Raw genomic sequence first — 72,089 nt, forward strand, 5'->3', positions numbered from 1 at the left:
TTAGTCATATTACAGAATATCACAGAATCATGAAATAGTTGGGATTGGAAGGCACCTCTGGAGATCATCTGGTCCAACCCCCTGATCAACAGGGTCAACTAGAGCAGGTTGCCCAGGTTCAGGTACAGTCGAGTTTTCAATATCTTCAAGGATGGAAACTCCACAACCTCTCTGGGCAACCTGTGCCAGCATTTGACCACCATCACAGTAAAAAAACTTTTTCTTATGTTTAAATGGAATTTCCTTTATTTCAACTTGTGCCCACTGCCTCTTGTCCTGTCACTGAGCATCACCGAGAAGAGTCTGTCTTCTTCTTTAATTCATCCCTTGGGGAGTTTATACACATTGATAAGATGCCCCCCTGAGCCTTCCTTTTTCCAGGCTATTTGCCCTGCTCCCTCCTCTCAGGATCCTGAACTCCACCACAGGGTGAGCCATGGTCCACCACAGCTGCCCCTGACCTTCACATCCCCGACCAGTTTGTAAGTGGGAGGCCCAGCAGGGTGTCTCCCCTTGTCAGCTCCTTGATCACCCGTGTCAGGAGGTTATCACCAAGGCACTCAGAAACCTCCTGGATTGCTTGTGCCCTGCTGTGTTGCCCTTTCAGCAAATGCTGGGGTGGTTAAAGTCCCCCATGAGGAGGATGCCTTCTCCCTCCCCATCGCTCTCATTTCACGCTCTCTGCAGCAGGTTGGCCAGCCTGCGTTACATCACCTGTAGGTAACATGGAATGTAATTTTAATGGGGGAACTGTAGTTTTAGCATATATTATCAGGTTGAGGTGAGCCCTAGATTTCCTTTTAGCTACTAACTTGAAACTCCAGACTGCTTTATATTTATTTACACTCCTTTGGGCCTATATATGCTCATTTCTCAACAAAGGCAAATGTAAAAAACTGTTACTTTATCAACAAAAAATGTGTAGGTCCCACTGAGCCAGTTCATTGGAATTGTTATTTTGAACAGCCCTCTTGCTGTAAAGTCCTAATGAAGGAAAAGCTCGAGTAGATTTTACCTCAGTGCTGCTACTTGACAAAAACACTGTGTAAATGTATGGGCATAGGTAGGAAGAGGTGTAGGATTTCCCTCAAACAACTATATCAATGTGAAAATGATTTATGTCTCACCTCCCTTCAACATGTGGCTTTTGGCTTCTTCAAACTTGTGGATTTTACAAAGTCCGTTTCCCTCAGTCGCACAGATTTCTTTATCTTCATTCCTTCTTTTTCATCCACTGAATGGAGAGGCTTTTGCATCGCAAAAGGTGAAATAAATTTATCTGAGGAACTGACTGCCTCATCCTCTACTCTCCCTGGAACAAAATGGCGTGGGGGCACTCAAGTATTTCACCTTTTCATGACTTGAAAAAGTCCCCTCCAGTTTAATCTGCTTTATTCTCATTTACTTTTGCAACCACTTCCTGATAAGGCAGAGACAAGACCTCCCCCCCAACAAAGAAAAACTTACTTTATTTTTTTTTAAACAGGAAATCAGAATAGCTGTGCTCCCGTAGACCTAGCTGTTGTGCTCAACTCAAGCTGGCTGTGGCTATCACCAACCATCTGCTGGCAGAGCATGATCTGCTCACACCGGTCTGCAACAAGGATGAGCTGACAACAATAGCAAAATCACAAAACCCTCAGATAACGCGCTTCTATAGATTGCCATTAGGGGCAAGCTCTTTTTCTCCTTGGCTTTGGGAAGTGTTTTCTGAATTATTATCGGACATCTGTGCAGTAAGTTGGCAACTTGCCCTTGCCTTTTTTTAATTCCAGTTGAGGTTTGGCTTGCCTGCATGTCCGTTCTACACCCTGCGCCCAGCTGAGATTTTGGTCCTGAGCTTGGGGGCTTGGGGACCCCTGCAAGGAGACTGAGAGGAGGAGGCCTGCAGGAAGCAGAGTGCTCGCAGAAACAGCAAAACGATTGCAAATATGAGAGGGGAGGATTTTATTCTTGTTTTAATTTGGCTTGTGTTACTGTAACTTCTTTTCATTCACTCTTCTTTTCCGCAGTCAGCACTGCAGCTGCCAGCAACCATTCCTGTGAAATGCTCCTGATTACAGTTGGCATCAGCAAATGCACTGTCCACAGCCCCTGTGTACTGTTTCCAAAAATATGTGAGCTTGGATGGAGGACTAATGGGTCAAAAATGCATGATTTGAATATCAGTCTGAAAAACAAAAGGCTGTTGTAACCTGCTATTTCATTCAGCACAACAAAAGCTGCTCGCAGGGAGGAACTGAATCCCTTCTCTCCATGGGGTACATTATTACTTTGCTTTACAAATATACATTTAGCAACAGATCACACTCCTGCAGCCGTAATGATAGGGAAGGCTTCAGATGGTGCACCGTGAGGTACTGAAATGAGCCGTTCGTCGAGGGGGGAGAAAGAAGGGTCTGCAAATGGCCGTGTTGGCAAGGACGGCTCACGTTAGACAGTCACTGCTTATCTGCAGAGCTGTGGCCATCGCCTGCGTTTGGCTCCCATGGCATTTCGTCACCTTTGGGCAGGCAGGTGGCCCCAGTCCCTGCTCTGGCCACAAGCACCTGGGAGCAGGGACAATGGGCAGGGGAGGACGGGTCCCAGCCCCAGCACTGGGGCTCGAGTCCTGGCTTCCCTCTGCTGGAAGAGCTTCTCCAACCTGGCAAATCTGGACAAAAAATAAAAAGAAGGACAGAGGGTTACAAAAATAAACTCACGAGCAGCCTTTGTGGGAGCAATGGACAGGCCATGAGCTGTTGCATCCTCATGCTACAATATTCAATGATATACAGTGATATTCAGCTCCTATGTATCATTTGACCCACTGATCTCAAAGCACTTGGCCAAGGAACGGAGGCTTAATTGTCCCTATTTTCCAGGAAATAAACTATGATGAAGGGAGGCAAAACAGCTTGCCCCCAGTGGCAGAGCTGGGCTTCAGCCCTCCAGCCTCGTGCTGCCTGAGCCACCACAAGGCAAAGCTTTGTGGCCACAGTTGCCCAAAAGCCAGAGACTAGTCCCAGAAGGAGTATGTACTGCTGATGTTTTGAGAACAAAGCCAGTTTCTTATTCACCAGGTGGGTATCACTCAGGAAGAAATGATACTTATGTCAAGGACACTAATTCTATTGAGTTTCTCTTAGGCAGCTGTCTCATATCAGTGTTAATAGACTCTGGAAAAAGTCATGTCACTCTTCCTGAAAAATTAAGCTTTTCTTAGGGGAGGTGTGAAGGAGGCCTGAGGAAAAGGCAAAAATTAAAGTTTGCCCAGGGGGGAGCTCCAGATCCTTCCTGAAATGAAAAACTCCCTGCCAACAGGAAGTTCCTCAGCTGCAAATTGTTGGAGCATCCTAGAGTATCACATATGCTTGATGCCATTCTTCCACTCTTCTGTAGGCATCTGCTTTTGGCCACTGCTGGAGACAGGATATTGGGCTAGTGCAGTGCACAGCCAGGAGCTCTGTCCTCGAGTCCTCATCCTCTGAGTGATTTTACAATAACAGCAGAGAGGTACATATGGCTGCTCTTGTTGTAAGGATGTCAAGTGCTCATCGTGTTTGTATCCAAAACTCTTGTCCTGGTGCATCCAGTGGCCCACCTGAGCGTGCATACAGCGGTGGTAAGGCGGCAGGAATGCTGGGCACAATTTCACACCCAGTGCCTCCACCGCATGGGACAGTGAGATGGCTGTTTTCAGTGCATATCTTTCTCTTGCTAAGTTACTTGCCACAAAATATTGTTTCTTCCCATTAGAGAAAAATAGAATGTGGAGCAGAATGATCCTTTCACAGCAGCCTGCATCCCATCGCCATCATGGGCAGGGCTTTAGGCACGCATGGGAAACTATTTCCAGTTTACCCACTGCAGTTAGTCCAACATACCACATTTCTATACTTCTCTCTCCTATCTCCATCTTTTTACATTTATCCCTGCTGGATAATATGTTACTGTGCCTACCAGGTGTGCTACAGGCTGGGGACGGCTAAAAGAAACAAATCAGAATGAGATTAAGCAAAAAGAAATGTCCTTCCACCCTCTGACCCATGAGCAATTTTCTCCTCCTCTGGGTCCTCACATGGTTTCAGAAAAGAGCCACTGGCTTCCTACTCCTCTTTCCCTTGAATGAGTAACTCTTGAAGAGTCAAAGGGACAAATTCTGTTGATCATCTTTAAGGCAGTGTAAGGAAGATAAGACTCACAGGAGGCCTGTAAATATTATTAAAGGAAAATATGAAACTATCCATCTTCCTTTTATTTATCCCATTTTTATCAATGAAAACATACTGCAGTATGCTTCACTATTCTCCTTTTCATTGGATACTCAAGTGCCTGTGTAACAGTTATGATCAGTGCCTATTTTGCCATTACACTGTGTAATGTAACAACATATACTACAAAGGGGTCCTCCCTTGAAGGAGCTTATAGCACAAATGGGGCAGAAGGTGACCGAAGGCAGTTTTGTTATCCTTCAAATGGGAACCTGAGACATAGAGAGATTCACTCGAGGAAGGACTTTTACCCTGTTGTCCTGACATCCCATGCCAGCACCTTCAACACAAGCCCGTCCTGTCTCACGTACCAGCCATTGCCTTTCCTTCCCAGGAACAGGGCTCCGTCCAGGTCCCCGTGCCATAAATGCATACTGGCCTCAGTGCCCGTGGCAAGAGCAACTCAGAGTCTGCACTGAATTACCATGCTTCCAGGAGGGACGGGAGCTCCTGGACCATGAACAAACGTCACTCGATGGCTTCACATCCACATACACCTGCATGGTCCAGTTCTTTGAGGCTCATGGCCTGTAACTATATTTATATTAAATACCCTCTGCTGGACATCGTGTTTTTCCCCCTACCTTCAGTGTCTGCTCCCACTCAACCAAAATGAATTCCCCCAGTAGCAGGAACCTGAATGTCTATCACTGAGAGAGCAGTTAAGACACTCAGTTGCCTTTGGTAGAGTAAACCCCTCAGAGACATGAGTAAGTAGAAGACAGCTACATGGCAGATGTTTATATATATGCACACAAGCACATATACACACACTCTCCCTCTCTAATTTCTTGAAGCATGGAGAGCAGCAACACATGTAGCACACTTCGTATCGTATGTCAACTTCAAACATAGCCCAAATCAGCCGTGGAAATGGCAGCAATTATGGTAAGCTGAAACCAAACAAACTGCCGCAACCTAATAGTTTCAATGGCAGAAAAAAATCCCATATCACTCAGTTGCAGGAGCTGATAGGAAGACAAGCTTCGAGGCAGCTTATGGTTTCCTGGCTGTCATCAGCTTGCAGCTCTGATACTTAATATAATGAATAATCAGTGTTTGAACTGATGGAAATGGCCTTAAAACACACTGGGGAGGGAGAAATTTTCTCTGTGTGAATTGGGCAGTGGAAAGTGTGGTTTGCATACATTTGCATGGTAAATGTTTGTACTAGAGGGTGGAATTAAAGCAGGGTGAAAAAGACTGTACTCACTACATGGCTAAAATATGAATATATACATGAAACCAGAGAAGGAGCTCTCTAGATTACAACAGCAGCTTAAATAGATGTACATTGCAATTTACCTCTCTCCTGAGGTATCGAAAAGGCCAATATTCATCACACAGATGGCAAAAATAACTCAGTGAGCAGCGAGAGAGGAAGGTCTTCCACTGGCAGCTGAGCAAAGGCATTAAAGTTGGCTTAGCAGCACATTAACAGTAAGGGGAGCCCTGCTCTTCCTTCCTCCCTCCTCTCCCTGAGGGGACGTTGGAGACTGCTCCGACATGGCCATGGTGGGCGGGCACTGGCTAATTTAGCCTCTGCCTGCCACCGCGGAGCCGCGCTGCGCTGCTTCGGCCGGGCGGTGGGGCGGCTTTCACTCTCAGGATGCCACATGGGGCTTGGGCCAGGGGCAGAAAGCCCACGAGGAGCCCGGCAATGCCTTTGTCCGGGGCTGAAAGGAGGTAGCTGGGCTGCTTTCCAGGCTCCCCTGGCATCTGCTGCTGGTTGGCCATTTTGTGCATAATCTGGCAGGGCTGCACTCACCTGGTGCCAAGATTGCTGCAAAATCCTGAACCTGAGCTGCTTTGTCCTTCCTAGCTGGCCCTGTTACTCTCTGTTGGAGTTTGCATGTAATGTTATGCAGTTAACCTTTATTTGACCCCCATCAGAGTGCCCAGCTCTGATCAGAATTCCCGCCAGTGTTCATTTAAAATCATTGGCGATGAGAAGTCACATGTTGCTAGGGTCCCTGGCTGTCAATCACAGGGAACTTTCCAGAAAGGAGGCAGAAACAAGGTTCAGTATGACTACGCCCACAATTAGGCCTTAGCTATAAAAGGTGGCTGCCGGCACGGCATGTGGTTTTTTGTTGTTGTTGGCAGTCGGCAGTTGGAGTCGGCATGGCAACAGAAGAAAGAGAGGGGGAGAGAGAAGAGGTGGCGGGGCTCATAAGAGCAAAGTCATTTTAGGCCATAGCCTCACCTTAATCAAGCGATGACGTCAACCTCCTATCGAAGGCTGCTGGACAGCCATCAGCAGAGGAAACCGTGCTCCCCCAACGCCCTCCTTACTGCCCACTCCCTCCTGAGATGGGACGCCGGACCAGGACGTGCCAGTTCACGCAGCTGCACGAGGATCTGTGAGTTGACTAATACGGGCATTGCTCCTGGGGATCAGCATACCCCATTCATTGTGGCTGGATCACGGATACAGGTTACGGTGTATACCAGGGATCAGCACACCATCTGGTGTGGCTAGATCGTTTTTGGGCTTAGTTCCCGGGGACCAGCATGCCTGCCCAGCGTGGCCTGATCAGGGCAATCTCCTCCCCCGACACCTTCTCCTTTTTTTTATATAGACACGTCGATACCATTCATAATCTTATTTACTTTGGAACCTTATTTGCCTTGTTTTTCCTGGAAGCTTTCACTAAATACCACTGTATATAGTTACTGTATGTTTGTATTGATTGTTTAACTGGAATTAGTAAAGTTATATTATTTGTAAATCCATTGATCCAAGTACTGTAATCCTATACTGCCTAAATGAATCCATTTCTTTTTATTTGGTAAGTCCCGAGGAGAATAATCAGTTTTCCAAAATGCCCTTTAATTGGTGCAGGCGCTCCTCTGCTATGGACCAGGACACTCTCCAAAAGCTGGGTTTGGGGAGGAAAATACTGAACCCCTGGTGCAGATGTTACAATCAGGACAGTTAGCATCCAACAGGGATTTTTCTAGACTTGCAAAGGCACAAAGAGGCAAAAGAAATGAGGTACCAGCCAGGGGAAAGACTTAGCACACCTCTGCTCCCCTCCTCAGAACTGCTGCCTTTTAATTAAAAATGGCCACTGGGGAAATTTGGAAAATGGACCACTTTTTTACTAAGAGACCACCCTTTTCTGCCTCCTTTAATTTAGATTACATTTAGAGGAAATAACTTAAGGTTTGGAAACAAATATCTCTGGAGAGCAACTCGGTAGCAAGGTATAGAGGGAAGCCAAAAGCTGTAAGAGATCATCTAATTTGAAATGAGGCTGGTAAAGAAAAGCCAGGGAAACCAGAGCTTTTCTATATACATAGAAAAAGTCTGTGCACACAGGCCTGATTTGCTGCTGCTACAGGCCTGATTTGCTGCTGCTTTGGGCCTTATGATGCAGTGTGGAGCTACATCGAGGGGATCAAATGTTAGCAGAGGAGAAAGGCCAAGGTTTTAAGGCACTCTGCACTCACCCTGCAGAGGCACCCAGGGCCACACAGTACAAAACAGGCTCGGATTCACGGAAAGGTCTTCTTGCTCATGACCAGTGAGAAATAGTGGATATAGCACAATTCTGTACCCATACACGGAGACATTGTGTTTTGCAGCAACACACTTAAGGAGCAAGTTGAGAGCTTATGGGTAAGGATTAAAGGGCAGGCTAACATGGGTGACACTGTGGTGGGGGTTTACTACAGGCCACCTGATCAGGAAGAGGAAGTCGATGAGGCCTTCTACAGACAGCTGGAAGTAGCCTCATGATCACAGGCCCTAGTTCTCATGGGGGACTTGAACCACCCTGACACCTGCTGGGAAGAGAGCACAGCTAGGCACAAACAGTCCAGGAAGTTCCTGCAGAGCACTGAGGATAATTTCTTGACACAGGTGGTGGAGACGCCAACGAGGAGAGGTGCATTGCTAGACCTTGTACTAACAAACAAAGAAGGTCTGGTTGGAGATGTGAAGGTTGGGGGCAGCCTTGGCTGCAGTGACCATGAGATGGTGGAGTTGAGGATCCTGCAAGGAGGAAGCAGGGCAATAAGTAGGATCCCAACCCTGGACTTCAGGAGAGCTAACTTTGGCCTCTTCAGGGACCTGCTTGGAGGAATCCCATGGGAGAGGGCCCTAGAAGGAAGAGGGATCCAGGAGAGCTGGTTAATATTCAAGCATCACTTCCTCCAGGCTCAAGATGGGTGCATCCCTCTGAGTAAGAAGTCCAGCAAAGTGGGCAGGAGACCTGCATGGATGAGCAAGGAACTCCTGGCAAAACTCCAGCAGAAGAAGGAAGTCTACAGAATGTGGAAAAGGGGTCAGGGCACTTGGGAGGAATATAGGGACATTGTCAGAGTATGCAGGGATGCGACAAGGAAGGCCAAGGCCCATTTGGAATTAAATCTGGCAAGGGATGTCAAGGACAACAAGAAGGGCTTCTTCAAATACATCAGTAGCAAAAGGAAAATTAGGGAAAATATGGGTCCATCATCTCTGAAAGGTCCTGGAGAACAGGAGAGGTGCCTGAGGACTGGAAGAAAGCCAATGTCACTCCAGTCTTCAAAAAGGGCAAGAAGGAGGAGCCAGGAAACTACAGGCCTGTCAGCCTCACCTCCATCCCTGGAAAGGTGATGGAACAGCTCCTCCTGGAGGTCCTCACTAAGCATGTGGAGGACAAGAAGGTGATCAGGAGTAGTCAGCCTGGATTCACCAAAGGGAAATCATGCTTGACCAACCTTCTATGATGGGATGACTGGCTGGGTAGATGAGGGCAGAGCAGTGGATGTTGTGTCCCTGGACTTCAGCAAGGCTTTTGACACTGTCTTCCATCACATCCTCATGGCTGAGAGAGCTGGGCCTGTTCAGCCTGGAGAAGAGAAGACTGAGAGGGGATCTCATCAATGTGTACAAGTATCTGAAGGGAGGGTGCCGAGAGGATGGGGCCAGACTCTTCTCTGTGGTGCCCAGTGACAGGACAAGAGGCAATGGGCACAAACTGAAACACAGGCAGTCCCATCTGAACATGAGGGAAAACTTCTTTCCTGTGAGGGTGACTGAGCCCTGGAACAGGTTGCCCAGAGAGGTTGTGGAGTCTCCTTCCCTGGAGATATTCAAAACCCGTCTGGACACGATCCTGGGCAATGTGCTCTAGAGGTCCCTGCTTGAGCAGGGGGGTTGGACTAGATGATCTCCAGAGGTCCCTTCCAACCTCAACCATTCTGTGATTCTGTGATATCTACTTTAGCTACTTTGCTTATTAGGATAAAGCTTTTATGAAAATTTTTGAACTAAACTCCCATAAACCTTAGTTTACTAGTGCTAAGAGCCTGAATAAACCTGTCTAGTTATGGTTTAAAGGTCAGGAATTTTTCTTGTGTGCCAAAACAGAGGTTTGTATGTGTTATTCACTTCCGATGCTTCCTCTTACAAGAATGTCAGATTGATACCAGCCTACATGTCTGATCTGTGGGATTGCTTGTACTCCTGTTTTTAGGATGAGCAGGTGCTGTTCAACAAAAAGCATTGGGGCATAAATATCTCTGCCTAAAATCATATACTAAACTTGCTTTATTAAGTGTTGATCATTTCCTTTCAACTCTAAGCCACAGAGTCTCTACTTTACCCACCAAGGGAAACTTAGGAAGGCGAGGAAAGGATGCTGAGCATCTGGAAGCCCTAAAACAGCTGGATTCACTACCTGAAGCTGTTATGCATAAAGAGGCAAAAAAGGACTTGAAATTGTGGAGGGACAGAAACCAAGTGCCAGTGAAACAAGCTGGGGCATGTGGTAGGGTCACAAGCAAAGAAAGAAATAAGAGGGAGATCTGTTTAATCTGGGTTGCAGTTGCAGTTCAACCAGCGAGACAGACCAGGGACAAAGGCACTAAGGGTAGAGGAACTGAAGAGTCCCTCGTAGCATTTTGGTACAGCTGATCTCTGCAAACAGCTCTGATGCCTATCCACGTATCATACAAGCACCATCTGGTTCTTTGCAGCACCTTTTTGCCTGGTACAGAAAAGCCCTTAAAATTCAGCAGTTGTCTCAACATATTTTCACAAAACACTCTTCCAGTCTGTTTTCCTATCCTCACGTGACCTGTCTAACGTGCACAGCAGGACTGATGAAAGAACAGTTAAAAGCAGAAACAAAGGCATAGTTTGTAGCGTGAAGCCACGCAATTATTAAACCTATTGTGAATGAGGGTGCTGAGCTACTTATGTTTAAAAGAGAATTAACAGTGTTAATGCTGAACCTTTAGGCAAAAAGAGCTGGTTTGACAAAGATATTACCTCTAATGTATTGAATAAACATAGATTTAATGTCAGAATACTATTATCTTTGGTTTACAGAATGACATATTTTTGTTCTCATAATCCTTACTTCAAGTTTAACAGCAACCACAGAACACCATTATGGAATTAAAATTAATTCATATTTTTCAGTTTTAGTATAAAGCCAGCAAATTTATCTGATATCCCTTTGGGCAGTTACAGATTATATTCTATAGAAAGTGTTTCAGTCTTAAGGAAGTTTTATGAATTCTGATACTTCTTCATCCTCATGCTGAAAATTTACTTTTGTATCTGAATTACCTGAATCCTTTTTAAACTTATTCCATTATGAAGGGAAAGCCATAATCAGCAGACAAGGATTTGAAGGAATAGTTTTTATAGATTTTGTCTAATGAGGTGAGGAAGGATGGATCTATCTCTACAGTATTGTAACCGGTGTTGTTCAGGCTTTTGCTCTTCCCTCATTTTGTCTTGCACCATTAACAATATATTGAGATATCAGATGTAGGCTAAGCACTACAGGTGACTGTGCTACCAAGACTTTTAAATAGTTGCCTAGCCCCAGGAATGGGCAAAGTTTTTAGCCATCTGAACAAGTGGCTAAACCTTCTGTATCTCCTCAAGTCTTCATGTGCCAGCCTCAGCGGCTAATCCCTTGCCAGCATTTCCAGCAAGTGGTAAGTTAAGTATGGTCTTTATAGGGTGTTAAATCTCCATCAAATTAATAACCCAGTCAGGAGAAAAAACATCCACAGCATAGTAGTGAGCTTGACAATGATTAAAAGGTTATAACTCTGACTTTTTTGGAGAATCAGGAAAAAAGGGGTTACTTTTCCACCTCTGCAGATTTGGGATGTTTGAACATTGGAAGATATCAGAGTGGTCATTGACGGGGATGATAAGTTTCTGAGCTGCAGAAGAGGGATTACTAAGCAAAGTTGTGTTGTAATACAGTTTAGTTAACATAACGGCTGTTACTTGGGTCATTTTTTTAAAGCAACTGAAACGTCTCACATGGGAATGTATATATATGGAAATATAAATTCTATGCAGTCAATATGTAAATTATAAGCAATACCGAAAAGATATGGCTGAATCTTTCAAGACCTGCTGTGAAGGTCCAACTCTGTCATCACTGATATTAGCAGCAAACCCTTCCTGACTTCATGAAGAGGAAGAGGAAGAGGATATAAATCTGCTCAGTAAAAGAACTCCCCAAATCCTCCATGATCCTTATGTTCATCTTGCCTCTCACCAAACCTTACAACTGCCATTTGGAGTAGCTTTTTGGATGGGATTTTCCCCTGCTGCTAAGACCATTTTCTGTGATTAATACCGCTAGGAGCTCTGCTCCCTCCCGGCAATTGGCTACCCTTATGGCTTTCAGTCCTAGCCTGCTTGCTTACGTAGGTTTGATTTTGTCAGTATTTCCCTGGTGGCAGCCAATGTTTTGCCTGCAGAGGTTCAAACTTTTGCTAGCAGCATTGGAATCGGCCCCAGGTTTGCACTGATTTGGAAATTTCCAGGCTGTAGATAGACCTTCACGGGCCCCGAACAGCTGCAATGCATAACTGTAGCTCCAGTTGTTACTGGTCTGGCTTATAGCTGGCAAGGAGGAGAATATTAAAATCCCATAAAGATACTATCAAATTAGAAAATACTGTACAGTGTGCTTTTGTTTCTTTTAAGGATGAAGAAATCAGATGAGAGGACTTAAGCTCCCTCTGTGCATATATGTAGAGTGGAAAGAAATTACATTTAACTGACCCCTTGATGGCAGGACTTGATATTTGACTATATCTAATCGTGTATGGAAGACAGTTGCACTTTTCAACAACTGCTCTTATTCTGAGCTCCAAGAGGCTAACGAAAGATGAAAGTTTACTCTCTCTCTCTCCCTCCCCTGCAAAACCTGCATTTTTCATGACTTTTGGCGTTCCAGAGGGAAAACAAAACCAAATTCGTTCTTTATTGCACTCGAAACTTTACTGCGGTTTTCAATAAGCTCATTGCAGCATAGAGGGAAGCAGATGGCTGAAGAAAAGCCCAGCAAGTAAGCTTTGCAGGTGGGAGCACCAACCCCGCTGGCTCTGGGATCCAAATGCCAGTGCCGCTCCCCTACATGCTCTCCCAGCTCATACTAGTTGTATTTCCCAGGTTAGGCTCTGAATTGCAGTGTTTTTTTAAGTCTGCATCAAAGAGTTTCAGCCCATTTTTGGGGAGACAATTGACTGTAGCATCGTCATCACTGATAGCTGGTAGAGTTTTTAGCAGCCATGGTGCACAGAGGCCAGGGATGAGATGATTAATGGATTAAATCCCCCCCTAGCCCATAGAGGAGGCCCTTTCTTAACAGGGTCAGATCCCAGCGTCAGAGCGGGGTAATCTGCCCAGTTGTGCCAAAGCTAAGGTGGGATATTTTGAACAGGTTAAGTAAAGGGACTCACTTGCCAATCTAATCATGTTGGAGAATAATTTCTGATTTCAGCTTGGATTTCTTTCCATTCCTGATAATTTCCACAAATGTATCCATTTTAGAACATGCCTGACAGATTTGGAAATATACAATAAAATTTTGGATGTAAACATTACCAGAATTTGTTTGATGCTGCTATCTGTGATGTCCCTTTCTTAATTAAACAATAAATTAAATAGTTACTTGTCTTGTTCCCATTTTTCCAGAGTGAGCGACCTTTAATATACATTGAACATAACTGAAAGCTAAAATTTAAAATTGATTAAAATTTAAAATCAGTCTTATGGAGAGAAAGGAGATAGAGTATTCTAATAACTGCATCTATTCTTTGCACATATATGAAGACATTCATTTCAGATGTCCAGATTAGGAGGTCTGTATGACATGACCCAATTTTAATGAAAATAACCTTTTTGAAAATAGGTTATTGAAAACATTAGACAAGTAAATATCCAGCTTCATAAGGTGACCCAATTTGTTCAACACGTAAACTGCACATGCAAAGAATGATGTCTGTTTTCATTCATTATGTGCAAGTATCATTGATATTAACAGGAATTATGTGTGGAGAATATATCTTTTAAATTTAAGCTTCAAAATGAGCAAAAGGAAAGAAGCAGCTCAAATTGCTTTCCCGCAGTGATACGGAAAAGGCCCAATGCTTAGAGTAACAGAGCAACCAGTATGTTAGCCTTAATGCTTCTAATAGGTGTAGCATATTCAGGTTCTGATTCTCAGTGGAAACTCACAAATCTGGTATATCAAAAGCATTAAATCATATTTGTTAAGTTAGTTAAATGACATTATTTAAATTATGAGTGGAATTATGTGTTTACAAAAGTGGATTATTCCGAGATGCACAACATCATTTCTCTGATAACAGCTAGGAGTGTCTATTGTATAAAGGTGCAGACACAAGCCTCTCTGCTCTTTCAAATAATAAACTCTCTGATTTAAGTACTGCTTGTAGTTACAGACACAAAACAAATGCACTTCCCTATGTCATACCCACACATGCACCCACAGGCAGTGAAACAACTCTACGTGAAAAGCGTGGACAAGAACCCTCCCAGTCATATTTCTATGCAAATATTTCTGTGCATATCTACATGTCCTCATAGATACACACTGGCATTTTTGTCCCAGACTGAGTAACTACTGGTGTGATCAGGTATTTGCATAAACCACCACTCAGTCTTCATCCTTTCACAAGGGTGCTCTCATTCATATTTTCACAATTATGACAACTTCATAGGTGTAAATAAAGCTCAGATAGGGTAAGAATAAAAGAACATTTTATGATCTTAAACTGGCAAAACGATACTGGTTAAAGAAATACCTTTTGACACCAATGCATAATTCAGTTCTGGTACTGATTATCACAGGAAGTTCTTGAGGCCAAAAGCACGCCAAGACCTTTTCAAAAAGACTGGATATTAATGCAGATAAACGAATACTCCAAATGTTCATAGTTGATAATTATCAAAATATTGGAATGGGGTTTGACCTCATTTTCACAGCTTAAAACAATCTCTTTTGTAAGAGTATAAGGTGAGGCCTATGTCAGAACAAATGATATCATATTTTTTGCCTTTTCCTTGGAGGCATCTGGCTTGGCCACCTTAGAGACAGAATATTTGAGACTAGATGAAGTGGTAGTTCTTTGTTCCTAAACTATCCTTTGAAATTTGCTATGCCTAATAGTCCTTCCTTCTATGACATTTAAGGTAGCCTTTTATGTAAAGTATATCTGCAAAATATAATTAACAAAAAGGCAGGTTATGTGCCTATATAACTTGCTTGCTTGCAGAGTGAGAAGCAATGATGTCCTTTATTATTATCGCAGAGACCTACCTATGGTAGGAAGTGTTTGCTCTACAGGAATTCCTTAAACAAATCTGATTCGGTCTCGCTAAACAAAACAAAGAGCACCAGAAAAAATCTTTCTGCTGCACTTACACGTTATTGACTCTATCACTGTCTGAAGAGATCCTGACATTTTGAAAAAAAGAGATCAAGACTAAATAAATGCCATGCATGTCTTTTCTTACTCCCCAGTGTGGGCTCTGAAATCAGCCTCTTCATGGCTTCAAAGAGCTTTGAGTCAATCCTCTGGGGCCTGGCTTGTCTCTCATGCCAAGGATGGAGGGGGAGTGTGGGGAGAAGGGGCAGCTTTCACACAGCCCTTCCTGGCATTGTCGAGCAAGAGGGCACAGGCGAAAACCAGATACGTTTGGTTGCTTTACACATGATCTCCTTGATCAATGCGTCTGTTCTTCTTTGAACCACTTCCTCCAACCACTCTGAAAATGTTGCTTTTCCTGTTTTTTTTTTCTTTCAAATACAGAAGTTCCTTTCCTGAAGGAAGGAGCTTTCCAAAGAGAAGGAGGAAAGGGTATTTTTATCAGTTTCATCAAATGCTCCATTGGTGTATTGTGAAGTGAAAATGTGTTTAGTTAACTTATTGGAGGCTTATGTTTCTATTTATCCTAAAACCACATAAACAATTAAAAAACTGAATGCTTAGAGCTGAGTAAAAAGGTACTTTCTTTTTGCTGTCCAGAGAATATTTTAAAAAAAACTCCAGAATTTTGAGTGAACCAGAAAAGACATAAACACGCTATGTTTAGAGCCAGATCCAAATATTTATTGCAATCCAGGTAAATTTTTTAGGAGGGGAGAACATTCATATCACTTCAGTTTAGACTCCAAATTTAGATACCTGGTTTCTTTAGGTTCCTTCTAGGGCTGGTGGGGAGAAATAGGCATCAAGAGCAGTTGGGTTTTGGGGGGGCTGGCTGGACACTCGGCAAAGTTTTGGTGGGTGCCAGAGCTCTAGTGGTTGAGTTTCCACCCGTCACTCTCTGCCTTCACTGAACAGTTTACAGTCCATTAATGTGCAGTGCTTTTACCACCCCTTTGCATGCCAGCTTAAATAGAAAATCCCCATGTTTGATTCACTGAAGGAAAGAAAAACCTGCCCTTGCTTCTCTAGACCTGCTCCCAGGGTCTTCTTTTGGGCATAAGCTCAAATAACTGATAAGGAGCGCAGAATCATTCTTGCTTTCCATTTGCTAGGGTCAGGGCTCTTTATGGAAGATTCTCAACAGTTTTGTAGATCAATTCGCCCCAAATTCCCCCAAGTTATATATAAGCCACATGGAATTATGCAAATCTCTCAGCAAACCACACTGTACCACCATTTTGCCATGTTGATGGAAATACTGTGAACAGAAGAGAAAGATACAGCTATTTACTGAATGTTTTTTTCCTGTGGTCAATAGTTGTATTCTTTGAGCAATGCTTTCAGTAAAAAATATACAACTAGATTAATGATTTTTAATGATTGATTTCTGCTGTCATATAAATGTTTATTTTACATATTTTTCCTGTCCTCTTCATCATATGGAATTTTTCTTACAAGTGGAACAACAATGGATGTATTTTGACTGGGAGCATGTAAACAGGCAAAATGGTATCCATAGCTCAAGCAGAATTCAAAATAAATAAAGCTTTACTGAAGTTATAAGAATTCAGTTAAATTCTAATTGTAATTTTTAGAACTTGTTTTACTTCTGTCATCTGTTTTTCCATATTGCTGCTAGGACTGGCCATTTAAATCAAGGAGGCCAGTCTTTGGTGAATGAAAATTCTCAGCGTTAGCACTACTATCTTCACTGGAGTAATTATTTTTATTTATTCATAGCATTAATGAGCCCTGCTTATGGCTTAAAAATGGACTGTCTCACTTCTACCTACATGACTGATCTAGCAAACAGAGGAACAAAAATCAAACATAGATTTCCTGCAATATTTTATGATTTCCATCCCTGGTTCTATTCCTGGAAGGCTGTAGTTATTCTGGTCTCATGTTACTCATATGATGGTGTCTGCTCACAAACGCAACCCAGCTACATGTGAACCCAAGTATACACGAACTCAAGCATATGAAGTACACATAAGTATTGCCCACCCAGGACTGTACAATCACAGTGTGTCGTAAGCACAGCACGTAGGAGAGCAGAAGCGCCGGTGCCTGAGGTGGCCTCTCCCTGGCATTTCTTGTTTTCCGGGAGCAATCACCTGCTGATCGGCGGTGCTAGATGGCAGAGCCTTACCACAGCTAAGCACCTTGGGGGCTCACAAAGAGCATCAAAAAGCACCAGAATCGAGGCGTCTCTTGTATGTGAGGCCACTGTGGAGGAATGGATAGTGCCGCCTGGCTCCAAGAGAGCCAAGCACTGCTGGTAGCTTTTGTTGATAAATAAGGCTTTTTATTCATTTTGTTGCTGCTGCTTCCCACCTCAGGTATCAACATGTGGCCTGGAGATCTTGCTGCCATGAGAAAGGTTGCAAAGTTGCAAAATCAAATTGGTGCCGTGTGCTGGGCTCACTAGAAAAAAACATGATGTCATTATAAACCAAGACATGACACTAAAATATGAGGCTGTGAAAGCCTGTCATTTGCAAGGCTATAATATGCACTAATGTATTGAAAGAGAGAGTAACTTGGATGTTATGGTGACAATAAGCAGCCAACAGAGGCAGCGAACAGACGCAGCAGTTTGCGCAGCAGTGTCTGGGCTCTGCCTGGGCCTTTTGTGGGCCTTGTTGGAAGTTGTGGAGACTTTCTGGGGACCCCCGAGGAACTAGACGGTGCTTGCTGCTAGCAGGAAGGGAGAGCTAGGCAAGGACTCCTGCAGGGGACCTTGACTTAACTTCTCCTGGGAAGTTCTAGCTAGGTGGGGCTGCTGCTAAGGAGCTCTCTGGGCTGCCCTGGTCAGAGGGAGATGGGGCTTTTGATTCAGGTGGCTCCTGATTGGGTGGGTCAAGCACCCTTGTGAGTCACTGCTAGACAGAGGCCTATATGAGAGCCAGGCCTAGAGTGCAGCTCCCAGAGTGCAGCCAACAGAGGCAGCGAACAGACGCAGCAGTTTGCGCAGCAGTTTGCGCAGAAGGGCGTCAGAAGGCAAAGAAGGCACCTCTCCATCTTGCACAGTGGTGTGTCCTTCCCCTGGGCATGGTCATGACACACCGCAGAGCACGTTCCCCAGTGGCTGCGGGAGGTGCTGCATCGGCTGTGTCTGAGGCCTCAACCCAGACAGACCCTCTGACAGCAGATGCAGCTCTGCAGGTGTCAGGCTGCAGGGAGTGCCTGGGGCCTCTCCATGAGGCCTGGGCTGACAGTCAGCTCTCCTGTGTGAGGTGTGCTGTGGTTGACCAGTTGCATCACCAGATAAGGGAGTTACGGGAGGAAGTTAGTAGGCTGCGTAGCATCCGAGAGGATGAGCAGAAGATTGACAGGGTATTCTCAGAGACTGTTCAGCTCCGGGAGTCCCCTGCCCCCACTGCAGTGGAGTTGTCGGAGGGCTCAGCACCGTGTGTAAAGGTGCATCATAACACTGTTGAAGAGGGCTGGAAGCTGGTGACCTCTCGTAGAAGGAGAAAGGCTCTTGCTCCTCCTCAAGACTTACCCTTGAAGAACAAATTTAGCGCCCTCCAAGCTGAGGAGGAGCTGGGCATGGCTCCAAGGGAGGCAACTGGCCTGGCAGACCCTGTGCCATGCAGGAACACCTGGAAGAAGTGGCGAGGGATTGCTGTGGGTGACTCCCTGCTGCAGGGGACAGAGGCACCTATCTGCTGACCTGACCTCTTGTCCAGAGAGGTTTGCTGCCTGCCAGGGGCTCGAATAAGAGATGTCACAGAAAGACTGCCAAGGCTTGTCCACGTGTTGGACTACTACCCTCTGCTGATCTTCCATGTGGGTGCTAATGACACGAAAGGCAAATTGGAAGCCATCAAACGGGACTTCAGAGCTCTGGGAATGGTGGTCAAGGGTCTGGGAGCCCAGGTCATTTTCTCCTCAATCCTGCCTGTGAGGGGAAAGGATGGGAGGAGGAGTAGACGAGTTTTCCAAGTTAACAGATGGCTGCGCCGCTGGTGTTGGCAGCAGGGCTTTGGTTTCTATGACCATGGGACCCTGTTTGAAGATCAACAGCTGATGGGGAGAGATGGGATCCACCTTACCAAGCGGGGCACGCATGTCTTTGCCAACAGATTGGCCAGCCTGGTAAGGAGGGCTTTAAACTAGGCAAGATGGGGGAAGGGGAGTGGTATAGTGGTAGGGCAGTCAGTAAAACACTGCTCAAGTCAGGATGCCTCCAGCAAGTGCATGCAGCCAGGGGAGACAGCATGGGACATGGCTATGGAGGATCCTCTTGCACCTCTCCTGGGAAGCTTGCATGCTTGACTGGCTCTCTGAAATGCCTGTATACCAATGCACGCAGCATGGGGAATAAGCAGGAAGAATTAGAGATCTGTGTGCGGTCGCAGGGCCATGATCTCATTGCAGTTACAGAGACATGGTGGGATAGTTCACATGACGGGGATGCTGTCATGGATGGCTATGTGCTTTTTAGGAAAGACAGGTCAGGAAGGTGAGGTGGTGGAGTTGCCCTTTATGTGAGGGAGCAACTAGAATGTCTGGAGCTCTGCCTCGGGGTGGATGAAGAGCAAGTTGAGAGCCTATGGGTAAGGATTAAAGGGCAGGCTAACATGGGTGACACTGTTGTGGGGGTTTACTACAGGCCACCTGACCAGGAGGAAGTCATCGATGAGGCCTTCTACAGACAGCTGGAAGTAGCCTCACGATCACAGGCCCTGGTTCTCATGGGAGACTTCAACCACCCTGACACCTGCTGGGAAGAGAGCACAGCTAGGCACAAACAGTCAAAGAGGTTCCTGCAGAGCATTGATGATAATTTCTTGACTCAGGTGGTGGAGACGCCAACGAGGAGAGGTGCAATGCTAGACCTTGTACCAACGAACAAAGAAGGTCTAGTTGGAGATGTGAAGGTTGGGGGCAGCCTTGGCTGCAGTGACCATGAGATGGTGGAGTTGAGGATCCTGCGAGGAGGGAGCAGGGCAATGAGTAGGACTGCAACGCTGGACTTCAGGAGAGCTAACTTTGGCCTCTTCAGGGACCTGCTTGGAGGAATCTCATGGGGGAGGGCCCTAGAAGGAAGAGGGGTCCAAGAAAGCTGGTTAATATTCAAGCATCACTTCCTCCAGGCTCAAGATGGGTGCATCCCTCTGAGTAAGAAGTCCAGCAAAGCGGGCAGGAGACCTGCATGGATGAGCAAGGAACTCCTGGCAAAACTCCAACAGAAGAAGGAAGTCTACAGAATGTGGAAAAGGGGACAGGCCACTTGGGAGGAATACAGGGACGTTGTCAGAGTGTGCAGGGATGCGACAAGGAAGGCTAAGGCCCATTTGGAATTAAATCTGGCAAGGGATGTCAAGGACAACAAGAAGGGCTTCTTCAAATACATCAATAGCAAAAGGAAGACTAGGGAAAATGTGGGCCCGCTGCTGAATGGGGCGGGTGCCCTGGTGACAAAGGATGCAGAGAAGGCAGAGTTGCTGAATGCGTCTTCACTGCTAAGGCCAGTCCTCAGGAATCCTGGACCCTGGGGACAAGAGAGGAAGGCTGGAGAAAGGAAGACTCTCCCTTGGTGGAGGAGGATCGGATTAGAGATCATTTGTCCAAACTTGACATCCACAAATCCATGGGCCCTGATGGGATGCATCCACGAGTGCTGAGGGAGCTGGCGGATGTTATTGCTTTGCCACTCCCCATCATCTCTGAAAGGTCATGTGGTGCCTGAGGACTGGAAGAAAGCCAGTGTCACGCCAGTCTTCAAAAAGGGCAAGAAGGAGGAGCCAGGAAACTACAGGCCTGTCAGCCTCACCTCCATCCCTGGAAAGGTGATGGAACAGCTCCTCCTGGAGGTCCTCACTAAGCATGTGGAGGACAAGAAGGTGATCAGGAGTAGTCAGCCTGGATTCACCAAAGGGAAATCATGCTTGACCAATCTGATAGCCTTCTATGATGGGATGACTGGCTGGGTGGATGAGGGCAGAGCAGTGAATGTTGTCTCCCTGGACTTCAGCAAGGCTTTTGACACTGTCTCCCATCACATCCTCATAGGTAAGCTCAGGAAGTGTGGGTTGGATGAGTGGACAGTGAGGTGGATTGAGAACTGGCTGGATGGCCGAGCGCAGAGGGTTGTGGTCAGTGGTGCAGAGTCTAGTTGGAGGCCTGTAGCCAGCAGTGTCCCCCAGGGGTCAGTCCTGGGTCCAGTCTTTTTCAACTTATTCATCCATGACCTGGATGAAGGGACAGAGTGCACTCTCAGCAAGTTTGCTGATGATATTAAACTGGGAGGAGTGGCTGACACACCAGAAGGCTGTGCTGCCATTCAGAGGGACCTGGACAGGCTGGAGAGATGGGCGGAGAGGAACCTCATGAAGTTCAACAAAGGCAAGTGCAGGGTCCTGCACCTAGGGAGGAATGACCCCATGCACCAGTACAGGCTGGGGGCTGACCTGCTGGAAAGCAGCTCTGCAGAGAAGGACCTGTGAGTGCTGGTGGACAACAAGTTAAGCATAAGCCAGCAGTGTGCCCTTGTGGCCAAGAAGGCCAATGGGATCCTGAGGCTGCATTAGGCAGAGTGTTGCCAGCAGGTCGAGGGAGGTGATCCTGCCCCTCTACTCAGCCCTGGTGAGGCCTCACCTGGAGTCCTGTGTCCAATTCTGGGCTCCCCAGTACGAGAGCGACATGGCACTACTGGAGAGAGTCCAGCAGAGGGCTACAAAGATGATGAGGGGACTGGAGCATCTCTCCTATGAAGAAAGGCTGAGTGAGCTGGGCCTGTTCAGCCTGGAGAAGAGAAGATTGAGAGGGGATCTCATCAATGTCTACAAGTATCTGAAGGGGTAGTGTGAAGAGGATGAGGCCAGTCTCTTCTCTGTGGTGCCCAGCAACAGGACAAGAGGCAACGGGCAGAAACTTAACCACAGGAAGTTCCATCTGAACCTGAGAAAAAACTTCTTTACTGTGAGGGTGACAGCATTGGAACAGGTTGCCCAGAGAGGTAGTGGAGTCTCCTTCCCTGGAGATATTCAAAACCCGTCTGGATGTGATCCTGGGAAATATGCTCTAGAGGTCCCTGCTTGAGCAGGGGGGTTGGACTAGATGATCTCCAGAGGTCCCTTCCAACCTAAACGATTTTGTGATTCTGTGATTCTGTAATGCTAATTAACAGGTTGGAGGAAAACGTGATGTTATTTCCGTGGAATGTTCTGAGAGGCTGGAAACACTTAATTGCAAAAACGACATGTAACTTAGATGTATGGTGATAATATGCACTTAGTGTATTTCTTTGAGCTAGAAAGAGACCACAGCTCTTTATTCTGACAAGGGATAATATACATCTTTGAGAGTGACTATGAAAGAAAATTTAGCCTGAGTTGTCAAGCAGTCTAGTGTGGAATAGAAAGCTGTCAACATCTGCTGAGGTGTCATGTTTTCTTGTGTGAAAAATACAGTTCAGACGTAGCAGCAATCTCTGTAAGGGTTGTATCACTTCAGCAGAAAAACACCTAAGGTAGAACATTGTCTGTTTATTTAAAATGAAATTAGGAACCAACAATGTATTATTCATTGTCTTTAGTGTATCCAGTGTCTTGTGTGTTTCTTTAACTGCTATAAATACAGATTCAGCTTGCCACACACAGAGCACTTCATCTGAATCTCGTCAAATGAGTACATTATTTACATTTCATCCCATCTTAAAATGTGGCTTTCTCTTTTGCTCTCATAGGTGCTGCAGCAATGCCACACCAATGCGAGGGTGGGTTCCCAGCTTGGTGGGCCAGACCCTTTTCTGAATTGTCGGGGTGTCAAATGGGAGCGTCTTCCTCCTCATCACAAGGGTCATCGGGACTTTACACCTGCACAACCAAAGTCAGGGTTGATCTTTATATATTAAATTAGGGTGTGGACCTGAATCAATTAATCGAATTTCCTCATTTGTCTTCCCTTTTCCCACCTCTTCCCCTTTTCTGCATGGGCACTGACTTAAAAAGTCATGCATGTAATTGTTTGACAGTTATTTCAATAATACATGAGTAAATTAAGTAATCCTTCTCCCTTTTTATCACTGGAATCTTGTGCTGAGGCCATGACTCCTTCCAGGAGTGTGGAGCCTAGGTATTATTACCATTTTTAGCTACACTTGATGGGTTTTATTCCTTTTCACAGATATACAAAATGCAAAAGTCTGTTTGTTTCCATCTCTCTATTTTTTTTTCCAAGTGTAAACTAAACAACTCCTTTTACAGCTCTTGCTGGTTAGCAGCCAATGTAAATGCTTATGCTAGGAGAACATGCCCATTTCCTGCCATTAAGGCTTTTTTGTTTATTCTAAGGCTACTCACTGCCACTGCCTGCCCCTGACAGACTATTAACCCCTGTTTCTAGCAGGCATACCAGATGTGGGTTTCTTAAACAAATTATTGGTTATTTCACCACATGTCATTTTTGCAGTTAAGTGTTTCCAGCCTCTCAGAACATTCCACGGAAATATCACGTTTTCCTCCAACCTGTTAATTAGCATAATTATTTATCAGCCTGAAAACCACAGCTTGAGCTTGTTAAGTGACAGACAGATAAGCACTGGATAGTGGCCCAATAGACTTGAAAGAGCAATAAGAGGACAGAGGCTGTGGAAGCTGCCTGAGAGGCTGTGGGAAGATGGGCTTTGTATTTCCCTCCTCCATCTTCCCCTGAAGACCCCTCCAGCTGATAAGATACATCCCTTTTCCACACTGTGGGGAAAGGGGGCTTCAGACTTACATGTCCACCAAGATCTACCAAGCTGTAACAGGGAGAGCCAGCTCCAGATGATCAAAAAGAAAGAGATGATTTGAAAAGTATGCACCCTCTGCCATCCTTGGCAGATGGTCCCATCCTCCCTTTGCATTCACTTTGCTCTTTGTGCAGACTTCCCTCTGATTAAAAGGGAGGTCAACATTGCAACATTTATAAAGCTCGTAGGATGTAATTTCTACAGTTGGCATGTGAGATAACTGAGAGGATCTTTGGCTAGCATGATGCATGCAATTTTCTACCATGAGCTCAAAAAACATAGTACACTGCAGAATACATTGCAGTAACAGGTCCAAACTACTCATTAGATACTAATGGTAGATCAATTACAAAATAGATTGATACATTTGAAATGCTAAGATGACCCCATTTTTATAACCTATAAATGTGGATGTAGAAGGCCTAGATTAAGCCTTTCTCACTGCTGAGCCCTATCTGATTCTAAAGCTAGAAATGTCTGCATAGGTCTTTATATAGGGTGGGTTGCACTCAACTTTTTAATGACGAGGCATTGCAATTTTCTACCTGAATGTGTCTACACTGCCTTTATAGCTGCTGTATTCCTCAAGAGCACCAAGTCCTATACTTTTCTCAGCAGCTGAACTGTGGTTTATGCATAACTGGTAATTAAGGTGGATTTCATGTAAAAATTAGTAGTAGCAGTATAGAACAGAGATGGATGTTTCTAAGTGGTTGAATTTGAGCTTAGAGTTGCAATGGATTTTTTTTTTTCAGTTAGACCTCAAAAACCCATAAATTGAACAAATGAACTAAAATTTCCTGTGACCACAATCCTTTTGCTCCAACAGGCTAGTTTTCTTGAAAATTACTCAGGACATTCAGTTATATTCTCAAGCTTTTCAGTCCATTTGCAAGCATATAGCAATACTAGGAAATACTAAGAACTAGGAAACCTTATGGAGCAGTGATCTCCTCAGCAGCCCATTTGCATCAGAATTTCTGAGTGAGTAGTGCTGCAACAGGTTTGTGGCTCTTGGATGCACCTAAAACTACATGTAAAATAACTGTCATAGCACAGTGTGGCCCAGTTGTCCACATGACACATATTTGTCATTAGTTACCTATTAGACATTAAAACATAGCACATCATTAACATGCTCTACTTAATCAAGAAGGTGATACTTAAGTTTCTTCAGGGATTGTGTTCATTAACAGTAACAGTTAATCAGCATGTTACAAACTGTTTTATTACAGACAATGGATACTAGTCTGGGAAAACTATTGGAAGTTTCAAATCTTTGTGAAATGAGAGGATCTGTGTTTGCTAATATCATATCTACAGTTGGTTTTGCTTTATTGTGTTATTTCCTGTTATACGCTGCAGGCCAGATAGCAACAGACTGACACGAGTTTGAATAAGCAGACAAAGAAACACACGGTCCTAGGGACTACGAGCACAAGACCTGTTTCTCCAAATGCTTGGGGAGATGCTTGATATGGTAAAGCATAACATCAGACTGACATTTTAAGCGAGCAGCATGGGATCTTCTCCATTGCTCGAGTGAATCACACCACAAATGGAAACAATTCAACATAGACCATCTCGATGAAATACCTTCAGGTCTTATATTAAGACCTCTAGATACTGAGCCCAGACTCATGGAGCAAACATAGGTATGCGCATCTCAAAATACAGAGAGACATCCCACAAAGAGAATAGACAGAAGTGAAAAATCTTACTAATCCTTGGTACTACTGGCCTTTAGGAACTGTACTTCTCAGGTATTCACTTACATCTGTTTTTAAAGAATTACAATGTTTTTAAAAATAATTATAACTTTTTATTGACTTCAACAAGAAGGAAATAAATGTCTACAAATAGGAAATACCATAAACAAGATGTTCATAGAAGCCAGTTTCAAACCATCCAAGTCTTTCGTTGCTGAGATTCATTCACTCCTCTATCTGTTAATACAAAACACTTTTTTTCCCCCAACATGACAAAAAATATGATCCTCTCTTAAGCATCAGAGCTTCAGTTCCTGCCATTAATTTTTTGCTCACATTTTGTTAACTGTCACAGAACGGCAAGGGTATCAGTGAGAAAACATTTACTTAGGGTTAACTTCATGATAATTCCTCTTTTTGCCATTTTTAGAAAGGCACACACAGGCCATATTTTCTCATAGGAAGGAAGATATATTGACTTAAGCTGAGTGCACAAATACCTACAGAAATGTAAATTTCTCAAGATCAATGGCCAAATCCAGTAAACCTTAAAGACAAAATCCTGCTGATTTCAATCAGCTATAACTGAAAATGAATTTTTGCTAAATCATGACAGCTTTAGGCTCTGCTAGATTCCCTTGCCAAACTTCCCCAAATCAAGCAATGCATGCTTGCTCCGTTCTGCAGTTGCATCTGCAGCAACTCACATATACCAATGGATATCTGGAGCACAGATGCTACACCAAAGGGTGAACAAAAAAAAAAATCACACTGGCTCAGAGTATATTCTTTTGCATTGCTCCCTTGATGATTTCCATTTTTCCCTCTCAAATGTAATTTAAAGAGAAATGAGCTGGTAAGGTTTCCACATCTCTCCTCAGGAATCTGTGGCATTTGCTGGTGGCTGCAATAAGCAGGCCTTTTAATGCCACCAGTAGCTCAAAAGAGCTTTGAATTCATACTGGAATACAGCTCCTTAAGTAACTATTTTCTCTCAGTTCCCATTATACTGAAAATCTCTTCCCATACTTGTGAAGACTACTTCTCTTGCATAAGTGTTTTTTCACATGTTAGTTTTGACTGAATGATTCAGCAACACTTGGCACTGTTGAGGCAAGACCAAAATGTGTGTTTTGCTAAACTCAAGAGATAAATACATATTCCCTTCAGTGGCATTGGTTTTAACAGCCCATCCACATAAGGATTTTTTCCTCCCTTTTCTCCCCTTAGAAAGCATCTTATTCCTTCACTTATGCTTAATTTACTTATTGGCTAGTTCAAGAAGAATGATGTGACCAACACTGATACAATTTTCTATATGTTGGCAGGGGGAATCATCTTTTCAGAAGCCCCAGGTATCGAGATGAGACAGACTAGATTAAATTCACAGGCTTCACTTCTATTCAACAAACTGACAGCTCCTGAAGCCAGAAGCAAGGCTGAACACTCTTAGCATGCCCTTGGCTTTGGAGAGGGTGGTGTTTTTTTGTTTTCCTCAAAGTAACTATCCTTCCATACTTCCTACATGCTAAGAAGGTAGCAATAGCACCATTTTACTTATCTGCATCACCCATAGAATATCCCTATTGTAATACACACAGCTAAACTGCTAGATGATAAAGGTCAAAACACACTTCCAGAAGAGCCATCTCTGAGGAGATGCCAAGCTGCAGCCTAGTGACTTGTCTTAGTGAAAAACCTGAGATGAGATGTCACACTCTCCATCCTGTATAGGCTCCCAGGATCCAGTCCCTCTACAGGCTGCTGCTCAAAATCTCTCCTATCATTCAGGTTTCATCTCAAACTACCATTAGTCAGTGGGAAGCCAAGTTGGTACAGGTTGGAAGATACTAGCACAGCACCTCAGGAAGCACATGAGAGAACACAAGAGAAAATATCTCACCTTACAGAGAGAAGGACCTAGTAGGATGAAGCAGGAGATGCAGTCTGTCTCATTTAGAAAAGGAAAGAAAGAAACTTCAATTTGCAGAGGAGCAGAAAGGTAGAGAAATAGCAAGATCCAAATGACAGTCTCTCTCCAATACACTCTAAGCTAGTCTACAGCCCTCAACCTTTCCCCCTTTTGAACCATGCTACAAGGCTCCACAACTCTAGCTGCCATTTGCACTCTACCAAGCCTCTACACAACAGCAAATAAGCACAAAATTCACCAAGCTGCTTGGGCTCTGCCTATAAATTGCCTCCCAGCAAGTGGGCTCAGGCTGTGTTTCATGCCTACCACTTGCTCTCATTCTGAATCATATGCTTCCATCAAGTGACCTGTAAACTCCATTCACCTGGGCAGATAGCTGAATCTGGCACACCTGTCCTTTTCCCATAAGGACACTTTCCTAGCTATTCTGTTATATCTTATAGTTTATCTTCACATGAAAAAGAGTTTTTTTTTTTTTTTTGCAGAGAAAAGTCTACATCTCTGGTTTTATTACTCATTATGGGTACAAATCTTTCTAACCTCATGCTCATTAATATATTTAGATAAAACATTACTAATGTTTATTATTTCAGATTGCTTAAGTGAACACTGGCATTCAGTTGTACATCTCAGCTAGAGGGGCCCATTATCTTTAATTTTCTTTAATTTTTTCCTCTCAGAATGAAAAATTGAAAAATTAAAAAATTGAACAATTAAAAAGAAATCTGGGTTCCATACTCCAGAAATCTGTCATCTAAAGCCTTTCCAAACTGGCAGGAAAAAAACCTACCTTAATTGTAAATCTTCCCACCAAGAAGTTTGTATATTGGGTTTTTTTTGGTAGACTTTAGAAAGGTGGAAACAAAAGTAAGTTTAGAATAGAAACTCAGTAGAACAAGAGCTGGGGGCAAATCCTGAATGTGACATGACTACTGTTGCTCCAGTATGATATTTAACTGGTAGGGTTGAAAAATCTGAAGGAGCCACTGTGTTATTCAATACAATACAAATAACCTTCCAAATTAATATTCTTCCTATTAATTTGTGAAAGCACAATAGCTTCTTAAACATTCTTTATAACATTTAACTCCTCTCTCTTTCTAAGAAATCAGGTAACCAGTCTGGGAAGCCTCCAGAGACCAGTGGAGCCCAGGGAGCAAGCCCTCTGAAGTTCCCCAAGCCAGCTGAACACCACATCCCTAATTAAGCTCTCTGGTGTTAACTTCAGAGCTACTTTTCCCCAAACAGTGCAAGTGAAGAACAGAGTGTACTGGCTGTAATGTATATGTTCTGGCTTTTGTTGGTTTTGCTCTGACCCTTAAAGTTATTTAAATTTCTTTGTGTGTGTGTATGTGTGTTTAATTTAATATAGGTCTGAATCTCTGCTGGAATGCTGGAGCCTAATATTACTGCAGCAACTGTAATGAGAAACACCAGCTCTGTGCACCAATTTGTGGTTGGGGTGAGCTTCTCGGGGGCTGTGAAGGCTGCAGTGCCATCCCTTCCCAGGGGTTGCGCTTGCATGGCTGCCTTACACTGTCAGATGCTTATGTGGGGCTTTTACACCTGAAGTCATGCTATGATCTTAAGGAACCTGATTTACCACTCAGTGTGGCAGTTTTCAAGTCGTTGCTGATCTGTGGTGAGATCTTGCTTCTAATGTCCTTTTAGATTTCTTTATTCAGCTCCTTCCCAGTGAATTGGAGCAAGCTGGCAAGGCTGGATGTGCTCATGTGCCCCAGCTATCAGCATTCAGGAATGTTAATGGCAATAATCATTTATTTGTGAGCCCACAAGAGCCCTGGTTTTAGCATTGCACAATGCCTTCCCATGTATCCAGGAAAGCAGTGGCTCAATTGTATGAATTTTTCATTTATCACTGTTTCAAAATTCAGATCTACTGGGCTTAAAGAAATAAGCAAAACAGATATGATCATGAACATGGCTGTGTGTTCAATGTTTGTGTGATCACTCAGCATTTGTAAATCCTGCACTACTCAGCTATCACCAGGATCTATAGAGTGTGAAAACTTTCCTTCTGTAATACACACTTAAAACAGATCATCACAGACATCTACCAGAATAACTATGTCAGTCAGAGCATAGGGAGGTGCGATGTCTGAGTGTGAGCTCTGACTGACAGTGCTTTGCTGGTCAAAACCCTTAGGGGCAGATGCACTTTTGCCAGCAATTTTATGCTTCTGCCAGAACTGTTTCTTTTATTCAAAATAAGTTTTTGGTTGCCCTTTACCAGCATAGTAATTGCCTCTATTTGGAGCATGCTTTAGTATACTTCTGCCCATACTGGTATTGTATCCCTAATGTCATTTTTCATAAAACTTCTTCCAGTGTTTTCTGTAGACCTGTGCAGTTACAGTAGTGAATGCTCAGAGTGACAGATGAGAGTTGGGCATTCTTATCTAGAAGATCATCTGTATTCATTTTATTACTTATATTTTCTTTTCTGGCCAAGAAACAGGAAGTCTAGCTCAGACAATGAGGGAATAAAATTACCTGGATTCAGAAGAATGGATTGGCTGTATTATTCCATGGCTCTCTATATTGAGCGATCTGAAAGAAACTGAAGATTTGCATGGCATGTCTCCAGAAAGCACTCCAATGAAAGATACCTTAGATGAGCCAAGTCTCTAGAGCAATGTTTCCCTGATACCAGCCTACAGGCCCCAGTAGGCTACAGAGCTAAAGTGCATGATCTAGAGAGTAATATTGTCTTTGTAGTTTTTCAGTTCATTAAATAAAGATTAATGTAAAGAGACCTCCTCAGAGTCAGTATTAGGATCATTCAGATCTTCTGGTATCATCAGAAGCATCACAAAAATGGTTTCAGTTAATATCCCCACTCAGAAGAATGACTGAGTAACCCAAAAATGCCACGTTGGCATCCCATCTTATCTTGCCTATGATGATGCGACAGCAAGCATACAGGCATTTTGCATTATTGGTAAAAATTTCAAAATTGTGCTTTAGGACACATGTGAAGAAAACATAGGGTCTCATTGCTAATGACGAGTCACATTTAAAGGTCATGAATTTTCACTCCTTTGGTCTAATTCATTTTAACCAGCAGTATTCATGCAAAGATCATATGCTTATACAGGAACAGATTGCAAAATCTCATCTGAATGTAATTAAACCTCTTGGCCTTCTTCACAGCATTTCAGTATCTCAGTTGCTGGCCAAATCCAAATAGTACAGAAGAAATGGAAATGCGAAATAAGTTCACTGTAACCAACCTCAATGGCATCAGTTTGATTTGGGAATTGGATAACAGCTGGTTCTTACATTCTTTTGGATCAGCTCACTCACTCCTACCAATGGCTAGCAGTAAATATGACACTATTCCACACAGAGATGCAAGAACAAAATCAGTTTTCTAGGAGAAGAGGAATTTAGTGACATTTCCATCCAAATTCCTAAGGAAAGTATAAAATTGTTGGCCAGGGGCTAGAGGCATGAGAAACTTCTGTCAGAAAAATATACAAAAAGAACTTCTCAGTTCAATCAGAAATCTAAACTCATCTGAAGTTGACAAATCCTTTAGAAAATCTGTGGTGTATTTGGGCAAGCCAGAAAAAAATCAGAACAGATTTCAGGACATGGTAAAAAAGACTTGATTTTAAGGAGCAGTGCAACTATTTTTATAGTTAAATGTTAAATCAGGTTTCTGAGGTAGAAACCCAGCATATTTCTTGAGGTCATTTTTTCTTTAAAACTCATACAGCCTCTGCTTTGTGTATATACTTTTTTTAAACTTTCATGTATTTTCAGGAAGTGATATCATATGAACATGCTGGTAAAATTAGCCTGAGGCTTTTACTCCATTTATATACAACAAAAGAAATCTTTGTCACTAATTACAAACTTATTGGTCCCTTGTAACTGCATAGCCAATGATTACAGTAGAAAAACAATAATTGTATACAGTTATGACTAAATACCAGCACAACCCTCATATTATCAATAATTACTGTAATAAAGCTGGCTTATTGTTTAGCATTAAAAGTTCCCAGTATATACTTGATGCTTATGTTAGCTTGAGCTGTGTTTCAGCTTAATATAATTTCTGGGAATACTGAGATAACCAAAAGTTACTGGCTTTCATATGATACACATATGCCAGAAGGGATGGTCTCTGGTTTTCAGGCCGTCTTATTAGTATTTTTAAAGTTGGCTCCTTCAAAAAGGGCTCACATTTTAATATATTTCAATGCCTGTGCCTATTTTTTCTCCAGAGAACTTTCATAAGATACCAGGCACAGTGTCTCACAATTTTTTTTGAATAGTGCCTTTTTATTACAGAACAGTACCAATGAAATGACTTTGGGATGTATATATACCATATATGAGACAAATAATGTTGGTTAAAAAGTTTAATTGCTTGTTGAACATTCCTTACTGGAATTAAACCTTATTAAACCTTATGCTTAAACCTTATGCTAACATAGCTCTCTTTCTGCAATATTGAGAAATTTTCTGTATTGGATAAACCCTTTTTTTTTTTTATAAAATCAGCCCTACATTGAAACTTTCTCCAAATCTCCAAGGAAATTCTGTATTTATTTGAGGGGAAAGAAGCCAGACAATTTATTTTGCACATACCTTGCTTGGCAGCATTCAGACAGGACTGATGGTGAGCATGGTGGAGTAGAGAGCTTTTCTGGTGAGGCCAGTTCCCACAGGCACTTGCCTGCTGACGCCTTGCCCACGCCACAGAAACCCCTGGCACGAGGACCGCCGTGTGGCAGGCCTGTGGGCTCCCAGCCCCAAAAGTGGAACTCCTGCAGCTCCCACCTGCAGCACCCACTGCATGCTTATACTAGAGAGGACAGGCAGCTTGTATAGATGGAGGTGAGCCTCTAAAGCATTACAGTCGCCCACAATTACCGAGTGCCTGTCAGATCCTGTAAGCAGCCACACTGTCTAATGGCTTGGGCACAAGCCTACTGCTTTGCTTTTACTTAATTTTAATGTGGCCTCTGCCACTGTCTCATTGTATAGCCATGGCATTAAACCCTGTCTCTGTTGGTTGGTTCCTTCACACACAAAGTAGGCATAACATCATGTATCAGTTTAAGAAGGAAGTATATTAAGAAGAAACCCTTCATTTCCCAGTGACACTGAAGAAAGCATGATGGTGAAATTGAGATAATGTTAAATTCATCATGCGTTTTGCTACTTCATTGAAGCCAAGAGTTCACTTTGTGTGTCTCCTCACGTAAGTCACAATGGGGCAATTTGCAGATAGAGACATAGGAGGAAAAATTTCTCCAAGGCTCCTCACTGAAGACACACGGTCTGTTGCAGAGGAAGCTTTCAGTATAAGTATTGTAGTCTCCAGAAGGCTTTTCCTTCCTGACAGAACCATACCAAATGGGGACAAGGAAGATGCATACCTGGAGGCAACCATGTGCATGTTGGGATGGAAGCTGGAATAGACACTATGTTACTATAACATCACTATAACTCTATGGAAAAGTAATTTCTGTACATCTGCAAGAGAACTACATAACTCCCTTTTTCCTTAGAGTCAAAATATAGTACACTTAGTACTACAGTCTGTCTGAAATGAGAAGAGTATGCATCATTTGCTGAAATGTGCCAGTTAGTTCCTCCCTTCTCCCCAGGCTGCCCAGTTTAACAGCATGAATCAATATGCATGCAAACAGCTAGAGGTCTGCCTGACAAAGCTCATTTGAAATACGGTATTCAGGCAGGAATATCATGTCAATCAGAAAGATTCAATGTCACTGTCTAGCTATTCTCATATGCAGTAGGAAGGATAGTGCTTTCTTTTAGGTCCCTTCCAAAATGTTCTTACCCCCGAAAATCCACTGCTGCCTTTTATATTAAAAAACAGAACCAAAAGCAGGAATGAAGAATGAGAAAAGCATGTAAGCGTGTGCTTGGAGTTAATGACACTACTCACATGCTGAAAATTAAATGTATATTTTGTGCTTTCCTGGATCTGGGCCAGAGAACTCAGCTTGTAGGACTAAGTCCCTAATGAGTATACAGTTCACAGCACACTGCAGGGATCTTTTCCCCTCTCCTGTCTAGCAGTTTTAAAGGAAAAGATTGCAGTTTTCTTTCAGTGCACTAGTGTTTTGCCCAGAAGGAAAATGTGATCCTTAGAGAGAGTTTGTGTCATGACTATTGAATTAAGAGTCACATGTGCACAGTTCTGATATGGCAGTACATTAACCTATTCTGTCCTCATAGGCAAACATAGGTAAATGCTATAGCCAATATTTGAAACTGAGCAAAACAGTATCCAGCTCTGCTTGTCATTATTATGCCATTTTTCAATGTATCTGTACTTCTGTTTTGTTGTGTTTGTATAATAAAATAATAATTGCCAATCACAACAGATGGTGCCAGTTCCTATGCTCCTCTCAACCTTTATGGGCTAAGGCAACAAAGGAGGAGAGAATTTGCCTACCATTTCCAGAAACATCACCAGCAATTAATAGGTAAGTGTGGGCATTTCTTATTTGAAATAGAATCCCAGCTGGTTTGGAGGTCCATTGTGGTGGGTAAGGAAAATAAAACTTGCTTTCTTCATTTCATTCTTCTCCACTCAGTAAGTAAAATAAATTGCAGAATTCTCGTTTTTGCTTTAATTGACTTTCCCTGGATTATTATTTCAATGGATTATGGATTACATGAAGGATGAAAGCATGAGAATTTGAGAACTTCTGTTTATGAGAAGAAGCCAGCATCTCTCTTGTCCAACGCTGCTTTGGGTTATTCCTTTGTGCAGTCATTCACACTTACCCCAAACTCTAGTCCCACTGAGCAAAATACATAATGGCAGACCTGGAGATCTAATGCTTTTGTGTACAGGGAGATAATAGCACAGAAGGAAAAGATATGATTTTATTTTACTTTTCAGATCCATCTGTTGACTTCAATTGCCCAGGCTGTTAGCATCAACCAATTCAACCAAATCCTAACCAGGATCAAACAATGGGAAGGATGTGCTGACCAGCTGCACTATTGATGCCAGCCTTCAGTTAAGAGTTCTGGCAGCTCTGCAATGCATGGCAAATACAATGCACAAAAGCGAGATCAATGGCAAAACAGGAAGGGAGGGAAGCATGCCTATGATTTCTAATTTAAGCAAATACAACTGGTCCCCATTGTATACAGCAAACAATCACGTCCACCCCTATTTACAGTGCCTGCATGTGTCTGTGTACGGAAATTGCCTCTGCAAACCCTGGTCCCAGAAGTGGCAGAGCAGCCATGATACAGAACAAAACCCTTAAGACAGTCAAAAACAAAGTACCGCACTTCAAGCTTGACAGGCACCAAGGGCTTCCCTTCCCTTTCTTCATTCAACTCTGGCCCCTTCTTCTCTGCCTCAAAGAAAAATACCTTGGCCTCTTCAACACAATTTCCTTCTGCTGTAATGCTAAGAACTGAGAAGCAACAGTCTAATATAAATCAAAGGTATTTAGTTTACTGACAATTTTTTAAATGAAAAATGCTCCAAGGACAAATCTCTATAATTAACAGGAAGAAGTTGTGGAGGAGATGATGTTCCAGTTTTTCTCTTAGCCTGATCTAGCAGACCGAGAATCAACATAATTAAGAGTAAACAAACCATCTCAGCCTGTAGCTGCACCGCCAGGGCAATACACTTCTCCTGCCATCTGAATACTCTCCATAACTTATTTTCCCTCCTTTCTCTACCCAAATTGCTTGCAAGTGTGCTGGTGTTCATTTTCAAATAAGGCTGTGTATGTTGGTTATCTTGAAGCCAAGTGCTTCAATTCACGCATTTCTTCAGTCTCTTCCTGTGCTACTGCAGCTGAAGCAGGGGCCAGCTTGGGGATGTTGTCCACCTCTGGTGGATGGGGACTCTGTGCAGACCTGGAAATGATATCGCTCCAGCTCTGTGGCTGCCAACTTTGGTGGCGTGTGCTGAGTAAATGTGACCTTGGTTCTGGTCTCTAGCTAAGACATGCAAGTGTTTTATCTTTGGGAACTTGACTTCCCTTCAGAAACCACAAGCCTGCATCTGAGACAGAGGGTGAGACCAAATGCAAAGGGAAAAAATGGTGAAGGAGGGCAGCAGGGAGGAGGTAAGGGTATGTGTACTTAATGCACTGTTTAGATGATGGGTGTGGACGACAGCTGAGTCTGTCAGCTTCTTAGTTTTCCTTCATCTCTGGAGTATCTACTTTTTCTATAGTGGTAGTATAGTTATAGAATGGGTCAAACCTAGCCCTTGGTGATGCTCCTTCAGACTTGTTAGTGACTTGTAGTTGTCCTGTTGTCTACAGTCAATCTGAAAATGCAAGCAATGGTACACATCTCCTTAACCTGTCCTTTAGCAGTGCATGAGCCCCTGGCTGTTAAGTGGCATTGAAAAAGAAGCTTTTGAGAGGTATTTCAAATTTCCCTTAATCTGTTTGTTTTGTTGCCTTTTGATGGCAGGTCAGCTGTTTCCCAAGAGTTGGTGCAATTGTGTGAAGGAGGTACTATGGTGGTGATGCAATTGCTGAGTGGGGAGAGACAGAATGTTTGATTCTCTAATCTTCCCTTTGTATATGGCTTTCACAATGCTTGATTTTCTAATCTTATTTTTTTCTGTCTTTAAATATTTTAAAATCAAAAACAAATAAAGATTAGGAAAGTCAAACAGTCTGAGTCTCCCTCTGTGTTAACATAGTGGATAGTTTCATAATAAAAAAGTTTATTTCTAAATAAGGCAAAGATGAGTTCTTCCCACATGAGTTGGAGCAACAAAAAGAAAAAGCCATCGCTGTTGTTGTCACTGGTATGTACTAGTGAATTTAATCACAGTCTGGCAGGACTTTGAGGCAAAAGACTGTTTCTCAGTCACTGACAGGCGCCACGCAGGCAAGGGTGGGACTGCGGGATGGCGCAGCCCAGCGAAGAGGGGCTCGCTCTGGGGTCTCCCCAGGCGTTAACGAACGCCGGGTGCGCCACGGCCGGCGCCACCACACTGCGGGGTCGCTGCGGCCTGGGGGCGCACCCTCCAACGACCCCGTGATTGACAAGTCCAGACGAAGGCGGAGTGACACCGCAGACCCACACCACAAACATCTCGGCGCTGTGGAGCCATTCCCCGCAGAACGACCCGTTCATGGGCGCATCGTTGCCAACGGAGCAGTGCTGCACTTGACAGAACTGTAATGAAGCAAAATATAGCATTAGGCATTTTACCTCTCAACTTGATGCAAAACCATCAATAAATCTGTTTCACCTCCAACCAAATGTGATTGCCAAAGCAACAGAAAGTAGTTAAGGCAGAGGGCATAAAAAATGAAACAACACTTTTATATAATATGTCCCTATCTATATATGAGTGTGTGTGTATTCTGTATGGATATAATCTTTGCACAAAGAAGTGGGGCAGGAGGGAAGGAAAGTCACTTCTACCTCATGTAGGTGTATAAAACTTGTGTACAAATATACATACATATACGTATATCAAACATATGACCAAATCTCTCAAATTTCCATGAGAATTCATAGTGCTGCAACATGGCCAGCAGGATATAACAGAAGATTGGGTGAGAGCCACAGAAAAATACTGCCCTGATAAATACTAAGTATTGTCACCTGCCTCCTCTTGTAGAGCCAGACTCAGTCTTTTGTATGTAATTGCAGATATATTCATACACTCCCAGTGACAGTTTAGTAGTGGATGGGTAAAAATCAGATAGAAATGATTGCTAAAGTAAAGCTGGCACACTAAAAGAAACAGATGAAATAAGAGGTGTATCTGAGCACCGTGAAATGTGTTGCAGAACATGAGCTTTCTGTGTCATAGGAGTTGCTAACTTGTGTGACTGAGCAGGTAGTTCTTCTAAACAAAGACCACGTGGAAACCAATGCCTTGATGTCTGTTAAAGTCTCCAAAGAGACTGAAACCCTGAAAAGGGGGCAAATTGCCTGAAACATCCCAGAGAAGTGCTAGCTCTGGTGCTTAGTCATTAACTTAAATGTCACAACCATTCACTATTTCACCATTCAGGAAAGCATGCAAAGAAAGCAGAGAGAAAAGCTAACCATTGCTGCACAATACAGCCCAAGCCTTGTTACCACATCTCAACTAGATACAGGTTTGTAGGATTCCAATTTTCCCCCTAGTTCAGGGTTGAATTTGGTGTTTTGCTGCAACCAAAATCACTGTGAACAGTGTGGAGCAGCTCCCTAGCAGAACTGTGTCTGAGAATGGGGGCGCATAGCGACAAATTCAGCGGTATGTTTAACAGTCACTTCATATTATTTTTTCAGACAGTTTCCATAGAAAAGGCAAAAAATATAATAAGACTGCCATATAAGTAGATCTACATGTGTATTTCATCAGGATATAGTCCCAGCATCTCATGTAGTACAGGGAAAAGAAAGGTTAAGAGTGAACTCTTGGCCCAAATAAAGTCAGTGGGAGCTTTGCCATGGCCTGTAGAGGACCAGGGTTTTACCACAGGTATTCAGCCTGGGTCAGTATAACCCATTCTTATTTATGGACTTCATGAACACATTTCTTCTTTAGCGGTTAGAGTGTGATGAAAATATTGACCATCTGAGCTAAAGAAAAGCAAAAGGAAAAAAAAAAGAGGTAGTGATTTGTGTTCATGATAAAAGTGTTTTTCTACAATAACGCAGCATGAAGTCAAGCATTATACAGGTTGCATTTGCCATTTCATATCTCCTGCCAGACAAGTACAATCCTGGGCCAGCAGGATTGTACCCCAGCCCGCAGTACTGTTTCATAGTTATGAAGTCATGACAGCTGTGATTGCCAGTATGGAGAATAAAGTCAGTGGAAAAAGCTTGGATAGCTTCCCACTGTACGCTGGCCAAAAATAAGTTATCTGGAATTAAAACAGAAAAGCTTGCGGGGGGAGAAGAGCAAGGGAACCTGTCAAAGTTTTATGTTGAGACAGACTGAGGCACAGCGACTCCAGGCCAGATCCTGGCCCCATTCCCATCTCTGCGGGACCCTGGAATGGCTGAAAAGGCAGAGGTGTAACCAAGAGCCCAATTTGTCTAAGTGTGTCCTACCTCATGGAAATTGGTACTTCCCATTTCCTGCTTCCATGGAGATTCACAAGTCATTTGAATTAATTTCACTCCCAGCTTAACAATAACTGCACAAACACACCACCTCAGTCCTTGCACCTGAGGAAACATTTTATATGAACTATAAACTCACAATGTCCCATTTGAATATGGGAAGCAGGTGCTAATCAATAATGTGTTGCCAACATTTAAACAAGGGATCTGCACAGAAATAGTCTCCCTGAGCTGTGGCAAACCCTGCTGCTCCATTCCCCTTTGGGTTCAGGGCCATATGCATTTGCTAAGCAGGATCCGATTTCTCCTTTCCTCATCTCTCATCTGTGGAAAAATCTTTTTTCATGTCATTCAAGCAAAGCAACAGTACTTTGCAAATAAATGTTAATAGGAAATGTTTCTGTTTTGTTCATGAAAAATAATGTGAGGGTACCAATACTTCATAACAGTGTAATGTTCAGCACATACGATTTGGTTCTGCATTTTGGTGTGTAAGTACCAGAGAGAAGATTGCCTAGATTTTTCTTTTTCACCTAATAACTGATACTTGATACAGTAAGAGATCTATCATGAGGGTGAGATATGTGCTCTTCAGAATACCTTGGAGGAACCTCACAAAGAGGTCACTTCTGCTAGGGATGATAATGAAATGTCTACAGAAGACCTGATGTATCAGATACAGAGTGATGGAAGCTGGTTACAGACCTCTCATTGGCCATGAAGAACCATGATTCGTCCAAATGGACATAATAATTTGAATTCAATGAGATTAATTGTACATTTACCACTGAGCCTGTACTCAATATAACTTTTTTCCTGGAATTAAATTATTTAGCTTCAAGTTATCTGTGCATTGACAGAGACAAAATATATGAGGCTATTATTATAATATACAGCAATTGCCTGTTATATTTTCCACTTCTCTATCCTCAGAAAATATTGACTCATTGGCTTCAAATCAGCATGCTCCATTAGATTCACTGATTAAAAATCGATTGCACAATTAGACCATTTGTGATACTATCAGTATGAGAAATAAAATAGATGAGATCATTTAAAGATGAAATCACAGTCAAATCCTCTTTCTGATACTGGGACATGAGCTAGTCCGACCTCCTCGGATGAGGGGAACAGGATCTTCCCACTCACTCCGGGAAGTAACAGGAATGGTGAGACGAGACACACAGCAAAAACTTCTGAAAACTGAGGATCAGTCAAAAAAGGAGCAAAAGGCTCTAAATGATCAGAGAATCTGTGACCATCCCATGAAAGTAGTAATATTTTAAAACTATGTGTGAACTTGGCCCTATATTTATAACCTGTATTATAGGATCACTTCTTGTGCTTTATATCTTATTAATGCCAACTGCATCCAATCCTCCCACTGACCTCTGTAGCTAGGTGACAGATGAAATCCTCACAAGGACAGATTTTCCCGTTGATCAAGAAGACTAGGAAGCCACCTAAGACATTGCGGGCTTGTTGTGAACATTGCCGGTGGCTGTTTGCAGCAGCACTTCTGGGAGAAGACTAGTTAATTTATTTTGCAGTTCAACCAAGACACCAATGACCATGTTCAAAGGAAAGGGTGTACTACTTCTGCCTGCTTAAGAAGAAATGGGGAAAAAAGCTTTGGTTCACAGAATCACAGAACGGCCAAGGTTGGAAGGGACCTCTGGAGATCATCTAGTCCAATCTCCCTGCTCAAGCAGGGTCCTCTAGAGCACATTGCCCAGGATCACGTCCAGGCAGGTTTTTGAATATCTCCAGGGAAGGAGACTCCACTACCTCTCTGGGCAACCTGTTCCAGGGCTCAGTCACCCTCACAGGAAAGAAGTTTTGCTCATGTTCAGACAGACCTTCCTGTGTTTCAGTTTGTGCCCGTTGTCTCTTGTCCTGTCGTTAGGCACCACGGAGAAGAGACTGGCCCCATCCTCTTGACACCCTCCCTTCAGATGCTTGTACACATTGATGAGATCCCCCCTCAGTCTTCTCTCCTCCAGGCTGAACAGGCCCAGCTCTCTCAGCCTTTCCTCATAGGAGAAATGCTCCAGTCCCCTCATCATCTTTGTAGCCCTCCGCTGGACTCTCTCCAGTAGTGCCATGTCTCTCTTGTACTGGGGGGCCCAGAACTGGACACAGGACTCCAGGTGAGGCCTCCCCAGGGCTGAGTAGAGGGGCAGGATCACCTCCCTCGACCTGCTGGCAACACTCTGCCTAATGCAGCCCCAGGATCCCATTGGCCTTCTTGGCCACAAGGGCACACTGCTGGCTCATGGTCAACTTGTTGTCCACCAGCACTCCCAGGTCCCTCTCTGCAGAGCTGCTTTCCAGCAGGTCAGCCCCCAGCCTGTACTGGTGCCTGGGGTTGTTCCTGCCTAGGTGCAGGACCCTGCACTTGCCTTTGTTGAACTTCATGAGGTTCCACACAGTCTTCTGGTGTGTCAGCCACTCCTCCCAGTTTAGTATCATCAGTAGACTTGCTGAGAGTGCACTCTGTCCCTTCATCCAGGTCATTGATGAATATATTGAACAAGGCTGGACCCAGGACTGACCCCTGGGGGAAACCGCTAGCTACAGGCCTCCAACTAGACTCTGCACCACTGACCACAACCCTCTGCGCTCTGCCATCCAGCCAGTTCTCAATCCACCTCACCGTCCACTCATCCAGCCCTCACTTCCTGAGCTTGCCTAGGAGGATGTGATGGGAGACAGTGTCAAAAGCCTTGCTGAAGTCCAGGGAGACAACATCCACTGCTCTGCCCTCATCCACCCAGCCAGTCATCCCATCATAGAAGGCTATCTATCAGGTTGGTCAAGCATGATTTCCCTTTGGTGAATCCAGGCTGACTACTCCTGATCACCTTCTTGTCCTCCACATGCTTAGTGAGGACCTCCAGGAGGAGCTGTTCCATCACCTTTCCAGGGATGGAGGTGAGGCTGACAGGCCTGTAGTTCCCTGGCTCCTCCTTCTTGCCCTTTTTGAAGACTGGGGTGACATTGGCTTTCTTCCAGTCCTCAGGCACCTCTCCTGTTCTCCATGACCTTTCAGAGATGATGGGGAGTGACCTAGCAATAACATCCGCCAGCTCCCTCAGCACTCGTGGATGCATCCCATCAGGGCCCATGGATTTGTGGATGTCAAGTTTGGACAAATGATCTCTAATCCGATCCTCCTCGACCAAGGGAGAGTCTTCCTTTCTTCAGACTTTCTGTCTTGTCTCCAGGGTCTGGAATTCCTGAGGGCTGGCCTTAGCAGTGAAGACTGAAGCAAAGAAGGCATCCAGCAACTCTGCCTTCTCTGCATCCTTTGTCACCAGGGCACCCGCCCCATTCAGCAGCGGGCCCACATTTTCCCTAGTCTTCCTTTAGCTACTGATGTATTTGAAGAAGCCCTTCTTGTTGTCCTTGACATCCCTTGCCAGATTTAATTCCAAATGGGCCTTAGCCTTCCTCATCGCATCCCTGCATACTCTGACAATGTCCCTCTATATTCCTCCCAAGTGGCCTGTCCCCTTTTCCACATTCTGTGTACTTCCTTCTTCTGTTGGAGTTTTGCCAGGAGTTCCTTGCTCATCCATGCAGGTCTCCTGCCCCCTTTTCTGGACTTCTTACTCAGAGGGATGCTCGATCATTCTCACAATGCAAAGTGACCATTCACATGGGCCTAATGATGTTATGGCAATGATCTATTTTTCTTGTGTGACTGTGACGCGCCACTAGAGGGGCAGCCGGGATTCTTTCGGATCCCGGGGTTAGCTGCACTGAACTCGAGAGAGCATCACTTGTCCAGTGTGAGAATTTGTTAGAGCTAAGCGGTTATAACGAAGCTAAAGGAATAGCAAAGCCAGAACTGTAACAGGACTGAAACTATATCTACATAGCAGAGCGCTACAGTTCAGTCACGGGTGCCCGGTACAGCGACCGCTCGCGCCCTTTCCTTGAGGGCCACCCCTCCGGGCTAGTTTTCCCCGGCTTCTCCTCACCACGCCGTTGGCATCAGGGGCGTCCCGCTGACGGGCGGGCGCTCGGGTCCGCAGGCCAGCTGACGGTGGGGCCGAGCGCACGCAAACGTATGCGGCTTGCTCCCTTTTATAGCCGGTCAGAACCATGCCAGCCCCCAGCTATGCCAAAGCCGTACGGCTCTAGGCAATAGCAGTGCGCGCATCCCCAGGTGACCTCGTGCTCAGCCCGCAGCACTGCTCCGTTGGCAACGATGCGCCCATGAACGGGTCGTTCTGCGGGGAATGGCTCCACAGCGCCGAGATGTTTGTGGTGTGGGTCTGCGGTGTCACTCCGCCTTCGTCTGGACTTGTCAATCACGGGGTCGTTGGAGGGTGCGCCCCCAGGCCGCAGCGACCCCGCAGTGTGGTGGCGCCGGCCGTGGCGCACCCGGCGTTCGTTAACGCCTGGGGAGACCCCAGAGCGAGCCCCTCTTCGCTGGGCTGCGCCATCCCGGAGTCCCACCTTTGCCTGTGTGGCACCTGTCACCAGGTTGATAGTCTTGCAAAGCCTTTACTTAGCTGCTGCACATGTATTATTCCAAGCTAGCAAGGATTTTTCAAGCCTCTTTGCATCCTCACCAACCGACCTGCTTCCTTCCCATAGACAGTAATGTGTTTTAAAAAATATTATTTGGCCATTATACCCCCAGCATTGGTGTCTGCAGCTACTAGCGATGGACTAGGAGTGCAACCCAAGCAGGCAGATACCTCCCCCTGCACATGGCCTTTGCAGCAGAGACATGAGCACATCTGTTGTTGCTTCCACTGATGACAGCACCCAAGCAAACAAAGTTTGGAGATCCCTAGTTTAAGAGCTGCAAATTGTATCAATGAATCGCACACAGTCCTGCTCCAGAGACGATGAATAAGCTACAAAGGCGAGGTCAACCCTGTGCCCACCTACTTCAAGCCTGGTCTCTTGGTGTCATTTCTTATGGGTAATACTACTTGGGGCTGAGATTTTCATCATTATATATAGCGAGCAGTGTTCCAAGGGAACTCCTTTCCTTCTATTATTTAACGAAAACATGGGAAATATAGGACATAAAAATTAGGATTGGAAGAGACTTCTTGGCTCACTTTAGTCTTGCTCTTGGTTTTGAGCATGTAAGTGTGTGCTGCGTCATTCATTTTTCTTTTGGGAAGCAGCATATGTCTGTGTGAAGGCAGTGATTTATTGTACAGCCTGTTTTTGTCAGGCCCTAGCTTTGCAAGCATTAGCTCAAATAATAATAAAACTATTTAAATAATGTGCAACCATTTACAAAGCAATTATAGTCACCCTGTCTGAGAAAGTAAACAGAGGGAAAGCTAATACAGAACTTTTAAGTTATGGGGCAAAATCACAAATACAATCCAGGGGTCCTAAAGAGTTAAGTTTCCAGCCATAACTACTAGACAAACCTCCCTAGATTTATTCTCATTTAGGTAGCCGTACAAGAGTTAATACATGGTTGACTTTCCTCCCATTCCACTCTATAATGTAGCCCCCCCCCAGATGATTTCCTATAGAAATACATTTCTATGCCATCTCTTCTTGCTCCATAACATGTAATGTTGTGACCTGGATCAGCAAAGACTGCAGAAGAGAGAGACGCTCATTGTCTGAAAAGACAATCCAACAGATGCATTGCATTCACAGAGAAAGAAAAGGGAGTGTATTCTTTTAGCAAACAGCAATGATGTCCCTTTTCTGGCTTTGTCTAGGGAATATTTCCTTGCTTGGGGATTTTTTTGGATTCTTTTTCATATTAGGTAACTGTGCCATTCATTTGTGTTTGCATAGCACAGAGTCATAGAAATTAGATGTGGAAAAATGTCTTTCTATTCTTCCCAATCAGCTGACTATTCCTAACCCATGTTCTCCCTTGTCCATAATCCAGGTCTTATTCCAGCCTTTTACACTCTATACATATTCTGTATTAAGTTAAAAAACAGACATCACCAACCTCCAGTTTATTTCCTTCCCCTAATATATCAGTCAATCACTGGTAGTTAAAGTCTCTCATTACTGCTACTTGGTCTCTTTTACATGCTTTTTTTATTTGTGCAAGCATTTCACAGAAGATAAATCACAAATTAGTAATTGCATGGTACTGATAGCACAGCATACTTCCCTGGATCTTCAGCATGAGAAATGAGATATGCGCCTGTGGGACTGGCCCTGGGCTGCTTGTACTGCCTTGCTAGCTCGGGAGCAGAGCAGCGCTGAACCCAGTGAGCCATTCAAAAGCCTGCCTAAAAAAGTTGCTTATCTATTTGTTTAATATTACTTTACATTTAAAAGCATGAATCTTTAAAGGTATGAAAATTATGAAAGAACTGTGTTTTAATATGGTTTTATATATTTTTAGTTACATTTGGTTATATTTAAAGGCAATGTGGCATGTACATAGTATACTTCTGAACCTTGTGAGTAGTTTACTCAGAAGTTTACGTTTTATTCTGAATAACTCATTGCCAGCATTGCCGGGTTGTTCTGTCAGCTAGCGAAACTGCTCAGAGTGTGCTCACAGCCTGGTTAGTAGCCAGTCCTTGAGGAGGTGAGCTGATGTTCATTTATCCCCTGATCAGTCAGCTGTCTGACAGACCCCCTGTTTCCCAGAACAGGGGAATGGCATATTTGATGTCTCCCAGAGAATCCTTCTGTGCTTCTCTCAACTCACAGAAATGCAGAAAAATCCAGTTTTGCTTGTTCTAAAGAGGAAGAGAAAAATAATTCCTTCCACATGTAGTTTCCCCCAAAAAAGCCCAATTAGAATTTGCAGCACCAGTGAAAGAGTTCGGTGTGTAACACAGAGACTTAATTAGGAGAAAATGAAATGTCAGACTATATTAAAGATGGCTATGAATGAAAGGAAAATAATTCAAGTATGTTTTCTACAAGGCGTTTTAACACAGATTTTAAATCAGAAGAATGAATCTTCTGGTTTGACTAGAATTACATTCATATTACAAGTATCCAGCAGTAACTACAAAGGTTCAACAGGCCAAGCTAAGCACTTGCTAGCGTTAGACATTTAAAATGGATGAAAGTTTGGAAGGAACTTCCTTGAAGAAAGACAACTTAAAAAAAGCCTACCACTGTGGTATATGATCCTCAAGCGTACTTGTCTTCTTTTCAGCATAAATCAGCCAAGTATCATGTTTGTAAATTGAAGAAGCAGCATAAAGCTACTTCAGGTCATAGTCTTTAAGTAGTCAAAATTACATCTGCGCTTCTATAATCCAATTAAAGAAATTAGATTCCTCCTAAATAAAAGGTCTAAGTGACAATGAGCATTCCCATCCCTGCCAAACACTCTCTAAGGAAAGGTATTACACTCATTCTAAAATACTTCTGAAAAAAGTGTAGGAAATGCTGAAAGGAAGAAAGTTAGAAGGTATCCTTGATGATAATATAGTGTTAAAGGGTCTTAAAACACTGATGAAGCTGATTGCTGAAGTAGAACACTGGTAGAATTAAGTGGGAAATGCAACAGCTCCAAAGAAATGCATTTGAGGTGGAAAAAATACAGTGAAAGTAAACGTTTTTCTGACTCAAGTGTTTAGAACTGTGATTGTGATAAATGAGATGTCAGAGGACTAACAAAATACTGGAGTGACAATGCAGCAATGAAATAGACACTGTCTACTATGGTAACATTTAAAGTTGTTTTAAAATCCTTTAAAGTGTTTTATGAATTTTATGGCTTGAGTCTGTGATAGTTGATACTCTGACATTTGACGTGAATTGGGTGGGGCATATATGCAATGAATTGTAAAAGTAAAAAGTGACAAAGAGGCTGAAGTCTGTTGCCTTTCAATGAGCTTTAGCCTCCTAAGTCATTGCAAACGTAGGACACTTGAAAATGTTCCCCAGTGGCTCTCCCCTCTTTGTCTGTCTTGTCAACTTAGACTGTAAACCCTTTGGGACCAGGACTGTAACTCATTATGTATAACATCTCACACAATGGAATTTTGATCCATTTAGATTCCAGGGCCTCTAAATGTGACAGCAATATATATAATTTGAAAAACAACTCTTTTATGATACTCAATACAAAAATGAATAGGCATCAGTAGAAAAAAATAAATATATCAGAATATCAATAGGAATTGCTGGATGACCAGTGGATTCCAATTTGATTATAATGATAAACCCTAAGTCTTTAGGATTTTTTAGGTAAAAACAGGTATTACACCACAAACTAACATGCATTACATACCCAAAAGGCCTGATTTTTATCTCCCTTACACCATGGCAAATTGAGAATACCTCAGAAAAAGGAATTATACCAAAGTTAGGCAAAGGATCAACTCCTGAGCCTTTTAATTTGATACAGTATAACCAAGGATAATGTGTAAAAAAGATCAATGAATAAACAGAACTGTGTGTTTTGCCAAGTAGTGTTTGTTGGTGTTTGTAATGTATAGCTCTGTGCTGTAATAGAAGAGGACAGCTTCCCAGCAGCATTAAAGCTGTCAGCAAAAGAGCTAGTCCTTCACATTTCTCTTTGTTTTGTTTCAAAATTCTCATTCGTTATGTCATATGGCTTTTCCATTCTCTCTCACCAGCTTTCAGAGGACCCAGACCTATACATTGCCCAGGTAATGTTCCCAGTGAGATACCAGGTTCCCTTAAACACAGTTGCTTTCTGTGCTGATCAAGAGCATTTGGTGTGCTGCAAGAGATGGTGAGCAAGTCCAAGGCCTGATGTTTTCACTTTGTAAAGGAGTTTGATAGGTATTATAGGATTATCATTTTGACAACATTCACCCAGAGTTATGCACATGACTGGAGTCCTCGCCTAGAGGAGCCCAGCCATACGGGAAAGCTCCTCTATACATATGGGCTCACACTATCCCAAGTGTGACTTGTCTGGAATTCATTTCTTATATCACACCAGCCTTGGATAGGAGAAAAACAAATCAAACCACAGCATCTTTGCATGGAAAGCAAGCAACCCATTACTGCTCAATGGAAAGTACACTGGATTCCTGGGACAGGCTAGTACAAAAAATAATTTAGGAAAAATGCGGTGATTTTGAAAGGATCCTAATTATATTGCATTCAGACTTGCAATTCTTTCTTGACTTTTGGCAGATTTTGATGTAAGGACCTGGAAAGATGCAAAAGGCTAAACTCCAAGCCTCAAAACTTCTGTGGTTTTAGCCCTGCAGAGCCTCCGTGGCCTTGAATATTGAAAGATGCGAGAAGGAGCTGTGTGCATTCACCATCTTTTTAATCTGTAAACTTTTTCTTAGGGAGGCAGAAGATGTTACTGATTACAAGTATAGCATGGATATCTATTTTGTACCAATGCTACCTAAAAAATTACTTGCTAGATACTACATGATCTAGAAGATGAACCTACAACTCTCTCTACATCCACCTATCTAATTATTTAGGCTAGGCTGTGAGGACAGCAGGTGGAGAAGGAAAAGAGGGGAAGGAAGGCATTAGGAGCAAAAAAGTACCAGAATTCAGATCTGCCATATGGATCTTCAGTCTTTTATGTCCCAGGATACTGGGAATCAGGTGAAATGAAGTTTCAGCAGTGAAGTCAATAACTGCAGAGTTTTACAGATGATGTCTACATTGCAAGCCTGATCTGCTATTGCTATCTGTGGGACTGGGGGATTGGGGGGGGGGTGAAAGAGAACTGAGTCCTAACTGAGCACCAGCACTCCTGTGCCCAGGGGCACTGTCACACAGACAGGGCTGCCCTGCCTCCAGCCCCAAGAGTCCTCCTGCAGCCAGATGCGGACACTGAGAGTGCAGCCAGGCTTTATATGAGAACCTGCTCATCACTTCATCCCAGGATGGGTGGATTTAGCAGAAACTGGCTTCACAGGATTAATGATTACTATGTGCATGCTATACCTATTGAACTAATTCATACATTAATAAAAAAGTAGCATATTTCTTATGCTGTGATCCATAAAGTAAGAGTATATGATATTGTACCCATGGATATGAAGCAATTGCATTCTCTCCAGAGCTGTCATCTTCTTGGGTTGCTCTAAAAGGTCTGATCAGGAATGCTGGTGTGGTAAATCAGGGATATAATAGGTCCTCTGTGAGGCAGCCCTCAAATATTTCTCTTAAAAGCTCATCTCACCATGGTCATAATCACCTAATAATCTTAACACATGCTACTTTGAGAATGTAGAGTATGTTTTATGATATTTGCTTCAGCAGACACCTTCCTTAATGGAGCTATTTTGTGATCAGACATCTAAAAGAAAAAGAAATTCTTATTCAAAACTATAGGGTACATAACTTCCTAATGTAACATTTTTGTTTTCATTTAAAACTGCCCTAAGTAGGAGAAAGGTTACATGAATAAGTAGCAAAGAGGTGGCTCAATGGGAAAACTGGAACAGTTCTGATATGTCTCAGTTATTTTCCATGTCTAGATTCTTTTCCACAATATCATTTTGATTTTTTTCCAAGAACACATTAAAAGAACGACAATTTTGTGGTTAGAGTATAAAATCATGAACCAATTCTCAATGGGAATCTGTGGATAGACTGTAAGTTGGGAAATAAACATTTATATCCCTGTACAAATAGGTGTAATCCTCACAGGCTCTTTGCACTGTACTATACTTATGTACTGTTTAGCATTCAGCTACATATATACACCTGGCATGAACATATTTATATAATGAGTTGATATATGTACAAAAGATATCATATAGGTCATGTGTGCACAGTGGATGTAGAGTAGCTGCGCATTTCAGTGTGGTTAGTGGGTGACTGGATCTAGGCTACCTGAGCACAGAAACGTAATGGGTATTTGGAGCTCTTAGATTTGGTTTACTGTTAGTGACCTAAATATAATGAGCCAAATTCATGTAGGAGTCAAAGGATACCTAAAGTGGGTGCAACTCCCCCTTCCAACCAGCTTCCCCCAGCCCAGCAGCCGCTCAGCTAGGTCAGGAAAGACTACGCACGAGTAGACCAGGCCACACATTCCCCAGCCTCTCCTGGCTTAAACATAAGCTGCAGCATTGTATGCATATACTGAGGAATAATGCCTGGTACTCAACCCCCAGTGCTCCTTGCCTTTTGTGCTTTCACAGAATCACAGAATCACAGAATGGTTTAGGTTAGAAGGGACCTCTGGAGATCATCTAGTCCAACCCCCCTGCTCAAGCAGGGTCCTCTAGAGCACATTTCCCAAGATCACATCCAAACAGGTTTTGAATATCTCCAGGGAAGGAGACTCCACAACCTCTCTGGGCAACCTGTTCCAGGGCTCAGGCACCCTCACAGGAAAGAAGTTTTTTCTCAGGTTTAGATGGAACTTCCTGTGTTTCAGTTTGTGCCCATTGCCTCTTGTCCTGTTGCTGGGCACCACGGAGAAGAGGCTGGCCCCATGCCCCATCCTCTTGACACCCTCCCTTCAGATGCTTGTACACATTGATGAGATCCCCTCTCAATCTTCTCTCCTCCAGGCTGAACAGGCCCAGCTCTCTCAGCCTTTCCTCATAGGAGAGATGCTCCAGTCCCCTCATCATCTTTGTAGCCCTCTGCTGGACTCTCTCCAGTAGTGCCATGTCTCTCTTGTACTGGGGGGCCCAGAACTGGGCACAGCACTCCAGGTGAGGCCTCCCCAGGGCTGAGTAGAGGGGCAGGATCACCTCCCTCGACCTGCTGGCAACACTCTGCCTAATGCAGCCTCAGGATCCCATTGGCCTTCTTGGCCACAAGGGCACACTGCTGGCTCATGCTTAACTTGTCCACCAGCACTCCCAGGTCCCTCTCTGCAGAGCTACTTTCCAGCAGGTCAACCCCCAGCCTGTACTGGTGCCTGGGGTTATTCCTCCCCAGGTGCAGGACCCTGCACTTGCCTTTGTTGAACTTCATGACATTCCTCTCTGCTCATCTCTCCAGCCTGTCCAGGTCCCTCTGAATGGCAGCACAGCCATTCAATGGTGTGTCAGCCTCTCCCCCCAGTTTAGTATCATCAGCAAACTTGCTGAGGGTGCACTCTGTGCCTTCCTCCAGGTCATTGATGAATATATTGAACAAGGCTGGACCCAGGACTGACCCCTGGGGGGCACCACTAGCCACAGGCCTCCAACTAGACTGTACCACTGACCACAACCCTCTGAGCTCTGCCATCCAGCCAGTTCTCAATCCACCTCACTGTCCACTCATCTAGCCCACACTTCCTGAGCTTGCCTATGAGGATGTGATGGGAGACAGTGTCAAAAGCCTTGCTCAAGTCCAGGGAGACAACATCCACTGCTCTGCCCTCATCCACCCAGCCAGTCATTCCGTCATAGAAGGCTATCAGGTTGGTCAAGCATGATTTCCCTTTGGTGAATCCATGCTGACTACTCCTGATCACCTTCTTGTCCTCCAGATGCTTAGTGAGGACCTCCAGGAGGAGCTGTTCCATCACCTTTCCAGGGATGGAGGTGAGGCTGACAGGCCTGTAGTTTCCTGGCTCCTCCTTCTTGCCCTTTTTGAAGACTGGGGTGACACTGGCTTTCTTCCAGTCCTCAGGCACCTCTCCTGATCTCCAGGACCTTTCAGAGATTATGGGGAGTGGCCTAGCAATAACATCTGCCAGCTCCCTCAGCACTCGTGACACAATGAAATAGGGCGATCCTGACCTACCTGCTCGGTCTTTGTGTTGTGCAGCGCTCCAGTGGTGGGGCTTTCTCAGACGGAGTCGCATCCACAGGAATCCTCTTTTACCAATGGCCGGCCCTTGTGCTCCCCCACTTGGCGTTTCAGTAGCCAATTAAACACGATTATGAAGCAGAGGCATGTTTCAGTGCTACAGTTGCATTCTGCCTGCAAATATTTTCTGAATGTCCCCTTCTGGGTGTGGAAGTGTAAATGAAAAGATGAATAGCCTTGACCAAAGCAAAATACTACAAGATTCCTCAGAGAAAATCTGTGCCTGAGCCCTGCAGTGAGGAGCCCTTTGGTCGCTAGAAGCAGTGGGGATGTTGTCGCCAAGAGGGCTGTTGGGTAAGGTGAAATGACCTGCCAGTCCATGGTAAACAACAGGGCTCTGTATCCCTCTGATTCATTGTGAAAGCGGCCTCTACCGCCCAGGAGTGTGCATATTTTGGGGATGAAAATCTCCTAAATCCTACTTATCCAATGGCTGCACAATAGCTTCCTGCACACCGTAAAAACTGAAAATATGCAAATATATATATTGACATTGGACTAAACTCTGCTACCCTCCTATTTCTCAATAGCAATCTAATGCCAGAGAAAGATGCTAAAACAGACAGGTCTCCTGTTTTTGGTCTTTTATAGCAGAGTCATTCCCAGGAGCATTTTCCTGGGATGGGCACTACGGCAGCACCTTAGACTGCAAGCCTTGTTCCCACAGGAGCTCCCAGAGGATCATGGTAACTCATTAAACAAAATTGATTCAAAGTCATTATAAAACTCCCCTGAGCTATGGATGTTTATAGTTATCCCATGAAAACATGAAACCATAGTTCCTGTTTACTGAGGCTTCCTCTAGCTACTCTTAACTCCATTTTTTGGACCATACCCCTCTGCCGTAGCTGGTTGCAGTGCTGTTTATGGGGCCATCTGTGCTGTGTGCTGTGGATAGGGGTAGCAACACTTCATGGCATCATACGCTATGGATGGCTGCATAAATCACAGTTTTCTACTGAACTGAACCCAAGTGACTACTAGGTACCATGTATAACATAATTCTTAGGGGTGATTCCACTAATGTGGTTTGAATAATATAAGAAACTACAAACGGCTTTGGAAATTGTTGATATTCTCCCTCCCACCAAGTTGTTCTGTGCTAGTCAAGAAACTGCAAAAATCCCTTACTATGGCAGTTCCTGGATTTTATTGCTTCTCAGTTCCAGTTGTTCAATGGAAACAAGAGAAATGGATATTGATTCACAAACCAGAACTAATCTGAGAATTCTTTTTTTTTTTCTGAGATTTTCATGTTTTGTGTAATTGCATGTGTTCTGGAGTTTAATACTGAGTTTTTTTGAATTACACAGCAGAGTTGGTTTTGTGCTCTTTGCATATTATGTCTGTGCATTTGCCTCTGTAGGCCACTGTAATTTACTGTTCAAAAAAAAAAAGCATGGAAATGAAATTTCACGATATTTCGAGCGAAACTTCTGCAAGTTCTTTTGTAAGTGGTTTTGATCTGACTTCTAAAAGTGCACTCCCTGTTTTGCTTGCCCACAAGTTTTGGTGCAAACTGTTTTTTTCCATCTGTGGTCTCTGATGTGTGCACACTGGCTACATTAGCACATGCTCACATGATCAAGCAGAAGAGTTGTTTCCCTACCTGATTCTCACAGAAATTCAATGTGCAGGTACAAATCAGAGATCTAGATGCAAAAATCATGCGATAAAGTCTTTCCCACGAAATGCCGTAGTTATAAAAATGACAGTCGTTTAAGAGCCTTTATGTTTAGTGTACACTGGTCACAGTGCCCTTTCTGAAAAGTACTCATTTGAGAGGGACATACACATTACCAGTTATGATATATGAGAGTTTTGTCCAGAGTGGAATATGATGACACTGTTGTATTCAGTTTCAAGAGTTTTCCCCTACATACAAAATCTACCCTTTTGCAGACAGCTAGTGAAAGGTATATGCACTATGCATGTCTATTTTATGATTTTAAGAGAGGCTTAAGCAATGCATATGTTCTCTGCACAAGAGAGAATTTCTCTTTTAGTAAAAATAGACTGCTTAGGAATTATGTGCTTAGGACTGTTCTGGATTAATAAGATTGGTGAAAATATCAATAGGATATCTAAAAGGTGAAGTGGAAAGAAAGAAGTTTTTGCTTAAGAAATATAAAAAGAATTTGAGGCCAGATTTCTCAAGACTTGCAGTCTCTCACACTGCTCTAATTTGAGAAGGGAATGAGAAGTGAAAATTAATATTTCACTTGACAAAGCAGTGCAGAAGATGTCCTGAAATGAACCATTTAAAAGACTTTCTGTCAATTACCCATTGACTGAAAACTAATCTCAGAAGCTGTTTTCCTTACGTCCAGTAATTAAAGACAAGTTCTTGTTCTTCAGAGAGCTACATCTCCAATTGAAATGTCAGGGCTTTTCCAGATACATTTGTGGGCATGTAGAAAAGATCTTTGAAATATTATAAAATTATTACTTCTCTTTCCTTAGCTTCTTGTGTGGTAAGCAGCACCAATGCCTCTGACTTCCATTATGGAGAAGATCCAAGAACATCCATGTATCAACTTGGCATAGTTTCAGGAATTTTATTTTTTGTCTACTATAGGATCTGAATTCCTCTGAAAAAAAACATACTGTTTAAGGATCCAGTGTTCAGCAGCCTGATGCTAGAGAATTATATATTGTAGTTCAAGAAAATGTATGACAGATGAGAACAGTAAAAGGAGTATCCATCAAAGCCACATGGGCATGTGCATCCTTCCAAAAATAATTCCTTTCCAAACTAAGTAAGGGTTAACTAAAGATGTTTTGGAACCACAAAATGTTATTTTTAAAGGTAGCTAGTGATTGAGATAGATTAAGACTAAACATGGCTGGGATTGGCCAAAACCACAAGGAGCTTGACTTGTTCACATATTTATGACTGGAGCAGAATTCGAGGGCCTTCAGCAATCCAAGGTCTGAAATCCTCTGGCATATTTTGCGGGAGGATGATAGGCTGTTGGTTTTGCTTTGCTTTGTTGTTTTTGAAATGGAATTGTCCTTTGTAAAATTTGCCCCTTCTTGCCCCTCCCTCCCTTCCACGCACAGTAGCAGATCAGTTCAACAGTCCTTATGTTGTCCAATGCTTTTTAAAAAGCAAGAGTGATTCACCTGAGAGACACTCCACAGCCTTGTGATCAAGGTCACATTCAGTGATCCCACCTCTTTCCTGGGGACATGGGGAGCCAGGGGAGTCTTTCCATGGGAGTTTATTCCCATCATGAAGGAATGGAGGTGCAAATGAGAATTAGTGTGCACATGTGGACATGTGTGAACGAGGAGATTTATGGGAACAGGGGATGAATATTTCTTCTTAAACCAAAGTGAAGAGCCTCTCCGTTTATCCCAGTGGGATCCACTGTTTATTTATTTGAATTGCTTTCCGATTGTGCCTATTTTAAGTGCGATAATATGATCTTTTCACATTAAAAGCAACAATACCAAACAGACAGCTTTGATGAACTCCGAGACCCAGACCCCAAAAAACATTTATCTCCACCAGTTGCTGAATCAATGCCACATTTCATTGAAGGACCTGAGAAAATTGGTAATGCCTATAAATTAATCTGAAATCATCACAAACAAGCCTTTCTTAAATATAAAACATTTGGGGGTATGAGACTGCACCCAAGGTGCATTCCAAGGTGGGAATTTCAAGAAATTCTGCTGCTGTTACTCTGGTTTCACTTCAGTGGATTGATGTTGATTCACCTGGGCTGGCATCTTTACAGGACACAGGTCATTCAAAACTCCTGACATCACTTACTCTTGGCAAAAATGCATTGAACAATTTTGACTGTGGTTTTGTGATCAAGGTATGAAGTATTAACTTTATGCAGTGCAATATTAAAAGTTGCCTAAAAGTCTGGAAACAAATCAGTCATATACACATATACATATTTATATATATGGAGAGAGAGACAAGAATAATACCTTACCACTCCCTTTGCTAGCTAAAATGGAGTGATCCAACCATCAACAATTACTCAGTGACTGAGAACAAGAACTAGATCCAGCTTCACTGGCAAAAGCAATAATAAAAATAACAACTTTGAGTGGTTTTATTCAGCTGGTGATTTTTAATGATAGTGTTTTTGCAAATGCAAGGGTGCTGTATGATAGAAGAGATATTTTTATAGATATTACATTGTCTAACCACAATACTGGAATTGCTTTAAATTTAACTTTCCTCATTCTTTGTTCATATATGCTGTCTGCATATTATGATAACTGTGAGAAAGTTTCTCAAGGGACTGGAATGCTTCCAACATGGTGTGTTCTGCTGATGTGGTGAATATCATTTTGCCAATAACAAGGGGAGAAAGTATATGCTGTTGCTGTAGTTAATTTATTTGATTTCCAAAGACACTGACAGAGCAGTTTAATTGCAGCAAATGAAATAAGAAGGGAAATAGCTGATGAATATGCACTACAAGTAGCATATCTTGTGTAGAATATCCCCTATCTTTCAAGGGAATACAGCTCACAGAATCACAGAATCACAGAATGGTTGAGGTTGGAAGGGACCTCTGGAGATCATCTAGTCCAACCCCCCTGCTCAAGCAGGGTCCTCTAGAGCATATTTCCCAGGATCAGGTCCAGGAGGGTTTTGAATATCTCCAGGGAAGGAGACTCCACTACCTCTCTGGGCAACCTGTTCCAGGGCTCAGTCACCCTCACAGGAAAGAAGTTTTTCCTCATGTTCAGATGGGACTGCCTGTGGTTCAGTTTGTGCCTGTTGCCTCTTGTTCTGTCACTGGGCACCACGGAGAAGAGACTGGCCCCATCCTCTTGACACCCTCCCTTCAGATGCTTGTATGCATTGATGAGATCCCCTCTCAGTCTTCTCTTCTCCAGGCTGAACAGGCCCAGCTCTCTCAGCCTTTCTTCATAGGAGAGATGCTCCAGTCCCCTCATCATCTTGGTAGCCCTCCGCTGGACTCTCTCCAGGAGTGCCATGTCTCTCTTGTACTGGGGGGCCCAGAACTGGGCATAGGACTCCAGGTGAGGCCTCACCAGGGCTGAGTAGAGGGGCAGGATCACCTCCCTCGACCTGCTGGCAACACTCTGCCTAATGCAGCCTCAGGATCCCATTGGCCTTCTTGGCCACAAGGGCACACTGCTGCCTCATGCTTAACTTGTTATCCACCAGCACTCCCAGGTCCTTCTCTGCAGAGCTGCTTTCCAGCAGGTCAGCCCCCAGCCTGTACTGGTGCATGGGATTATTCCTCCCCAGGTGCAGGACCCTGCACTTGCCTTTGTTGAACTTCATGAGGTTCCTCTCTGCCCATCTCTCCAGCCTGTCCAGGTCCCTCTGAATGGCAGCACAGTCTTCTGGTGTGTCAGCCACTCCTCCCAGTTCAGTATCATTGCTGAGGGTGCACTCTGTCCCTTCCTCCAGGTCATGGATGAATACATTGAACAAGACTGGACCCAGGACTGACCCCTGGGGGAAACCGCTAGCTACAGGCCTCCAACTAGACTCTGCACCACTGACCACAACCCTCTGCGCTCTGCCATCCAGCCAGTTCTCAATCCACCTCACCGTCCACTCATCTAGCCCTCACTTCCTGAGCTTGCCTATGAGGATGTGATGGGAGACAGTGTCAAAAGCCTTGCTCAAGTCCAGGGAGACAACATTCACTGCTCTGCCCTCATCCACCCAGCCAGTCATCCCATCATAGAAGGCTATCAGGTTGGTCAGGCATGATTTCCCTTTGGTGAATCCAGGCTGACTACTCCTGATCACCTTCTTGTCCTCCAGATGCTTAGTGAGGACCTCCAGGAGGAGCTGCTCTATCACCTTTCCAGGGATGGAGGTGAGGCTGACAGGCCTGTAGTTCCCTGGCTCCTCCTTCTTGCCCTTTTTGAAGACTGGAGTGACATTGGCTTTCTTCCAGTCCTCAGGCACCTCTCCTGATCTCCAGGACCTTTCAGAGATGATGGAGAGTGGCCTAGCAATAACATCCGCCAGCTCCCTCAGCACTCGTGGATGCATCCCGTCAGGCCCCATGGATTTGTGGATGCCAGGTTTGGACAAATGATCTCTAACCTGATCCTCCTCCACCAAGGGAGGGTCTTCCTTTCTCCAGCCTTCCTCTCTTGTCCCCAGGGTCTGGAATTCCTGAGGGCTGGCCTTAGCAGTGAAGACTGAAGCAAAGAAGGCATTCAGCAACTCTGCCTTCTCTGCATCCTTTGTCACCAGGGCACCCGCCCCATTCAGCAGTGGGCCGACATTTTCCCTAGTCTTCCTTTTGCTACTGATGTATTTGAAGAAGCCCTTCTTGTTGTCCTTGACATCCCTTGCCAGATTTATTTCCAAATGGGCCTTAGCCTTCCTCATCGCATCCCTGCACACTCTGACAACGTCCCTCTATATTCCTCCCAAGTGGCCTGTCCCCTTTTCCACATTCTGTGTACTTCCTTCTTCTGTTGGAGTTTTGCCAGGAGTTCCTTGCTCATCCATGCAGGTCTCCTGCCCACTTTGCTGGACTTCTTACTCAGAGGGATGCACCCATCTTGAGCCTGGAGGAGGTGATGCTTGAATATTAACCAGCTCTCCTGGACCCCTCTTCCTTCTAGAGCCCTCCCCCATGGGATTCCTCCAAGTAGGTCCCTGAAGAGGCCAAAGTTAGCTCTCCTGGGTTGCGATCCTACTCATTGCCCTGCTCCCTCCTCGCAGGATCCTCAACTCCACCATCTCATGGTCACTGCAGCCAAGGCTGCCCCCAACCTTCACATCTCCAACCAGACCTTCTTTGTTTGTTAGTACAAGGTCTAGCAATGCACCTCTCCTCGTTGGCGTCTCCACCACCTGGGTCAAGAAGTTATCCTCAGTGCTCTGCAGGAACCTCCTGGACTGTTTGTGCCTAGCTGTGCTCTCTTCCCAGCAGGTGTCAGGGTGGTTGAAGTCTCCCATGAGAACCAGGGCCTGTGATCGTGAGGCTACTTCCAGCTGTCTGTAGAAGGCCTCATCGACTTCCTCTTCCAGATCAGGTGGCCTGTAGTAAACCCCCACAACAGTGTCACCCATGTTAGCCTGCCCTTTAATCCTTACCCATAGGCTCTCAACTTGCTCTTCAGCCACCCCGAGGCAGAGCTCCACACATTCTAGCTGCTCCCTCACATAAAGAGCAACTCCACCACCTCGCCTTCCTGGCCTGTCTTTCCTAAAAAGCACATAGCCATCCATGACAGCATCCCAGTCATGTGAACTATCCCACCATGTCTCTGTAACTGCAATGAGATCATGGCCCTGCAACTGCACACAGATCTCTAGTTCTTCCTGCTTATTCCCCATGCTGCGTGCATTGGTGTACAGGCAAATTGGTGTACTAAGCTCGACAGCTTAACAATTCCTGCCCATCTCTGAAAACATGAGTATTGGAAAGGAGCCTGCCAATGCTGACCCCCTCTTCCCTGGGGGCTGCATAGTATCACTGCCCTAGTGCCTGGCCGGGCTCTGTCCCACAACCTTGCACCCTTCTGCTCTCACTCCACGGGAAAGTTGTTGCAGACCCCTCATGCTGCCAGGGTGAGAAATAGGCTTCTAACTTCTAGCTTAAATATCTCCATGTCTACTATCTCCCTATTAATCCTTCTGTCAGCATTATTCTACACCTTAAATAGCTCTTTGAGAATCTTGTGCAGCAATTCCCAGTGGTTTTGTATGGCCTATGCTGCCATTCACCCTTATTCCTTGTCACACTTCAGACTTAATTTGTCAGGCCACAATCTCTAGGTGTTCTCACTTGCGACTGGTTCGCCATGACCTTATCCTTTGGTTAGCCCTTCCCTGCCCCTGGTCTGGTCTGGTCTAAAGTCACCTTTCTTGATCAGGTGTGGACATAACTGTAGCCTGCTTCACTAGATACCTAGCACTACTGAACATTCCTTGCCTGCTGAAATCTAGATCCACAATTGCTTTCTTGTGTTTCTCATCTAATTATGTCTGGCAGGCAATGAAGCTTTATTTCTCCTCCAAATATTTTTTCTATCGATCATTAAAGTAGCTTTGTTCAAGTCAACATATTTATTGTGCATGTCAACCTTTCCTTAGGGCAGGCACTGTCCACTTTCATGCTTTGTAAAACACCAAATGTATTTTGGCATGAAACAAAGACATTAATAATGATGTATAAATTCAGATGTGCTAATTAGCTTGTGAGTAATGCATTCCATCACCAGTGCATGAGCTGAAAGAAATCCAGATTACAGTCACAAGGAGGACTCTCAATTATTCTAGTCTTAGCATGTGTAACTATAACACCATCAGGCACAGAGTTGTCCAACACTTCAAAAAAGTCAGTGTAAAAATTTAAGAAAACTGAAAATACCTCTATACTTAGAAGAAAGCACATGTTTCAAATCGATCAATTGGGGTTCAGAGGAGCTACTGAGTTCCCAAAAGGACCCCTCCCTTTGACAAAATGTTTCATCTGTGATGCCAAAGCTGTATCTACCAAGCATGAGAGACAAGGAAATCTTCCCTTTTTAATTTGCTAAATCTTTGCAGCAAGGCTGGAAAAGTAAATGGACATTTAGCTTGTGCCCTAAGTATTATAGTAATAAATGCCTTGGCAATACCTCAGCTAGACAAACAGATTAAAATAATGAGTGGTACAGAGATTGCTGCACAATACTTTTTCCCATTAAAAAGTGCTGCTTTCAGTTGCTTATCACTTTGCCAAGCAATTCAAGCTGAAATGTTTAGTGTCTGTTATGAGGTTGTTTTCTGGGGAAAAATCTACTAGAATGGAAACATTTATGAGAATGAAATTGCGAGATGGGAGAGGGAGAGAGAATCAGCTGCTTGCCCACATTAAAAAAAAAGTTACTCCAGACATTTCACTGAGTTGTCATTGCACTCGAAACTGGGATTTATAATCAGGCCAAAATAGCATTATTTGGTACTAAAGGTGTTTAGAGCTGAATTCCAAGATTATGCTTTTAGCTCAAATTCAAAACTAGAAGGACTATTTCTCTGCCACAGCCATCTGTTGCCTTGGTCAGATCCTTATTACTCCACAAGGATTTGGATATACCTGAAGCCTTGAGAGAATTACTACTTTGAGATTAAATCTGTGACAGCAGTTACTTCCATAAAGCCTGAATTTTAGTCTCAGCTTGTTCTCATATGTGAACCTGGTCAAAATCATTCCCAAAAAACAAATCTGAACAACACCTTTCAGGTCTCTGTTTAGGCAAAATGGAATAGGTTAGTTTAAGAAAATGTTATTACCAATGAAAAATTAAATGGTAATGTTTACTCCAACTGGAAATCCGAAGGGATACATGAAGCTCAGGCTTAAAGATCTGGAACAGTACTGTGCTGTTAGTGATGGATCCATCCATCAGCACACCTTGAGAGGAAAATGTATTCATTGCTCAAGCAGTACAGAGTAGAGGAATTTGTCCTGTTGGTCTCGACATTCATCACGCACAGCATAGCCAGAACTCTCCAATGAAAGCCACAGAAGGCCAGAGGAGGATTGCTTGCTAGCTCAGAAGGCAGAAACTGGGCAACTCGGGGCTCCCTGTAGACACCACATCTGCTCTGCCACAGCACAGCATGCTGAGTGGTACAGTGCATTCACTTTTGACTGTTTCTCATCCTTTCCAAGCTGGTGAACAACAAGTGCTTTTCTTTGGCTTTAAACACATGATTGAGTTGATTCCCAGAAAAGATTCCCACAAACTCCTGTTTGAGCAGGTACTGCAAATTTGGAGCAAACTGGATTATTACTATTATTACAGTAATATTCAGGCCTCAGAATGACCTGCAGCTTCCCCTGTGCCAGGCCTCAGAGATGACTGCAGCCCTGAGGGGTGGCCCCTTCCTTGGGGTCCCACAACAGCCCCAGCCCAGCAGCCTCAGGCCTTGGCGGGAACCACCACCCGACACGGCCACCTGACATGCAGTTTTGAGCTGTGGCATTTCTGCGCTGACCTCAGAGGGGGCTCATGCTGCCTTTCCCAGGTGCTGCTGGGGGGTGCAGCTGTGATGGGGGCCCGATCTTCTTCCTCTTCTTCCTCTTCCTCTTCTTCCTCTTCCTCTTCTTCCTCTTCCTCTTCCTCTTCTTCTTCTTTTCTTTTCTTTTCTTTTCTTTTCTTTTCTTTTCTTTTCTTTTCTTTTCTTTTCTTTTCTTTTCTTTTCTTCTTTGCTTTTCTTCTTTTCTTCTTTCTTCTTCTCTTCTTCTTTTCTTTTCTTCTTTTCTTCTTTTCTTCTTCTCTTCTCTTCTCTTCTTCTTCTTCTCTTCTCTTCTTCTTCTCTTCTTCTTCTCTTCTTTTCTTCTTCTCTTCTTCTCTTCTTCTCTTCTTTTCTTCTTCTTCTTCTTTTCTTCTTCTTCTTCTTCTTTCTTCTTTCTTCTTCTTCTTTCTTCTTCGCCGCTGCTGCCGATCTGTACAAGTCTGTATATAGGAGGAGTCCAAAGCCTGAGAAAACAATAGATCTAGTCAAGAGGACTGTTTCATTCCTGACTGATGACGAATTTGCAGTCAGAGACCAGGTGATGTAGTGTGAATGTATAGCTTGTGTCCCTCCAGAACTCTGTTCATGCAAACAGAGTCCAAATGTTGGAAAAGGACCAATAGTCACAGTATTTCAACCCAATACAGTATAGGTGTTCAACAGGACAGGGAGAAAATCAGCTCCTAGGCTCATATATGGAAAACAAGGAAAATACTGGATGGAAAAGGAAGAAGCTGTATATTTGGCATATATTTTAAGTTTCCGTAAGAAAACTCTGAGCATTGATTCTTATGTACCAGTCTTCTGAGTGCTAATTCTTGTATTATTTTTGATCTAATTAATTGTCCTATGTGGTGGCTCACCTCTGCTCAACTTCATTGATCTTAGGCTTTGAGTTGTTCCACAATTAATTCTGGACAGTGCTTTCCTCAGTTGTTTTAAATGCTGAACAGACAGCAGCATTCAGGTCCCTTTGGCCTGTCAGTTCTTAGCAGTGTACTGACTAAGGAAGTTGCTATGTAATGGAAAATTACCATGTCATTGAGATTCCTCTTCAGGAACAGTCATTGATGAAGATTACTGAAAACAAGGCAGCTAAGTCGGAGTGAGTGCAAATGAGAGAAATGCTCATCTCCCAGGAGAAGACTCAGCTGGGAGACAGGAAGGCAGCCTCAAAGAAATCTTCAAGAAATCAGCACTTTGCCCTCCCTACCCATCAAAAGTCATTAGTCTGGATGCTTCCTGCCTTGCTGCAGACTCTTCGCTGAGTGGTCCAGGCCAGGAGGTTGCCGGCCTTGGTTCCCTGTGGGCTCCATGAGAAGGAAGAGGCACCTCTGGAGACCTGCACCAGCTCCCAGCAGCACCCACACTCTCCGTGGCATCAGACTGATGCCACAGAGGCCAGGGATGAAGAAGACGATTACCCATCTCCAGGAGCCATCTGTGAGCCTTGTGCATGGGGAGCTGAGGAGCAAAGAGTAGCCATCGAGCAGCCTGGAGGGATCAGCAACCCCTTCCCTCTACAGCAACAGAGCAGCCAAACGGAGATCTCTGGTTGCTATCACCCCTCTGCCCTCCAGCTCCAGCATGCTGCTGCTGCTGGTTCTCTCTTCTTTTTCATATTGCGTTTTTTTGTTTTGTGTTTTTTCTTCCCAAAATGCCAGAGGTCTGCCATTGTGTTGCTCTCATGCAAGAAAAAAGGAATACATGGCCATTCAGTACATGTGTGGTTGCACCTGGACCAACATAAGCTGCCTGCACCTATTCTGTAAGCAGCCTCTCTAGACTGTGAGATGTTTGGTTTTAAGCCATCTGAACCAATAATGTCTGTACTACCACACTTAGGAGTTGAGGTTGAAATCTCTTGTAAGGCTTGTTTTGTTCCAAAGCCATTATATAAACAAGAAGCATACTTTGATTGGATCACTGAGTGTTGTAAGTGTCATATCTCCACAGTCATTTCATAACACAATGAAAATATGGAGGCAAAATGCTAGGGAAAAACCAAGCAAATGTTGCCTTGGCCATTATTTTCACACATCTGCAATGAGATCTTTAAACATGCACTGATCCTCTCCAGTTGTACAATGTCTGCCTGCAGAAGCTGTACATGCCAGTCTTGCTCTGTCTACTGCACACCAAGAGTACTTGGGCAAGAGAGAAGAAATTAGTATACAACTGGTGCCAGCCTTCTCTCAACCTTCCCTGGTCCCCCAAAATGCGAGGCATTGCTCACCTTCAATGGGTTCTGCCTCGCACTGAGCCCCTTGTGCTCTATAACTTGGAAAAAACTATGTGGAACAGCTAGCTGGAGCCCTTGCAGCAAGAAGCTCATGCAAGGCTAATCATTTCTTGTATCCCCATGGACATTTTTCTCCCTCATTCAGCCTGGCTTTTCCTATAATCCCTTTCAGTCCTTCCCTCAGTGCTTACTCCACATATATTCTTCCTTCACTCTTTACTATTCTTTCTTATTTAGGTTTCAATCTTCTAGAGGCAGATGCTTCCTCTTATTCTGTCTTTGCAAGGTGCCTAGCACAAGGACACACTGTTTTCCATGGGCCTAAGCATCTCCAGCTGCTGTAAGCATGCAGCACTTGAGCACTTGAAGTGTTAGTAAACTACTTGAATGTAGAACTGGGTTAATGGATCAACAGGTAAAAGATATACGCAGAGGCAAACAGACCAAAAGAGATCATGCTTTTTCTGGCAGTTTGCTACCTTCAAGAGAACCCTATCTACAAGGAATGAACTTGCTTGAGAGTATCATGTGGCCATCTCTAAGCCACTGAAAATTTTGCCATGAACCTGGAGGGAAACAGCTTACTGCACTGCATTACAGGCAGCCCCTCCAAAATAGACAAGTCCTGTCAATTGTCAAAGGAAATGAAAACTTTTCTGCTGGTCATTTTGGCTGCTTTGCATGATCTAATTGAGAATTTTGAGAATGAGGGATTCTACAGGGCGACTCCAAAAATCAGACAAAGGCTAACCCCTCCCTCCCTCCCCCCACCCATGTTTTGGAGACAGGTTGGCAGGGCAGTATTGAATTTCTGTGAAACCTCAGGATTCCTCAGCCCTGAAGGTGCCAGCTCCTCAAAGGAAATAAATCTCATGGTCCAGCCCAGCTCCAATGAATGCAAATCACTGCACTGGCCAGCAGTGAACTTGCCAGACAGGAGCACAATAAATCCCAAGTCTCTCCTATCTTCCCACAGGTAGGGTAGGCAAGGGATAAGGGAAGACAAGGGATAAGGGTAGATGCAGTGAGCACTTTGGGATGCTATTTAACATCTGCCAAAAAATCTCTTTAATTTAAATCTCAATCTCTTAAATGTGACTGTATATAATAAATGTATCCTACAGCCCCTGCCTGTAGGCACCAAGATACATACAAGCTACCACAGTGTCACTGTAGCAAATGCCTTTTTTCCCCTTTGTTTTTGCCACCCAGAAAAGGGCTCAGAGCAAAAGCAGAGAAGCAAATGTCAAACCTCACAAGAGTGGGCTCTGCTGTAGCCAGGACGTGATTGAGGCAAGACCAACTTGCAAGGGAAATCTGCGCTCTTTGAAGTCTGAACCTGGGACTGGAAACAGCAGTGTAATACAGGCACGAGGCTGTGGCTGAGACAAGGAAAGCAGCTGTGATCTGAAGTGGCAAACAGATTGAGTTTGGGGTTTTGCTTCCTTTTTATCCCTAGCAGTTTACCCATCCCCACTGCCTGCAGGTGGGGGAGGCATCTCAGTGACACAGGAGACTGCCATGAAGGTCCTTGGTGAAGGACTTAGTGAAGCTGCCTTAGTGACAGTCTGTGCTGATCATTAAGCTGATAAACAGTGACAAACGCAAGACTTTTCCTTAATTCAGAGTTGTCTTCAGTTTTAGAAACAATCTGTAGGTAGAGCACATCCCCAGAACAACTGTATAAAAGCAGTCCATGCTTAACAGGACGCATAATGCAGTGCATGGTTATGGATAGCATGTCTCTTTAAAAACATTTCAACGGTGCAATAAATGTTTTTAATAAACTTTCCCTGGTTTATCTCTTGGAAACGAAAAAAGTGATTGATGAGCTTCTGAAGTAGTTTTTTATTTGGGCCAAGGTTTCCACTGACTGATAAATGCCCCAGGCTAGCTCTGGCGTTCCAGCTTATCTTAGTTCCACAGGAATAACGCTACAGAAACATCTCCTCAGTCTCTGGGAGAAGAAGTAGGAAGATATTCCTGAGACTTATCAGTCCTCACTAGAGTCCCTGCAGCCTTTAAGTCTTAATGCTAATCTTCAGTGAAAACAGATGCAAAAGCTTGCTGATGTTTGTAAGATTGACTGCAGTCTCTTTTCTCCAGCACAGCACCAGGAGCATCCTAATTTGCTTTTTCTTGGGATGCTTGTGAGCTCTCCTTCCCCTGTGATTCCCCAGCTCCTCTCCTACACCCCAGTGCAGAGCTTGGACAGCAGAGGGGAAAATATAGGGATATGAGACCAGTTCAGGGCCCCACAGTGCAGACTGGGTAGCAGTTTCCATCTATAAATGGATTGAAAGGGGCTGAACTAGAGGGCTGATCTCACTTCACCCTGATAAAATTGCTAATTTTTTAGTCACACAGCTCTAGATTCAGTCAGTGCTTCGGGTTTCTTCAACTTCTGCTTCACACATGCTTGAAGCCTTAAAAATAGCATTTAGGAAAATTTATGAAGGGATTAAATGCTGTAGGAACTCCTCAAGAGTTTTTAAATTATATTATTTACCCAAGGCAATAGACAGCTTCTTCAGAGTCATTCCATTCTAATGTGTAAATGCTGAAAGTAATTAGACTGCGTCCTGTGTGTATTAAAGTATTTAAGAGAAAATCTTTGGAAAAAATGATTTTTCATGAGCAGCTGCCAAATATTTTCTAGAAGTTATTGCATTACTAATAATATAAGAAGTTTCAGTTTTTAAAGTGAAGGCTATTTTGAAACATATAATTCCAGGAAAGCATTTTGGTGTGGTAAACATTTTTTTAGCTTTTCAGTATGTGAAGGGACCTCATACAACAATGCAATGCCTTTCTGCCAGAAAATGGTGTTAAATCAAAATTTTCATGAAAAGAGTTTCCATTTTATTTAAAAAAATGCAAACTATTTGGTTTTGAATAACTAAAATACCCTTTTTAAATTTTAAAACAACAGCCTGAAGAACTCTGAAGAAATACTGAAATAGCTGTCATTGCAATTTTGAGGAGAAAATATTATCCCTTCAACAGCTCTGAATATCAAATGTATTTCGTTAGAGATGTCTTGTGTAGTGTGTTCAGTTGCACATTTTGATGTTACTTCTTAAAAGGCAATAAAGAGAAAGAGCCAACATTTTTCTGTTTTCTCGTCCTTTGTTGGGGAGTAGATCTTAGACTGTCTTACATACACTGAGAACATCTGTACATTTATCCTAGTAGTATGTTTATATAGATCTTGTCAATGTACTATACACATACATTACATGTGTAGTCTTTATATTTAAAATTGTGCTTGCTTGAATATAAATATCAATGCAAAATGTAATATTTTATGTAAACACATATTTTACTGTTGTATATATTGTGTGTATACAGAAGGAGACAGATACCAAATGCATTTTTAAAGATGATCTTACTCAATAAGATTAGAGCTCTCACTTGAGACACTGAATGGGATACAAAGCTTTTCACCTCTATATCATCACTTCAGATCTGGCCTAAACCAGAAGCAATCCAAAGTTATCCCCATCCTGACAGTTTGGTGGCCCAGGAACTACAAGTTGCTGGTCTCAGACCCTACTGACATGTGTCAGTTGGGACTGTCTGTCCTGCTGGCACCTGGCAGCCAGAGGGGCACAAAACCCAAATTAGCTTCTCCCCACTAACCCTGGCAGGTCAGGGGAATGGCACTCGTGGGACCCCTTCGCTGTCCCTGCCAGCGTGGTGGAGAACCCCCCAGCTCCATCTGTCCCAGAAGAGGTTGCTTAATTCCTCTACTTGGCCGGGCAGAAGCCACAGTCCTGATGGTAAAGCTCAATGCCAGCTGCCTGAGCTCTCTTTTCAGCTCCTGCACGTATACCTACAAAGTCAGGTTCTTGACAAGAGGGATTCACACAAAACATCCTCAAGTATAGCTGCTGCCTACAAGGTATACTTTGATAAGCAAATAAAACGTGTAGTGATGCCAAAGCATTACAAGAGCTGAGTCTATTCGGTGAATAAACAGAAATTCTGTCTTGAGGGCTGTCATTATGGTGTCTTTTATGAGTGTTAAATTAACTTGATTCCGGAAATGAGATCTGAGCTACCAGCATCATCTTCGAAACTCTTCCTCTGTTATTCCTGGGGATTAAGCTGTCATTCTCACCATTTGGATCATGCAGCAAAACAGATGAAAGGCAGCAATATAGTACCCTTAAGACTGAAAGCAGGGAGCTCTTTAGGATTGTCTTCTCAGGGACCTATAAACTAAGGTAAGCAAGAAATAAAAAATATTTGCCTTTTATGATCATTAAGGCAGATACTAGCATAAATTATGTGCTTTTGCTTGAAGGAGGGGAAAAGACAATATGTATTCCCGTGTTACAGAAAGCTATTTTTAATATACATAGACATTTTTATTGTCATTCTTTACCAGCTGCCCGTATGTGATCTGTCAGAGCTGCTGCTGATGTGCCTGGATGAATTTGGCAAGAAACGCTTGCTCAAAAAACCTGATTTAAAATGCTGGGTGTATTGGTGCTGGTTACTTGTGAAGAGCTCGCAGTACACAGCAGTGTTGTCAGGATACGCTCAAACAGCTGCGGTAATACCCATCTCCATGCAGGAAAGTCACCCAGAGGAAGAAAAATACCCTCTAACAGAGGGAAAGGGGGCTGCACCTTGCCCTTATTTATGCTGATGAAAACCAAAGGTCACTCACTGACCTTCCTTTCCTTCCTGCATCACTTGCTTCCTAAACACACAGAGACATTTTGGTAGTTACCAATCTGAATTGTAATAGCTATAGTGCAAAGAAGCATGTACAGTGTGTCCTCTGGTGCAGTACCTGAGAGAATGGGATATTTTCATCTAGCAATGCTTATCAAGCAAACCACACATCCCCAGCACTAGGTTTACCCCACAGCATGTCACCCCGCATAGAAAGGGTGAAAGAGAAGGACAAGGCCCACTTGGGTCTTCTCTGACGCATGGCTCTGGTGTGGTGTTCAGACCCGTTTCCACAGTAGGCAATAGCTTCTGTCCAGAAGCGGTGCTGGGCAAAGACACATGAGGGGCTGGTTTGAAGAAAACACAGTCAGCATACCCTAAGCCTTACTGCTCCTAAAAAAACAGAGTTAATAGCACCTTGTAGGGGTGCTGTGAAGATCAGCACAGTAAGGACTTCATATGTACGAAGCCGTGATGGGGCTACATCATTTCCTTCCGTAAAGAGAGACCACAAAGAACTGTTATTCTTGTTGCTGCGTTGCATGCATTTTTATTCATTTCTATGGCATCTGACTGCTTTACATATGTTGACACATCCAAGTTCTTAATTGGATAGATCAAATAACTACATTATCCCTGCTGCCTGCAGGTTTAGCAGTTAGCTGGAAGACCAAGATTTAATCAGCAGGAATGCCTGAACAAAGAGCCATCATGTAGCTCTTGATGAGTGTTATAGTTCTACAAGCAAACTGCAAAAATTGACAAAATTCTGTGATGTACATGCTAGTTCTTCATCGGCACTGGCTTTCCCATGATCATCTTTCCTTCCAGGTTCTTCATGTTTGTCCTAATTCAATCTTTTTTTTTTAAATCTAGATTTGCTGCTTTACATTAATATATTTTCACTACAGCATTTTCCAAGGCAGTACTTGAAGAAAAAAGAAAAATATTTAAAGAATCTGAGTTTGCACATGTTATTGTCATCAGTGTTCCCATTTGGCCTGTGGAGTGCCTGTATGTATGTCAGCTAGCTAGCTAGGTGACATAATGTGCAAGAAGATCTCTTGATTAGCTTGAGATTTTGTCATCCACATGCCAGTTCTTCCAGCTGCCTACTAATGAGCAAGGTAATTAAACTTTCACAGCATATTAAAATATTATTAATTAGTACAGATTTGCTGGTAGAATGTTCTAACCAAAGTAAAATATGAACCCTGTCCTTCTGCTCTTACTGATGTGCATTACCTTGTGGAGTCAATGTGTTTGAGCCTGCACTTCTTTATACGTCAGTAATCCAGGGCAATTATTTTGCCGCCTGCTCTACAATGATGTAAAATGGGCATGAGATTTGTCTGGAATAATAGAATGAGGCTTGCTACAAAATTTTCAGATGATTGGTCCAGTTCTCTGAGACTTGGATCTCTGCTCTTTATTTCCTCCTCCTCCCACATTTCTGTTAGACTACACACCTGGACTATTATCCAATAAAAGCATCCATTTGTGCAAGGGACTGAAGTACAAGCATCCAAGCCACATCACATTTAAATAAAATCAGGATTCTCATCTTTTTCAGCTTGAACTACATCGACAGGCCACAAGATAGGAAGAACAGTGCTTCTAAGCCATGGCCAGATGCGGCTTGCAAGATTAGTGCTGGGCCCCAGATAAAGGCCGGACATGAATACTCCCAAACTTGGGCAGATCCACCCCTTTGCATCTCAAGACCTTCAACACAGGGAATATAAGTCAAGGTTCCTCATTAGAGGTGGGTGTTTGATGACTTCTCCACTCTTTTAAAAGGCTGGTCACTGACTTCTGTGGTTAGTTTCTAGACCAGAACTCCTACCTTTTATTTTTTTGGAACATTTTCATTTTAAAGAAAGTAAATATGATTGAATCACAGAATAACAGAACTGCTGAGGTTGGAAGGGACCTCTGGAGATCATCTAGTCCAACCCCCTGGCTCAAGCAGGGTCCTCTAGAGCACATTGCCCAGGACTCTGTCCAGATGGGTTTTGAATACCTCCAGGGAAGGAGACTCCACAACCTCTCTGGGCAACCTGTTCCAGTGCTCAGTCGCCCTCACATCCTATGAGGACATGATGGGAGACAGTGTCAAAAGCCTTGCTGAAGTCCAGGGAGACAACATCCACTGCTCTGCCCTCATCCACCCAGCCAGTCATCCCATCATAGAAGGCTGTCAGGTTGGTCAAGCATGATTTCCCTTTGGTGAATCCAGGCTGACTACTCCTGATCACCTTCTTGTCCTCCACATGCTTAGTGAGGACCTCCAGGAGGAGCTGTTCCATCACCTTTCCAGGGATGGAGGTGAGGCTGACAGGCCTGTAGTTTCCTGGCTCCTCCTTCTTGCCCTTTTTGAAGACTGGGGTGACATTGGCTTTCTTCCAGTCCTCAGGCACCTCTCCTGATCTCCAGGACCTTTCAGAGATGATGGGGAGTGGCCTAGCAATAACATCCGCCAGCTCCCTCAGCACTCGTGGATGCATCCCGTCAGGGCCCATGGATTTGTGGATGCCAGGTTTGGACAAATGATCTCTAACCCGATCCTCCTCGACCAAGGGAGGGTCTTCCTTTCTCCAGACTTTCTGTCTTGTCCCCAGGGTCTGGAATTCCTGAGGGCTGGCCTTAGCAGTAAAGATTGAAGCAAAGAAGGCATCCAACAACTCTGCCTTCTCTGCATCCTTTGTCACCAGGGCACTCGCCCCATTCAGCAGCGGGCCGACATTTTCCCTAGTCTTCCTTTTGCTACTGATGTATTTGAAGAAGCCCTTCTTGTTGTCCTTGACATCCCTTGCCAGATTTATTTCCAAATGGGCCTTAGCCTTCCTTGTCGCATCCCTGCATGCTCTGACGTCCCTCTATATTCCTCCCAAGTGGCCTGTCCCCTTTTCCACATTCTGTAGACTTCCTTCTTCTGTTGGAGGTTTGCCAGGAGTTCCTTGCTCATCCATGCAGGTCTCCTGCCCGCTTTGCTGGACTTCTTACTCAGAGGGATGCACCCATCTTGAGCCTGGAGGAGGTGATGCTTGAATATTAACCAGCTTTCTTGGACCCCTCTTCCTTCTAGGGCCCTCCCCCATGGGATTCCTCCAAGTAGGTCCCTGAAGAGGCCAAAGTTAGCTCTCCTGGGTTGCGATCCTACTCATTGCCCTGCTCCCTCCTCGCAGGATCCTCAACTCCACCATCTCATGGTCACTGCAGCCAAGGCTGCCCCCAACCTTCACATCTCCAACCAGACCTTCTTTGTTTGTTAGTACAAGGTCTAGCAGCACACCTCTCCTCGTTGGCGTCTCCACCACCTGTGTCAAGAAATTATCCTCAGTGCTCTGCAGGAACCTCCTGGCCTGTTTGTGCCTAGCTGTGCTCTCTTCCCAGCAGATATCAGGGTGGTTGAAGTCTCCCATGTGAACCAGGGCCTGTGATTGTGAGGCTACTTCCAGCTGTCTGTAGAAGGCCTCATCGATGACTTCCTCCTGGTCAGGTGGCCTGTAGTAAACCCCCACAACAGTGTCACCCATGTTAGCCTGCCCTTTAATCCTTACCCATAGGCTCTCAACTTGCTCTCCATCCACCCCGAGGCAGAGCTCCACACATCAAGCATGCAAGCTTCCCAGGAGAGGTGCAAGAGGATCCTCCATAGCCATGTCCCATGCTGTCTCCCCTGGCTGTATGCAGCTGCTGGAGGCATCCTGACTTGAGCAGTGTTTTACTGACTGCCCTACCACTATACCACTCCCCTTCCCCCATCTTTCCTAGTTTAAAGCCCTCCTTACCAGGCTGGCCAATCTGTTGGCAAAGAAAGACATGCGTGCCCCACTTAGTGCGGTGGATCCCATCTCTCCCCATCAGCTGTTGTTCTTCAAACAGGGTCCCATGGTCATAGAAACCAAAGCCCTGTTGCCAACACCAGCAGCGCAGCCAGCTGTTAACTTGGAAAATCCGTCTACTCCTCCTCCCGTCCTTCCCCCTCACAGGCAGGATTGAGGAGAAAATGGCCTGGGCTCCCAGTCCCTTGACCACCATCCCCAGAGCTCTGAAGTC

General features: G+C 43.9%; 1 long non-coding RNA gene across 1 annotated transcript; it reads left to right on the forward strand.

The window, feature by feature from the left end:
• Nucleotides 1–6,364: 6,364 nt before the first annotated feature.
• LOC104140890 (uncharacterized) lies at nucleotides 6,365–35,889 on the forward strand. Its single transcript, XR_693418.2, has 4 exons — nucleotides 6,365–6,616; nucleotides 28,457–28,627; nucleotides 33,741–33,842; nucleotides 34,265–35,889. It is a non-coding gene; the product is annotated as an uncharacterized lncRNA (long non-coding RNA).
• Nucleotides 35,890–72,089: the final 36,200 nt, after the last annotated feature.

This window comes from Struthio camelus, chromosome W, assembly GCF_040807025.1.
Source record: "Struthio camelus isolate bStrCam1 chromosome W, bStrCam1.hap1, whole genome shotgun sequence".
Taxonomy (NCBI): Eukaryota; Metazoa; Chordata; class Aves; order Struthioniformes; family Struthionidae; genus Struthio; species Struthio camelus.